Source organism: Alosa pseudoharengus, unplaced genomic scaffold (assembly GCF_046254945.1).
Source record: "Alosa pseudoharengus isolate Yale_2024_CS ecotype anadromous, Long Island Sound unplaced genomic scaffold, YU_APseudo_1.1 YU_APseudo_1.1_scf_11, whole genome shotgun sequence".
Classification (NCBI taxonomy): domain Eukaryota; kingdom Metazoa; phylum Chordata; class Actinopteri; order Clupeiformes; family Clupeidae; genus Alosa; species Alosa pseudoharengus.
In genome coordinates this window covers 8973077-9045165 of record NW_027468576.1, presented here as the reverse complement: position 1 = coordinate 9045165, position 72089 = coordinate 8973077, and the positions used below count along the sequence as shown (strand labels likewise).

At 42.8% G+C, this 72089-nt stretch overlaps 3 long non-coding RNA genes across 5 annotated transcripts; 2 read left to right on the top strand and 1 right to left on the bottom strand.

Annotated features, from left to right (window-relative positions):
• Positions 1 to 32598: 32598 nt before the first annotated feature.
• Positions 32599 to 34401, bottom strand: LOC143116658 (uncharacterized). 2 transcript variants are annotated; one of them, XR_012985890.1, is made up of 4 exons: positions 33824 to 34401; positions 33561 to 33668; positions 33358 to 33459; positions 32599 to 33197 (listed from the first exon to the last, which is right to left on the bottom strand). It is a non-coding gene; the product is annotated as an uncharacterized LOC143116658 (long non-coding RNA). The 2 variants fall into 2 exon arrangements; XR_012985889.1 differs by having other exon boundaries at positions 33561 to 34382.
• A 12344-nt stretch (positions 34402 to 46745) lies between these two features.
• Positions 46746 to 47297, top strand: LOC143114540 (uncharacterized). 2 transcript variants are annotated; one of them, XR_012984946.1, is made up of 3 exons: positions 46746 to 46862; positions 47029 to 47096; positions 47232 to 47297. It is a non-coding gene; the product is annotated as an uncharacterized LOC143114540 (long non-coding RNA). The 2 variants fall into 2 exon arrangements; XR_012984947.1 differs by having other exon boundaries at positions 46752 to 46921.
• A 42-nt stretch (positions 47298 to 47339) lies between these two features.
• LOC143114534 (uncharacterized) lies at positions 47340 to 47824 on the top strand. Its single transcript, XR_012984940.1, has 3 exons — positions 47340 to 47428; positions 47536 to 47603; positions 47757 to 47824. It is a non-coding gene; the product is annotated as an uncharacterized LOC143114534 (long non-coding RNA).
• Positions 47825 to 72089: the final 24265 nt, after the last annotated feature.

Below are 72089 nucleotides of genomic sequence, written 5' to 3'. Positions count from 1 at the left end.
GGATGAGGTCCCAAGTCCATATACTAAGTTTGGTTTCAATATGTGAAAGCATTGCTGAAATATGAGCCCACTTCTTGTGATTATAGCGCCACCTATAGGTCAAAAGTCATCAAATTTATTGAGCCTCCTCCTAATTGGGTCCTGAGACCCTGTACTGAGTTTGGTGTTGATACGCAAAAGCCTTGCTGAGATCACTTCACTTCCTGTTTGGCGGCTTCGCCGCCAAACTTGATTGGTCAAGACGGGCGATGGGTTTTGAATATGGGTCCAAAAAGCAATGCGTTTGTGAGTCATGGTCTGAAGATCATCTGAACCAAGTTTCATGAAAATCGGATGAACTTTGTGACCTTTGATGCCTTTTAAGTGATTTTGATTAAATCCAATATGGCGGCCAGATCAATTATGTTGACATCACAAAATCACATCTGTCAGCCTTAGGACCTCCCAGAGACATCACTAGTATATTAACATTAACATTAACAGACACCAATAGTAAGTTTTAATTCCAAACACATCACCCGTTACAGGCCAAAATGTAATTTTGCTTATTATAGCGCCACCTATAGGTCAAAAGTCATCAAATTTATTGAGCCTTCTCCTTATTGGGTCCTGACCCCATGTACTGAGTTTGGTTTTGATACGTTAAAGCTTTACTGAGATATTACTTCGCTTCCTGTTTGGCGGCTTCGCCGCCAAACTTGATTGGTCGTCTCAGGCAACCGGTTTTGAATATGTCTCCAAAAAGCAATGCGTTTATGAGTCATGGTCTGACGATCATCTGCGTCAAGTTTCGTGAAAATCGGAGAAACTTTCTGACCTTTGATGCCTTTTAAGTGTTTTTGATGACATCCAATATGGCGGTCGAATAAATTATGTTGACGTCACATGTTGGCATGTTTCGGCCTAAGGACCTCTCAAGGTATTAACAGATATCACTAATATGCTTTAATTCTAAACACATGACCCGTTACAGGCTAAAACATAATTTTGCTAATTATAGCGCCACCTATAGGTCAAAAGTCATCAAATTTATTGAGCCTCCTCCTAATTGGGTACTGAGACCCTGTACTGAGTTTGGTGTTGATACGCGAAAGCCTTGCTGAGATATCACTTCACTTCCTGTTTGGCGGCTTCGCCGCCAAACTTGATTGGTCGTCACAGGCAACCGGTTTTGAATATGTCTCCAAAAAGCAATGCGTTTATGAGTCATGGTCTGACGATCATCTGCGTCAAGTTTCGTGAAAATCGGACAAACTTTGCGAACTTTGATGCCTTTTAAGTGTTTTTGATGAAATACAATATGGCGGAAGATCCAACATGGCGGAAATTGACGTCATGGGGTGCGTTGAGTTCGGCCTCATCCAAGACTTCCAAAGATATTGCGATATTCAAAATCGGGCATACGGTTCAAAAGTTAATTGCATGGATGCAATGTCAACTTTGACCCATTGGTGGCGCTAGACTCTCTGTGGTTCAGGCATAAAACTTGCTCAAATTAATTTTTATACTGTCCCGAATCAATGTGCCAAATTTCACAACTTTTTACTGTACGGTTCTATGGGCTGCCATAGACTTCAATGACAGCGGAAAGATGTGTAATAATAATAATAAATATAGCTGCAAGCAGCAATGAGGGGGCCAAGCAGTTGAGCAGGAGTTGTCATGGCAACCCAATGTTGCTACATTATACACACACCCAATTAACCCCCCCTGTCCCACACACACACATATACACAGATAAACTTCTTCCCCCACACACCCCAATAACCCCCCACACATATGCATACCTCAAACATCACCAAATTTATTGTGCGTAGTCAGGTTGTAGTCACAAGTCCACATACCAAGTTTGGTGTCGATACAAGAAAGTGTTGATAATTGTAGCACCCCTAGTGGTCAAAGCTCACTAAATATATTGTGCGTCTTCAGGATGTGTTCCCGAGTCCATGTACCAAGTTTGGTGTCGATACGATAAAGTTTTTCTAATTATAGCGCCCCTAGTGGTCAAAGGTCACTAAATGTATTGTCCTTATTCAGGATGTGGTCCCGAGTCCAGGTACCAAGTTTGGTGTCGATACGAGAAAGTGTTGCAAATTATAGCACCCCTAGTGGTCAAACGTTGCTAAAATTATTGTCTGTCCTCAGGATGAGGTCCCAAGTCCATATACTAAGTTTGGTTTCAATATGTGAAAGCATTGCTGAAATATGAGCCCACTTCTTGTGATTATAGCGCCACCTATAGGTCAAAAGTCATCAAATTTATTGAGCCTCCTCCTAATTGGGTCCTGAGACCCTGTACTGAGTTTGGTGTTGATACGCAAAAGCCTTGCTGAGATCACTTCACTTCCTGTTTGGCGGCTTCGCCGCCAAACTTGATTGGTCAAGACGGGCGATGGGTTTTGAATATGGGTCCAAAAAGCAATGCGTTTGTGAGTCATGGTCTGAAGATCATCTGAACCAAGTTTCATGAAAATCGGATGAACTTTGTGACCTTTGATGCCTTTTAAGTGATTTTGATTAAATCCAATATGGCGGCCAGATCAATTATGTTGACATCACAAAATCACATCTGTCAGCCTTAGGACCTCCCAGAGACATCACTAGTATATTAACATTAACATTAACAGACACCAATAGTAAGTTTTAATTCCAAACACATCACCCGTTACAGGCCAAAATGTAATTTTGCTTATTATAGCGCCACCTATAGGTCAAAAGTCATCAAATTTATTGAGCCTTCTCCTTATTGGGTCCTGACCCCATGTACTGAGTTTGGTTTTGATACGTTAAAGCTTTACTGAGATATTACTTCGCTTCCTGTTTGGCGGCTTCGCCGCCAAACTTGATTGGTCGTCTCAGGCAACCGGTTTTGAATATGTCTCCAAAAAGCAATGCGTTTATGAGTCATGGTCTGACGATCATCTGCGTCAAGTTTCGTGAAAATCGGAGAAACTTTCTGACCTTTGATGCCTTTTAAGTGTTTTTGATGACATCCAATATGGCGGTCGAATAAATTATGTTGACGTCACATGTTGGCATGTTTCGGCCTAAGGACCTCTCAAGGTATTAACAGATATCACTAATATGCTTTAATTCTAAACACATGACCCGTTACAGGCTAAAACATAATTTTGCTAATTATAGCGCCACCTATAGGTCAAAAGTCATCAAATTTATTGAGCCTCCTCCTAATTGGGTACTGAGACCCTGTACTGAGTTTGGTGTTGATACGCGAAAGCCTTGCTGAGATATCACTTCACTTCCTGTTTGGCGGCTTCGCCGCCAAACTTGATTGGTCGTCACAGGCAACCGGTTTTGAATATGTCTCCAAAAAGCAATGCGTTTATGAGTCATGGTCTGACGATCATCTGCGTCAAGTTTCGTGAAAATCGGACAAACTTTGCGAACTTTGATGCCTTTTAAGTGTTTTTGATGAAATACAATATGGCGGAAGATCCAACATGGCGGAAATTGACGTCATGGGGTGCGTTGAGTTCGGCCTCATCCAAGACTTCCAAAGATATTGCGATATTCAAAATCGGGCATACGGTTCAAAAGTTAATTGCATGGATGCAATGTCAACTTTGACCCATTGGTGGCGCTAGACTCTCTGTGGTTCAGGCATAAAACTTGCTCAAATTAATTTTTATACTGTCCCGAATCAATGTGCCAAATTTCACAACTTTTTACTGTACGGTTCTATGGGCTGCCATAGACTTCAATGACAGCGGAAAGATGTGTAATAATAATAAGAAAAGGTAGAATCACTAAGGGTTGCCGCGCAGCTTCGCTGCTTGGCCCCCAAATATAGCTGCAAGCAGCAATGAGGGGGCCAAGCAGTATAGGCCGGAGTAGCCACGGTGACAAGATAGAACTCAGCAGACACCCGGGATCAACAGGGCTGAGTATTGCCACCGCCTCCGCCAGCAAGCCCCCCCCCCACCTAATCACCCCAGCCCGTCCCACCCCGTCCTGCCCTGCCCTGCCCTTGCACGCACGCATTAGAATTAACTGGATGGAACATGTTGTCATCAGTTTCACATCAAAAAATAAAAGATTGATATAACAAATCAGCAACTACACATCAAAATGCAATATTGCTAATTGCAGCACCCCCTACAGGTCAAAGGTCACCAAATGTTTTGAGCGTCCTCCTAATGGGGTCATGAATATATGTAGTAAGTTTGGTTATAATACATGGCAGGGTTGCTGAGATATGAGCTCACTTCCTGTTTGGCGGCTTCGCCACCAATTTCGATTGGCTGTTACGGGCGAATGCTTTTGTCAATTGTTCCAGAGAGCAATATATTGATAGGTTATGGTTTAAAAATGGTCTGTGCCAATTTTGGTGAAGATCAGAAGAAATTTGCGACCCGCGAAAACTTTTTGATGTTTTTGATTAAATCCAACATGACGGCCGAATCAATTACGATGACATCACAAGTTGTGCTGGGTCAGCCTAAGGACCTCCAACAGTATTACCTGAAACCACTAGTGCATTTTAATTCTAAGGACAACAGCAGCTACAGGCCAAAAGGCATGTTTCTTAATTATAGCGCCCCCTAGAGGTCAAAGGTCACCAGATTCCTTGAGCGTCCCCCTGATTGGGTCCTGAGTCCATGCACCAAGTTTGGCTTTGATACATGCAAGGGTTGCTGAGATATAAGCTCACTTCCTGTTTGGCGGCTTCGCCGCAAGTTTCGATTGGCTGTTACAGCCGCATGCTACTGTCAATTGTTCCAAAAAGCAATGCACTGATAAGGCATGGTCTGAAGATGGTCTCTGCCAATTTTGGTGAGGATCCGCTGAAATTTGTGACCTGCGAAAACTTGTACGTGTTCTTGATTAAATCCAATATGGCGGCCGAATCAATTACGATGACATCACAAGTCGACATCGGTCGGCCTAAGGACCTCCAACAGTATTACTAGACACCACTAGTGCGTTTTAATTCTAAGCACAACTGCAGCTACAGGCCAAAAGGCATGTTTCTTAATTACAGCGCCCCCTAGAGGTCAAAGGTCACCAGATTTCTTGAGCGTCCCCCTGATTGGGTCCTGAGTCCATGTACTAAGTTTGGTTATGATAGGTGAATGGGTTGCTGAGATATGAGCTCACTTCCTGTTTGGCGGCTTCGCCGCAAACTTCGATTGGCTGTTACGCGCGAACGGTTTTAGTTCCTAAGACAAAAAGCAATGCATTAATGAGGCATGATCTGTAAATGATATCTGTGAAGTTTGGTGTCGATCGGACAAAATATGTGACCTGAGAGGACTTTTTAGTGTTTTTGATGAAATCCAATATGGCGGAAAATCCATCATGGCGGAAATTGACGTCATAGGGTGCGTTGAACTCGGCTTGGTCCAAGGATTCCAACGATACCTCATTTTTGACAATCGGCAATACGGGTCAAAAGTTACGTGCGTGAACGCACGTCCAACTTTGGCCTGTTGGTGGCGCTAGAGTGCTCTAGGTGCCATCATGAAACTTGGTGACATTAATCATGGGACTGTCCCTAATCAGTGTGCCAAATTTCACAACTTTTCACCAGACGGTTCTATGGGCTGCCATTGACTTCAATGGCGGAATAATAATAATAATAAATATAGCTGCAAGCAGCAATGAGGGGGCCAAGCAGAATAGGCCGGAGTAGCCATGGTGATAAGACAGAAATCAGCAGACAACCGGGATCAACAGGGCTGAAACAGGGCTGAGTATTGCCACCGCCTCCGCCAGCCCCCCCCCCCCCCCCACCTAATCACCCCAGCCCATCCCACCCCGTCCTGCCCTGCCCTGCCTTTGCACGCACACATTAGAAGTAACTGGATGGAACATGTCATCAGTTTCAAATCAAAAAATAAAAGACTGATAAAACACATCAGCAACTACACATCAAAATGCAATATTGCTAATTGCAGCACCCCTTACAGGTCAAAGGTCACCATATTTTTCGAGCGTCCTCCTAATGGGGTAATGAATATATGTAGTAAGTTTGGTTATGATACATGGCAGGGTTGCTGAGATATGAGCTCACTTCCTGTTTGGCGGCTTCGCCGCAAATTTCGATTGGCTGTTACAGCCCAATGCTTCTGTCAATTGTTCCAGAAAGCAATATATTGATAGGTTATGGTCTGAAGATGGTCTGTGCCAATGTTGTTGAAGATCAGATGAAATTTGCGACCTGTGAAAACTTTTTGATGTTTTTGATTAAATCTAAGATGACGGCCGAATCAATTACGATGACATCACAAGTTGGATTGGGTCGGCCTAAGGACCTCCAACAGTATTACCAGACACCACTAGTACATTTTAATTCTAAGCACAACTGCAGCTAAAGGCCAAAGGGCATGTTTCTTAATTACAGCGCCCCCTAGAGGTCAAAGGTCACCAGATTTCTTGAGCGTCCCCCTGATTGGGTCCTGAGTCCATATACTAAGTTTGATTATGATAGATTAATGGGTTGCTGAGATATGAGCTCACTTCCTGTTTGGCGGCTTCGCAGCACAATTCGATTGGCTGTTACGCGCGAATGGTTATAGTTCCGAAGACAAAAAGCAATGCATTAATGAGGCATGGTCTGTAGATGATATCTGTGAAGTTTGGTATCAATTGGACAAAATTTGTGACCTGTGAAGACATTTAAGGTTTTTTGATGAAATCCAATATGGCGGAAAATCTATCATAGCGGAAATTGACGTCATAGGGTTCATTGAACTCGGCTTGGTCCAAGGATTCCAACGATACATCATTTTTGACAATCGGCCATACGGGTCAAAAGTTACGTGCGTGAACGCACATCCAACTTTGGCCTGTTGGTGGCGCTAGAGCGCTTGAGGTGCCGGCATGAAACTTGGTGAAATGAATTATTGGACTGTCCCCAATTAGTGTGCAAAATTGTATAACTTTTTACCAGACGGTTCTATGGGCTGCCATTGACTTCCATTGCAAAATAATGCGCATCAGCAACTACTGGCCAAAATGCATTTTTGTCAATTACGGTGCCCCCTGGAGGTCAAAGGTCACCGAATTTCTTGAGCGTCCTCCCGGTGGGGTCTGAGGTACATGTACTAAATTTGGTTTTGATACATGAAAGCGTTGCTGAGATATGAAATCACTTCCTGTTTGGCGGCTTCGCCGCAAATTTCGATTGGCTGGTACAGGTCAATACTTCTGTCAATTGTTCCAGAAAGCAATGCACTCATCAGGCATGGTCTGAAGATGGTCTCTGCCAATTTTGGTCTGGATCCGCTGAAATTTGTGACCTGCGAAAACTTGTACGTGTTTTTGATTAAATCCAATATGGCGGCCGAATCAATTACGATGACATCACAAGTTGGCTTGCGTCGGCCTAAGGAACTCCAACAGTATTACCAGACATCACTAGTGCGTTTTAATTCTAAGCACAACAGCAGCTACAGGCTAAAAGGCATCTTCCTAAATTACAGCGCCCCCTAGAGGTCAAAGGTCACCAGATTTTTTTAATTTCCCCTTGATTGGGTCCTGAGTCTATGTACTTAGTTTGGTTATGATAGATGAATGGGTTGCTGAGATATGAGCTCACTTCCTGTTTGGCGGCTTCGCCGCAAATTTCGATTGGATATTACGGGTGAACGGTTATAGTTCCGAAGACAAAACACCACAACTTTTGTGAGGCTTGGGCTGAAGATCATGTGAGTCAAGTTTGGTGACGATCGGACAAAATTTGTGACCTGTGAAGTTTTAGTTTCACTTTCACTAAAATCCAATATGGCGGAAAATCCATCATGGCGGAAAATGACGTCATAGGGTGCGTTGAACTCGGCTTGGTCCAAGGATTCCAACGATACCTCATTTGTGACAATCGGACATACGGGTCAAAAGTTACGTGCGTGAACGCACGTCTAACTTTGGCCTGTTGGTGGCGCTAGAGCGGTCAAGGTGCCAACATGAAACTTGGTGAAATTAATCATGGCACTGTCCCCAATCAGTGTGCCAAATTTCACAACTTTTTACCAGACGGTTCTATAGGCTGCCATAGACTCCAATGGCAGAGGAAAGATGTTAAATAATAATAAGAAATCATAGAAACACAATGGGTGCCTTCGCAGCTTCGCTGCTTGGCCCCCAAATATAGCTGCAAGCAGCAATGAGGGGGCCAAGCAGGCAGTTCAGCAGGCCAGATTTGCCATGTAAGTCAATGCCGTTGCATCAGACATGTAGGCTTAAGCAGTCACAGCAAGTTCCATGCCATACAACCCAAGATTGGCTGAGTTACAAGGTCAAGTTTCACATCAAAACATAGCTGATTTTGTGGGGCTGAACCAGGGCTGAGTGTCGGCGCCCCCTCCCCCAGCCAGTCCACCGCCGCAACCGCCCCTGCCCATCCCACCCCGTCCCACCCTTGCACGCACACATTAGAATGAACTGGATGGAACTTGCTGTCATCAGTTTCACATCAAAAATAAAAGATTGACTGACATATGATCACACTTGCTGTGATTTAAACAGAAAGGTCAAAAATTGACGTCATAGGGTGTGTTGAACTCGGCTTGGCCCAAGGATTCCAATGATACCTCATTTTGCCATTCGGGTCAACAGGTCAAAAGTTACGTCCGTGAACACAAATCCAACTTTGGCCTGTTGGTGGCGCTAGAGCGCTTGAGGTGCCGTCATGAAACTTGGTGAAATGAATTATTGGACTGTCCCCAATTAGTGTGCAAAATTGTATAACTTTTTACCAGACGGTTCTATGGGCGGCCATTGACTTCCATTGCAAAATAATGCGCATCAGCAACTACTGGCCAAAATGCATTTTTGTCAATTACGGAGCCCCCTAGAGGTCAAATGTCACCAAATTTCTTGAGCGTCCTCCCGATGGGGTCGGAGGTACATGTACTAAGTTTGGTTTTGATACATGAAAGCGTTGCTGAGATATGAAATCACTTCCTGTTTGGCGGCTTCGCCGCAAATTTCAATTGGCTGGTACAGGCCAATACTTCTTTCAATTGTTCCAGAAATCAATGCACTCATCAGGCATGGTCTGAAGATGGTCTCTGCCAATTTTGGTCAGGATCCGCTGAAATTTGTGACCTGCGAAAACTTGTACGTGTTTTTGATTAAATCCAATATGGCGGCCGAATCAATTACGATGACATCACAAGTTGGCTTGGGTCGAACTAAGGAACTCCAACAGTATTACCAGACATCATTAGTGCAATTTAATTCTAAACACAACAGCAACTACAGGCCAAAAGGCATGTTTCTTAATTACAGCGCCCCCTAGAGGTCAAAGGTCACCACATTTTTTGAGCTTCCCTCTGATTGGGTCCTGAGTCTATCCACCAAGTTTGGCATTGATACATGCAAGGGTTGCTGAGATATGAGCTCACTTCCTGTTTGGCGGCTTCGCCGCAAATTTCAATTGTATATTATGGATGAACGGTTATAGTTCCGGAGACAAAATACCACAACTTTTGTGAGGCTTGGTCTGAAGATCATGTATGTCAAGTTTGGTGTCGATCGGACAAAATTTGTGACCTGTGAAAAATTAGTTTCACTTTCACTAAAATCCAATATGGCGGAAAATCCATCATGGCGGAAAACGACGCCATAGGGTGCGTTGAACTCGGCCTGGTCCAAGGATTCCAATGGTACCTCAATTTTTAAAATCGGGCCAACGGGTCAGAAGATACATGCGTGAACGCATGTCCAACTTTGGCCTGTTGGTGGCGCTAGAGCGCTCGTGGTGCGGACTTGAAACTTGGTGAAATTAATCATGGGACTCTGCCTAATTACAGTGCCAAATTTCACAACTTTTCACCAGACGGTTCTATGGGCTGCCATAGACTTCAATGGCAGAGGAAAGATGTGTAATAATAATAATAATAGTAGGAAAAGATAGAAACACAATGGGTGCCTTCGCAGCTTCGCTGCTTGGCCCCCAATAATAAGAACAAATAGAAACACAATGGGTGCCTTCGCAGCTTCGCTGCTTGGCCCCCAAATATAGCTGCAAGCAGCAATGAGGGGGCCAAGCAGTATAGGCCGGAGTAGCCACGGTGACAAGATAGAATTCAGCAGACACCCGGGATAAACAGGGCTGAAACAGGGCTGAGTATTGCCACTGCCTCCGCCAGCCAGCCCCCCCCCCCCCCCACCTAATCACCCCAGCCCGTCCCACCCCGTCCTGCCCTGCCTTTGCACGCACGCATTAGAATTAACTGGATGGAATATGTTGTCATCAGTTTCAAATCAAAAAATAAAAGATTTATAAAACACATCAGCAACTACACATCAAAATGCAATATTGCTAATTGCAGCACCCCCTACAGGTCAAAAGTCACCAATTTTTTTGAGCGTCCTCCTAATGGGGTCATGAATATATGTAGTAAGTTTGGTTATAATATATGGCAGGGTTGCTGAGATATGAGCTCACTTCCTGTTTGGCGGCTTCGCCACCAATTTCGATTGGCTGTTACGGGCGAATGCTTTTGTCAATTGTTCCAGAGAGCAATATATTGATAGGTTATGGTCTAAAAATGGTCTGTGCCAATTTTGGTGAAGATCAGATGAAATTTGTGACCCGCGAAAACTTTTTGATGTTTTTGATTAAATCCAACATGACGGCCGAATCAATTACGATGACATCACAAGTTGTGCTGGGTCAGCCTAAGGACCTCCAACAGTATTACCTGAAACCACTAGTGCATTTTAATTCTAAGGACAACAGCAGCTACAGGCCAAAAGGCATGTTTCTTAATTATAGCGCCCCCTAGAGGTCAAAGGTCACCGGATTTCTTGAGCGTCCCCCTGATTGGGTCCTGAGTCCATGGACTAAGTTTGGTTATGATAGATCAATGGGTTGCTGAGATATGAGCTCACTTCCTGTTAAGCGGCTTCGCCACAAATTTCTATTGGATGTAACGTGCGAACGGTTTTAGTTCCGAAGACAAAAAGCAATGCATTAATGAGGCATGGTCTGTAGATGATATATGTAAAGATTGATGTCGATCGGACAAAATTTGTGACCTCTGATACGTTTTAAGGGATTTTGATGAAATCCAAAATGGCGGAAAATCCATCATGGCGGAAAATGACGACATAGGGTACGTTGAACTCGGCTTGGTCGAAGGATTCCAATGATACCTCATTTTTGACAATCGGGTCAACAGGTCAGAAGTTACGTGCGTGAATGCAAGTCCAACTTTAGCCTGTTGGTGGCGCTAGAGCGCTGGAGGTGACGACATGAAACTTGGTGACATGAATCAATGGACTGTCTTAAATCAGTGTGCCAAATGTCAGAACCTTTTGCCAGACGGTTCTATGGGCTGCCATTGACCTCCATTGCAAAATAATGCGCATCAGCAGCTACAGGCCAAAAGGCATGTTTCTCAATTACAGCGCCCCCTAGAGGTCAAAGGTCACCAGATTTATTGAGTGTCCCCCTGATTGGGTCCTGAGTCCATGCACCCAGTTTGGCTTTGATACATGCAAGGGTTGCTGAGATATGAGCTCACTTCCTGTTTGGCGGCTTCGCCACAAATTTCGATTGGCTGTTACAGCCGAATGCTTCTGTCAATTGTTCCAGAAAGCAATGCACTGATAAGGCATGGTCTGAAGATGGTCTCTGCCAATTTTGGTGAGGATCCGCTGAAATTTGTGACCTGCGAAAATTTGTATGTTTTTTTGATTGAACCCAATATGGCGGCCGAATCAATTACGATGACATCACAAGTTGGCTTGGGTTAGCCTTTGGACCTCCAACAGTATTACCAGACACCACTAGTGCATTTTAATTCTAAGCACAACTGCAGCTACAGGCCAAAAGGCATGTTTCTTAATTACAGCGCCCCCTAGAGGTCAAAGGTCACCAGATTTCTTGAGCGTCCCCCTGATTGGGTCCTGAGTCCATGTACTTAGTTTGGTTATGATAGATCAATGGGTTGCTGAGATATGAGCTCACTTCCTGTTTGGCGGCTTCGCCACAAATTTCGATTGGCTGTTACGCGCGAACGGTTTTAGTTCCGGAGACAAAAAGCAATGCATTAATGAGGCATGGTGTGTAGATGATATCTTTGAAGTTTGGTGTCGATCGGACAAAATTTGTGACCTCTGATACATTTTAAGTGATTTTGATGAAATCCAAAATGGCGGAAAATCCATCATGGCGGAAAATGACGTCATAGGGTGCGTTGAACTCGGCATCGTCCAAGGATTCCAGCAATACCTCATTTTTGAAAATCGGACTGACGGGTCAAATGTTACGTGCGTGAACGCATGTCCAACTTTGGCCTGTTGGTGGCGCTAGAGTGCTTGAGGTGCCATCATGAAACTTGGTGATATTAATCATGGGACAGTCCCTAATCAGTGTGCCAAATTTCAAAACTTTTTACCAGACGGTTCTATGGGCTGCCATAGACTTCAATGGCAGAGGAAAGATGTTGAATAATAATAAGAAAATATAGCTGCAAGCAGCAATGAGGGGGCCAAGCAGAATAGGCCGGAGTAGCCACGGCGACAAGATAGAACTCAGCAGACACCCGCGATCAACACTTTCAACAAGTGTCACATCAAAACATAGCTGATTTTGTAGGGCTGAAAAAGGGCTGAGTATTACCACCGCCTCCGCAAGCCAGCCCCACGGACCTAATCACCCCTGCCCGTCCCACCCCGTCCTGCCCCGCCCCGCCCTTGCACGAACGCATTAGAATGAACTGGATGGAACATGTTGTCATCAGTTTCACATCAAAAAATAAAGGATCGATGAAACACATCAGCAACTACAGATCAAAATGCAATATTGCAAATTGCAGCAACCTCTACAGGTCAAAGGTCACCAAATGTTTTGTGCGTCCTCCTAATGGGGTCATGAATCTATGTAGTAAGTTTGATTATGATACATGGCAGGGTTGCTGAGATATGAGCTCACTTCCTGTTTGGCGGCTTCGCCATCATTTTTGATTGGCTGTTACGGAAGAATGCTTTTGTCAATTGTTCAAGAAAGCAATATATTGATAGGTTATGGTCTGAAGATGGTCTGTGCCAATTTTGGTGAAGATCATATGAAATTTGTGACCTGGGAAACTTTTTGATGTTTTTGATTAAATCTAATATGGCGGCCGAATCAATTATGATGACATCACAAGTTGGCCTGGGTTGGCCTAAGGACGTCCAACAGTATTACCTGAAACCACTAGTGCATTTTAATTCTAAGCACAACAGCAGCTACAGGCCAAAAAGCATGTTTCTTAATTACAGCGCCCCCTAGAGGTCAAAAGTCACCAGATTCCTTGAGCATCCCCCTGATTGGGTCCTGAGTCCATGCACCCAGTTTGGCTTTGACACATGCAAGGGTTGCTGAGATATGAGCTCACTTCCTGTTTGGCGGCTTCGCCGCAAATTTCGATTGGGTGTTACAGCCGAATGCTTCTGTCAATTGTTCCAGAAAGCAACGCACTGATAAGGCATGGTCTGAAGATGGTCTCTGCCAATTTTGGTGAGGATCCGCTGAAATTTGTGACCTCCGAAAACTTGTACGTGTTTTTGATTAAATCCAATATGGCGGCCGAATCAATTATGATGACATCACAAGTTGGCTTGGGTCGGCCTAAGGACCTTCAACAGTAGTACGAGACACCACTAGTGCGTTTTAATTCTAAGCACAACTGCTGCTACAGGCCAAAAGGCATGTTTCTTAATTACAGCGCCCCCTAGAGGTCAAAGGTCACCAGATTTCTTGAGCGTCCCTCTGATTGGGTCCTGAGTCCATGGACTAAGTTTGGTTTAGATAGATCAATGGGTTGTTGAGATATGAGCTCACTTCCTGTTTGGCGGCTTCGCCGCAAATTTCGATTGGCTGTTACGCGCGAACGGTTATAGTTCCGAAGACAAAAAGCAATGCAATAATGAGGCATGGTCTGTAGATGATATCTGTGAAGTTTGGTGTCGATCGGACAAAATTTGTGACCTCTGATACGTTTTAAGTGATTTTGATGAAATCCAAAATGGCGGAAAATCCATCATGGCGGAAAATGACGTCATAGGGTGCGTTGAACTCGGCTTGGTCCAAGGATTCCAACGATACCTCATTTTTCAAAATCGAGCTAACGGGTCAGAAGTTACGTGCGTGAACGCATGTCCAACTTTGGCCTGTTGGTGGCGCTAGAGCGCTCGGGGTGCGGACTTGTAACTTGGTGAAATGAATCATGGGGCACTGCCTAATTAGTGTGCCAAATTTCACAACTTTTCACCAGACGGTTCTATGGGCTGTCATAGACTTCAATGGCAGAGGAAAGATGTGTAATAATAATAGGAAAAGCTAGAAACACAATGGGTGCCTTCGCAGCTTCGCTGCTTGGCCCCCAATCATAGAAACACAATGGGTGCCTTCGCAGCTTCGCTGCTTGGCCCCCAAATATAGCTGCAAGCAGCAATGTGGGGGCCAAGCAGAGAGTTCAGCAGTCCAGATTTGCCATGTAACTCAATGCCGTGGCATCAGGCATATAGCATTAAGCAGTCACAGCAAGTTCCATGTCAAACAACCCAAGATTGGCTGAGTTACAAGGTCAAGTTTCACATCAAAACATAACTGATTTTGTGGGGCTGAACCAGGGCTGAGTGTCGCCGCCCACTCACCCAGCCAACCCACCGCCGCAATCGCCCGTGCCCATCCCACCCTGCCCCATCCTTGCACGCACGCTTTAGAATTAACTTGATGGAACTCGCTGTCATCAGTTTCACATCAAAAATAAAAGATCGATTGAGATATTATCATGCTTGCTGTGATTTCAATGCCCCATAGAGGTCAAAGATAACCAAATTATTTGTGCATCATCAGGATGAACCAGACTGTTCTATGGGCTGCCATTGACCTCCATTGCAGAATAATGCAGCAACTACACGCCAAAATACATTTTTGCGAATTAGAGAGCCCCCTAGAGGTCAAAGGTCACCAAATTTCTTGAGCATCCTCCTGGTGGGTCCTGAGGACCATGTACTAAGTTTGGTTTTGATACATGAAAGCGTTGCTGAGATATGAGCTCACTTCCTGTTTGGCGGCTTCGCCGCAAATTTTGATTGGCTGTTACAGGCGAACGCTTCAGTCAATTGTTCCAGAAAAAAATACACTGATAAGGCATGGTCTGTAGATGGTCTCTGCCAATTTTGGTGAGGATCAGCTGAAATTTGTGACTTGCGAATACTTATTCATGTTTTTGATTAAATCCAATATGGCGGCCAAATCAATTATGTTGATGTCACAAGTTGTCTTCTGTTGACCTAAGGACCTTCCACAGTATTGACAGACACCACTAGTGCATTTTAATTTTAAGCACAACAGCAGCTACAGGCCAAAAGGCATGTACCTTAATTGTAGCGCCCCCTAGAGGTCAAAGGTTACCAAAATTTTTGAGCATCCTCCTGATGGGGTCAGTAGTCTATATACTACGTTTGGTTATGATACAAGAAAGGGTTGCTGAGATATGAGTTCACTTCCTGTTTGGCGGCTTCGCCACAAATTTTGATTGGCTGTTACGGGCGAACGGTTGTATTTCCGAAGACAAAAAGTAATTCCTGAAAGTAGCGTGTTCTGTAGATGATGTGTGCGAAGTTTGGTGTCGATTGGACAAAATTTGTGACCAAAGAAGACATTTTAGTGTTTTTGATAAAATCCAAAATGGCGGAAAATCCATCATGGCGGAAAATGACGTCATAGGGTGCGTTGAACTCGGCTTGGCCCAAGGAATCCAACGATACCTCATTTTTGACAATCGGCCATACGGGTCAGAAGTTACGTGCGTGAACGCAAGTCCAACTTTGGCCTGTTGGTGGCGCTAGAGCGCTGGAGGTGCCGACATGAAACTTGATGAAATGAATCATTGGACTGTCTCCAATCAGTGTGCCAAATTTCAGAACTTTTTGCCAGACGGTTCTATAGGCTGCCATTGACTTCAATGGCGGAATAATAATAATAATAATAACTAGAAAAGCATTTCCTGAAGGAAATACAGTGCATGAAAATGCAAAAAATATGATGTAAAATATCATACAGAGTAAAAACAAACTATATTGGTTGCTAGGTAGATGAGGTTTAATATAGTTGGAGTGACTGAACAGTTAAATAGGTGGATAGTTTATATGGTTAAATGATTTGCTTGGTAGATAAGGTTTAATATAGTTGGAATGATTGAACGGTTAAATAGGTGGATAATACTTAACTTAGTTAACTTAGCTAATGTTTTCATTTTTAGTAGTTATGCTAACTAGCATGTTAGCAATGCTAACATGCTAACTATGTTAACCATGTTACTTAGCTAATCATTTTTACTTAACTTAGTTAACTTACTTAACTTAGCTAATCATTTTTAATAGTTTTGCTAAAAATGCTAACTAGCATGCTAACGTGTTAGCATGCTAACTATGCTAACCATGTGACTTAGCTAACTTAGCTAATCATTTTTAGCAGTTTTGCTAAAATGCTAACTAACATGCTAACATGCTAGCATGCTAACTATGCTAACCATGTGACTTAGTGAACTTAGCTGATCATTTTTAACAGTTTTGCTAAAAATGCTAACTAGCATGCTAACATGTTAGCATGCTAACTATGCTAACCATGTGACTTAGCTAACTTAGCTAATCATTTTTAGCAGTTTTGCTAAAAATGCTAATTACCATGCTAACTAGCATGCTAACATGCTAGCATGCTAACTATGCTAACCATGTGACTTAGCTAACTTAGCTAATCATTTTTAGCAATTTTTCTAAAAATGCTAACTAGCATGTTAACATGCTAGCATGCTAACTATGCTAACCAAGTTACTTAGCTAACTTAGCTAACTAGCTACAGTGGGTAGGAGTCATAGTTGATGACAAGTAACAGTCACAATGGCTGAACAGTTAAAAAGTTCAGTAGTTTAAAGGGTTAAATTGTTTAACAGTGAAATATTGTAGTGAGGACTTTTATTTTGAAACAGTTTTCGGCAGAGGAAGCAGTTGAACAGGATGTGTAGTCTTAATAGGGCCAGTTTGTATGCTTAAAGCCTGAGACTGGCAGTTGATGCTGGTGGCCTGGCCACCTGGCCTAGGATTCTAATTGCTTAACGGCAGTCTTAATAGAGCCATATTTATTGTATGCTTAAAGCCTCAGACAGAGTATATAGTTTAAAAGTTAAATGTAGATAGTGTAATGGATGTTGATAGACAGAAAGTTGAATGGATGTTGATAGGCAGATTGTTTAATGGATGTTGATGGATAGTTTAATGGGTGGATGAGTGAATGGTTTGAAGAGGATGAATGGATAGAAAGTTGGATGAAATGTGTCTTATATCCTTGTAGAATAGAGAGACAGAGAGAGTTGGTCTAGTTCAGTAGAAAGCAGTTGATACAGGTGCAATCAGTTGAACTGATTCTTTGATGGGGCCTAGATGAGCAGCTGGAAGATGATACCAGGTGCAAATCAAGTTAATTAGTCCATTGTGATGTCATCAGCCCATGTTAAGTCTATGGGGAAATTTTGAGTAGTTTTTAATTAATAGTTTAAAAAGTATAAAAGTTACAAAGATGAAAAATACAAAGCCCACATGTCATAAGTAAGACCTACGCAACGCAGTTTGAATGAAGTTTCTACGTTAAACGGTTGAAGCTGCATTAACTGCGTTAGAAGAAGAAGAATAATAAGAAGAAGAAGAAGAAGCCTAGGAAGAACAGTAGAGTGCATTTTCATGCACTCTAATAATAAGAAAACTAACAATCACAATGGTTGCCTCGCAGCTTCGCTGCTTGGCCCCCAAATATAGCTGCAAGCAGCAATGTGGGGGCCAAGCAGGCAGTTCAGCAGTCCAGATTTGGCATGAAACTCAATGCTTTGCCATCAGGCATATAGCATTAAGCAGTCACAGCAAGTTCCATGCCAAACAACCCAAGATTGGCTGAGTTACAAGGTCAAGTTTCACCTCAAAACATAACTGATTTTGTGTGGCTAAACCAGGGCTGAGTGTTGCCACCCCCAAACCCAGCCAACCCACCGCCGCAATCGCCCCTGCCCGTCCCACCCCGCCCCACCCTTGCACGCACGCATTAGAATTAACTGGATGGAACTCGCTGTCATCAGTTTCACATTTATGCCAATTACAGAGCCCCCTAGAGGTCAAAGGTCACCAAATTTCTTGAGTGTCCTCCTGGTTGGTCCTGAGAGCCATGTACTAAGTTTGGTTTTGATACATGAAAGCGTTGCTGAGATATGATCTAACTTCCTGTTTGGCGACTTCGCCGCAAATTTCGATTGGCTGTTACAGGAGAACGCTTCTGTCAATTGTTCCAGAAAAAAATACACTGATAAGGCATGGTCTGAAGATGGTCTCTGCCAATTTTGGTGAGGATCCGCTGAAATTTGTGACCTGCGAAAACTTGTACGTGTTTTTGATTAAATCCAATATGGTGGCCGAATCAATTACGATGACATCAAAAGTTGGCTTGGGTCGGCCTAAGGACCTTCCACAGTATTGTCAGACACCACTAGTGCGTTTTAATTCTAAGCACAACAGCAGCTACAGGCCAAAAGGCATGTTCCTTAATTGCAGCGCCCCCTAGAGGTCAAAGGTCACCATATTTTTTGAGCGTCCCCCTGATGGGGTCGTGAGTCCATGTACTAAGTTTGGTTATAATAGATGAATGGGTTGCTGAGATATGAGCTCACTTCCTGTTTGGCGGCTTCGCCGCATATTTCGATTGGCTGTTACGGGCGAACGGTTTGAGTTCCGAAGACAAAAAGGAGTATCTTTTGTGAGGCTTGGTCTGAAGATCATTTGTGTCAAGTTTGGTGACGATCGGACAAAATTTGTGACCTGTGAAGAATTAGTTTCACTTTCACTAAAATCCAAAATGGCGGAAAATCCATCATGACGGAAAATGACGTCATAGGGTGCGTTGAACTCGGCTTGGTCCAAGGATTCCAACGATACCTCATTTTTGACAATCGGCCATACGGGTCAAAAGTTACGTGTGTGAACGCAAGTCCAACTTTGGCCTGTTGGTGGCGCTAGAGTGCTTGAGGTGCCATCATGAAACTTGCTGACATTAATCATTGGACTGTCCCTAATCAGTGTGCCAAATTTCACAACTTTTCACCAGACGGTTCTATGGGCTGCCATTGACTTCAATGGCGGAATAATAATAATAATAAATATAGCTGCAAGCAGCAATGAGGGGGCCAAGCAGTATAGGCCAGAGTAGCCATGGTGACAAGATTAAACTCAGCAGATACCCGCCATCAACACTTTCAACAAGTGTCACATCAAAATATAACTGACTTTGTAGGGCTGAAACAGAGTATTGCCGCTGCCGCCTCCGCCAGCCAGCCCCCCCACCTAATCACCCCTGCCCGTCCCACCCCGTCCCGCCCCACCCCGCTGTTGCACGGACACATTAGAATGAACTGGATGGAACATGTTGTCATCAGTTTCACATCAAAAAATAAAAGATTGATAAAACACATCAGCAACTACTGATCAAAAGGCAATTGCTAATTGCAGCACCCCCTACAGGTCAAAGGTCACCAGATTTCTTGGGCGTCCCCCTGATTGGGTCCTGAGTCTATGCACCAAGTTTGGCTTTGATACATTCAAGGGTTGCTGAGATATGAGCTCACTTCCTGTTTGGCGGCTTCGCCACCAATTTCGATTGGCTGTTACGGGCGAATGCTTTTGTCAATTTTTCCAAAAAGCAATGCACTGATAAGGCATGGTCTGAAGATGGTCTCTGCCAATTTTGGTGAGGATCCGCTAAAATTTGTGACCTGTGAGAACTTGTACGTGTTTTTGATTAAATCCAATATGGCGGCCGAATCAATTATGATGACATCACAAGTTGGCTTGGGTCGGCCTAAGGACCTCCAACAGTATTACCAGACACCACTAGTGCGTTTTAATTCTAAGCACAACAGCAGCTACAGGCCAAAAGGCATGTTTCTAAATTACAGCGCCCCCTAGAGGTCAAAGGTCACCAGATTTCTTGAGCGTCTCCCTGATTGGATCCTGAGTCCATGTACAAAGTTTGGTTATGATAGATTAATGGGTTGCCGAGATATGAGCTCACTTCCTGTTTGGCGGCTTCGCCGCAAATTTTGATTGGCTGTTACGGGCAAACGGTTTTAGTTCCGAAGATGAAAAGGAGTATCTTTTGTGAGGCCTGGTCTGAAGATCATGTGTGTCAGGTTTGGTGTCGATTGGACAGAATTTGTGACCTGTGAAAACCTTTTAGTGTTTTTGATTAAATCCAAAATGGCGGAAAATCCATCATGGCGGAAAATGACGTCATAGGGTGCGTTGAACTCGGCTTGGTCCAAGGATTCCAACGATACCTCATTTTTGACAATCGGCCATACGGGTCAAAAGTTACGTGTGTGAACGCAAGTCCAACTTTGGCCTGTTGGTGGCGCTAGAGTGCTTGAGGTGCCATCATGAAACTTGCTGACATTAATCATTGGACTGTCCCTAATCAGTGTGCCAAATTTCACAACTTTTCACCAGACGGTTCTATGGGCTGCCATTGACTTCAATGGCGGAATAATAATAATAAATATAGCTGCAAGCAGCAATGTGGGGGCCAAGCAGGCAGTTCAGCAGTCCAAATTTGCCATGTAACTCAATGCAGTTGCATCAGGTATATAGCATTAAGCAGTCACAGCAATTTCCATAACAAACAACCCATGATTGGCTGAGTTACAAGGTCAAGTTTCACATCAAAACATAACTGATTTTGTTTGGCTGAACCAGGGCTGAGTGTCGCCGCCCCCTCACCCAGCCAACCCACCGCCGCAACCGCCCCTGCCCGTCCCACCCTGCCCCACCCTTGCACGCACGCTTTAGAATTAACTGGATGGAACTCGCTGTCATCAGTTTCACATCAAAAATAAAACATCGATTGAGATATTATCATGCTTGCTGTGATTTCAATGCCCCCATAGAGGTCAAAGGTCACCAACTTATTTGTGCATCATCAGGATGAACCAGACGGTTCTATGGGCTGCCATTGACCTCCATTGCAAAATAATGCAGCAACTACAGGCCAAAATACATTTTTGCCAATTACAGAGCCCCCTAGAGGTCAAAGGTCACCAAATTTCTTGAGCGTCCTCCTGGTTGGTCCTGAGGGCCATGTACTAAGTTTGGTTTTGATACATGAAAGCGTTGCTGAGATATGAGCTCACTTCCTGTTTGGCGGCTTCGCCGCAAATTTCGATTGGCTGTTACAGGCGAACGCTTCTATCAATTGTTCCAGAAAAAAATACACTGATAAGGCATGGTCTGACGATGGTCTCTGCCAATTTTGGTGTGGATCAGCTGAAATTTGTGACTTGCGAATAATTATTCATGTTTTTGATTAAATCCAATATGGCGACCAAATCAATTACGATGACATCACAAGTTGGCTTGGGTCGGCCTAAGGACCTTCCACAGTATTGTCAGACACCACTAGTGCGTTTTAATTCTAAGCACAACAGCAGCTACAGGCTAATAGGCATATTTCTTAATTACAGCGCCCCCTAGAGGTCAAAGGTCACCAGATTTTTTGAGTGCCCTACTGATGGGGTTATAAGTCCATGTACTAAGATTGGTTATGACAGATGAAAGGGTTGCTGAGATATGAGCTCACTTCCTGTTTGGCGGCTTCGCCACATATTTCGTTTGGCTGTTACGGGAAAACGGTTTTAGTTCCGAAGATGAAAATCGATAACTTTTGTGCGGCTTGGTCTGAAGATGTTATGTGCTAAGTTTCGTGAAAATCGGACAAACTATGTGAGGCGTGAAACTTTTTAAAGGTTTTTGACAAAATCCAAAATGGCGGAAAATCCATCATGGCGGAAATTGACGGCATAGAGTGCGTTGAACTCGGCTTGGTCCAAGGATTCCAACGATACCACATTTTTGACAATCGGGCAAACGGGTCAAAAGTTACGTGCGTGAACGCACGTCCAACTTTAGCCTGTTGGTGGCGCTAGAGCGCTGGAGGTGCCGGCATGAAACTTGGTGAGATTAATTATTGGACTGTCCCCAATCAGTGTGCCAAAATTCACAACTTTTGACCAGTCGGTTCTATGGGCTGCCATAGACTTCCATGGCGGAATAATAATAATAATAAGAAAACTAACAAACACAATGGTTGCCTCGCAGCTTCGCTGCTTGGCCCCCAATAATAATAATAAGAACAAATAGAAACACAATGGGTGCCTTCGCAGCTTCGCTGCTTGGCCCCCAATAATAAGAACAAATAGAAACACAATGGGTGCCTTCGCAGCTTCGCTGCTTGGCCCCCAATAAGAAAAGGTAGAATCACTAAGGGTTGCCGCGCAGCTTCGCTGCTTGGCCCCCAAATATAGCTGCAAGCAGCAATGAGGGGGCCAAGCAGGAAGTTCAGCAGGCCAGATTTGCCATGTAAGTCAATGCCGTTGCATCAGACATATAGCCTAAAGCAGTCACAGCAAGTTCCATGCCATACAATCCAAGATTGGCTGAGTTACAAGGTCAAGTTTCACATCAAAACATAACTGATTTTGTGTGGCTGAACCAGGGCTGAGTGTCGCCTCCCCCTCCCCCAGCCAGCCCACCGCCGCAACCGCCCCTGCCCATCCCACCCCGTCCCACCCTTGCACGCATGCATTAGAATGAACTGGATGTAACTTGCTGTCATCAGTTTCACATCAAAAATAAAAGATTGACTGAGATATGATCACACTTGCTGTGATTTAAACACAAAGGTCAAAAATTGACGTCATAGGGTGTGTTGAACTCGGCTTGGCCCAAGGATTCCAATGATACCTCATTTTGACATTTGGGTCAACGAGTCAAAAGTTACGTCTGTGAACACACGTCCAACTTTGGCCTGTTGGTGGCGCTAGAGCGTTTGAGGAGCCGGCATGAAACTTGGTGAAATTAATTATTGGGCTGTCCCCAATCAGTGTGCCAAATTGTAAAACTTTTTACCAGACGGTTCTATGGGCTGCCATTGACTTCCATTGCAGAATAATGCTCATCAGCAACTACTGGCCAAAATGCATTTTTGTCAATTACAGAGCCCTCTAGAGGTCAAAGGTCACCAAATTTCTTGAGCGTCCTACCGATGGGCTCAGAGGTGCATGTACCAAGTTTGGTTTTGATACATTTAAGCGTTGCTGAGATATGAGCTCACTTCCTGTTTGGCGGCTTCGCCGTAAAGTTCGAAAGGCTGTTACGGGCCAATGCTTCTGGCAATTGTTCCAGAAATCAAAGCAGTCATCAGGCATGGTCTGAAGATGGTCTCTGCCAATTTTGTCGAGGATCCGCTGAAATTTGTGACCTGCGAAAACTTTTTGATGTTTTTGATTGAATCCAATATGGCGGCCGAATCAATTACGATGACATCACAAATTGGCTTGGGTCGGCCTAAGGACCTCCAACAGTACTACCAGACACCACTAGAGTGTTTTAATTCTAAGCACAACTGCAGTTACAGGCCAAAAGGCATGTTTCTTAATTACAGCGCCCCCTAGAGGTCAAAGGTCACCAGATTTCTTGAGCGTCCCCGTGATTGGGTCCTGAGTCCATGGACTAAGTTTGGTTATGATAGATGAATGGGTTGCTGAGATATGAGCTCACTTCCTGTTTGGCGGCTTCACCGCAAATTTCGATTGGCTGTTACGCGCGAACGGTTTTAGTTCCGAAGACAAAACACCACAACTTTTGTGAGGCTTGGTCTGAAGATCATGTATGTCAAGTTTGGTGACGATCGGACAAAATTTGTGACCTGTGAAAAATTAGTTTCACTTTCACTAAAATCCAATATGGCGGAAAATCCATCATGGCGGAAAATGACGTCATAGGGTGCGTTGAACTCGGCCTGGTCCAAGGATTCCAACGGTACCTCATTTTTCAAAATCGGGTCAACAGGTCAAAAGTTACGTGCGTGAACGCACGTCCAACTTTGGCCTGTTGGTGGCGCTAGAGTCCTGGAGGTGCCGACATGAAACTTGGTGAAATTAATCATGGGACTGTCCCTAATCGGTGTGCCAAATTTCACAACTTTTTACCAGACGGTTCTATGGGCTGCCATAGACTCCCATGGCGGAAGAAAGATGTTAAATAATAATAAGAAATCATAGAAACACAATGGGTGCCTTCGCAGCTTCGCTGCTTGGCCCCCAAATATAGCTGCAAGCAGCAATGAGGGGGCCAAGCAGATTAGGCCGGAGTAGCCACGGCGACAAGATAGAACTCAGCAGAAACCCGGGATCAACAGGGCTGAGTATTGCCACCGCCTCCGCCAGCCAGCCCCCCCCCCCCCACCTAATCACCCCAGCCCGTCCCACCCCGTCCTGCCCTGCCCTGCCCTTGCACGCACGCATTAGAATTAACTGGATGGAACATGTTGTCATCAGTTTCACATCAAAAAATAAAAGATTGATAAAACACATCAGCAACTACACATCAAAATGCAATATTGCTAATGGCAGCACCCCCTACAGGTCAAATGTCACCAAATGTTTTGAGCGTCCTCCTAATGGGGTCATGAATATATGTAGTAACTTTGGTTATGATACATGGCAGGGTTGCTGAGATATGAGCTCACTTCCTGTTTGGCGGCTTCGCCACCAATTTCGATTGGCTGTTATGGGCGAATGCTTTTGTCAATTGTTATAGAGAGCAATATATTGATAGGTTATGGTCTGAAGATGGTTTGTGCCAATTTTGGTGAGGATCCGCTGAAATTTGTGACCTGCGAAAACTTGTACATGTTTTTGATTAAATCCAATATGGCGGCCGAATCAATTACGATGACATCACAAGTTAACTTGGGTCGGCCTAAGGACCTCCAACAGTATTACCAGACACCACTAGTGTGTTTTAATTCTAAGCACAACTGCAGCTAAAGGGCAAAAGGCATGTTTCTTAATTACAGCGCCCCCTAGAGGTCAAAAGTCACCAGATTCCCTGAGCGTCCCCCTGATTGGGTCCTGAGTCCATGCACCAAGTTTGGCTTTGATACATGCAAGGGTTGCTGAAATATGAGCTCACTTCCTGTTTGGCGGCTTCGCCGCAAGTTTCGGTTGGCTGTTACAGCCACATGCTACTGTCAATTGTTCCAGAAAGCAAGGCACTTATAAGGCATGGTCTGAAGATGGTCTCTGCCAATTTTGGTGAGGATCCGCTGAAATTTGTGACCTGCGAAAACTTGTACGTGCTTTTGATTGAATCCAATATGGCGGCCGAATCAATTACGATGACATCACAAGTCGACATGGGTCGGCCTAAGGACCTCCAACAGTATTACCAGAGACCACTAGTGCGTTTCAATTCTAAGCACAACTGCAGCTACAGGCCAAAAGGCATGTTTCTTAATTACAGCGCCCCCTAGAGGTCAAAGGTCACCAGATTTCTTGAGCGTCCCCCTGATTGGGTCCTGAGTCCATGTACTAAGTTTGGTTATGATAGGTGAATGGGTTGCTGAGATATGTGCTCACTTCCTGTTTGGCGGCTTCGCCGCAAACTTCGATTGGCTGTTACGGGCGAACGGTTTGAGTTCCGAAGACGAAAAGGAATAACTTTTGTGAGGCTTGGTCTGAAGATCAAGTGTGTCAGGTTTGGTGTCGATCGGACAAAATTTGTGACCTGTGAAGACTTTTTAGTGTTTCTGATGAAATCCAAAATGGCGGAAAATCCATCATGGCGGAAATTGACGTCATAGGGTGCGTTGAACTCAGCTTGGTCAAAGGATTCCAGCGATACCTCATTTTTGACAATCGGCCATACGGGTCAAAGGTTACGCGCGTGAACGCACGTCCAACTTTGGCCTGTTGGTGGCGCTAGAGTGCTTGAGGTGCCATCATGAAACTTGGTGACATTAATCATGGGACTGTCCCTAATCAGTGTGCCAAATTTCACAACTTTTCACCAGACGGTTCTATGGGCTGCCATTGACTTCAATGGCGGAATAATAATAATAATAATAACTAGAATTGCGGTTCCGAGGAACTGCAAGAGTGGGTTTGATCTGGGGCACGGAACTCGGCCTCATCCAAGGATTCCAACGGTACCTCATTTATGAAAATCGGGCACACGGATCAAAAGTTATCTGCATCAACGCAACATCCAATAAGCTAAAACACATAAATAACGTGGTTGCTATGCTGGTTGCTAGGGCAATCATGCTGGTTGCTCAGGTGGTCGATAGGTTAGAAGGCCAGTGCCTCCTGAGAGGCCTGAAGGGTCAGTTCTGAGGTTGTTGACTGCTGAAACCGAAAAATGGACTGCATTTTCTTAAAAGACAGTGTGACTGAAGTGCGGGCAAAGTTTGCACAGAAATGTACGATTTTTCCCACCCTCATCGACCTTGTCATAAAACTTGTTTAAATGATCACACGACGCCTCCTTGCTGCTTTGTCGTCTACATCAGCCTTTCTCAAACTTCTTTGACCTGAGGCCCAGTCAAGGCATACTTTGGGGTCATAGGGCCCACCTACATGAACCCACCCCCTCCTCCCACCCCCCATCAAATTGTAATATCATCACAATTATTATTTTTTTTATACTATATTGCTATACATGCACTTCAAAACAGTCAATGTTTAAAGTGCTAAGATTGTTCACAAAAGTTTGTGAAAGCATGCACATCAGAGTACTGCTTTACTAATGTAAAATATAATTAGGCCTACACTAGTTTCATTGTTTTTGCATTGTTGCATGATTGATATGCTATTTAATTACATTTCATTTGAATGCCTGAATGTAAGAATTCAGGAAACACAATACCAGCTTTTAACATTTATGTTGTTTACAAGTTTATGTAAATCACATAACACATGAACTGTTTACATACTACTGATAGCCCATTACTGTACACAATAATACTGTGCCCATTCATTAACATTAAACATCAGGCGTCTTGTTTACACATTTAAACCATATTTGCACTTCGAAATTCGCTTCCAAATTGTAGTAACTACATCTACGAAGTCTAAGGAAGATATCTATGAACATACTACATGGTTAAGATACATTTTGACAGAACTACAGACTTCGTGAAAGTAGCCTAGTAGCCCTACATAAAAGGCTCAATTAACTTCATTGCAAAATCGCGGTTGGTCTGTTTACACACTAAAACCATATTTACACTTCGAAATTCGCTTCCAAATTGTAGTAACTACATCTACGAAGTCTAAGGAAGATAATCATGTAGTCTGTTCATAGATAAGATACATTTTGACAGAACTACAGACTTCGTGAAAGTAGCCTAGTAGCCCTACATAAAAGGCTCCATTAACTTCATTGCAAAATCGCGGTTGGTCTGTTTACACACTAAAACCATATTTACACTTCGAAATTCGCTTCCAAATTGTAGTAACTACATCTACGAAGTCTAAGGAAGATATCTATAAACATACTACATGGTTAAGATACATTTTGACAGAACTACAGACTTCGTGAAAGTAGCCTAGTAGCCCTACATAAAAGGCTCAATTAACTTCATTGCAAAATCGCGGTTGGTCTGTTTACACACTAAAACCATATTTACACTTCGAAATTCGCTTCCAAATTGTAGTAACTACATCTACGAAGTCTAAGGAAGATAATCATGTAGTCTGTTCATAGATAAGATACATTTTGACAGAACTACAGACTTCGTGAAAGTAGCCTAGTAGCCCTACATAAAAGGCTCCATTAACTTCATTGCAAAATCGCGGTTGGTCTGTTTACACACTAAAACCATATTTACACTTCGAAATTCGCTTCCAAATTGTAGTAACTACATCTACGAAGTCTAAGGAAGATAAAACTGTAGTCTGTTCAACGATAAGATACATTTTGACAGAACTACAGACCTCGTAAAAGTAGTACCTAAAATCAGTGTGATAAATGGCCATCACGTAGCCTAAAGCATATAGCACTAGCATATGACAACAGCAAATAGCTAACGTTTACGTTAGCCTAACTTACTTATCGTTGACGTTGACCCGACACGTTTATAAGTTAGACCATAGACTGATAAGGACGTCCATCAAAATTCCGTGTGTATCCTGTGTATCTTTCATGCTGCTATCCTGTTGCCTTTTCCCTGTTGTTCCGGCAACAAGGTTTTTACGCGATATTTGCCACATCCCAGAGAGTTGTTGTTTGGTGGGTCAGGTGACGAGCCGTCGAATCACAGCACAGCACCCAGAATGCATTGCAACACACCGTCTAGAAGGGACTCAGCGTTAGGTCGGCTTTAAATAGCATACAGAACCAATAGTAATATAACGTTGTCTGTAAGCTCCACAGATCGTGGCAAGACAATTGAATTGATTGAGGACTTCTTGCTGGGCAACGATGAGTAACTTGATTAGTAATGCTGCGTGGATATGTATGAAATCTGTATGAAAGTGTGTTTCTCACTGTAATAATCTATAGAACTGTACACATGACTAAGTTCAAATGGAGCTAGCTGGGTATAGGACTGGTCTGAATGGATTGGTGAAATACTTTATTTATTTATTTTTTTAATGACCTATATGAACATGGTTTGGCTTTAAAAAAAAGAGGAGACAGCGCTTCGCGCTGTCTCCTCTTTTTTTACATGACCTTTACACTTAGTGCTGGCAAGGCATTGAACTGGGCTGAATGGATTTGGAAAATATATATATATATTTTTTTTAATGACCTGTATCAACATGGTTTGGCTTTAAAAAAAAGATGAGACAGCGCTTCGCGCTGTCTCATCTTTTTTTACATTACCTTTACACTTAGTGCTGGCAAGGCATTGAACTGGGCTTCATTCAAGGATTCCAACGGTACCTCATTCATGAAAATCGGACATACTGGTCAAAAGTTACATGCACACACCTTCATATACACAGACAGCCCAGCCCAGCCCATCAGAGCTCTGCCAGGTGGCTTAGAACTCTTCCAGGTGCAAGCTTAAGCAATTAGAGCTGTGATGTCACAATCGAAATTTGAATTCTGAACATTCCGCCATGCATTTCAATGGGCCCAAAAAACGCAGAAAAACGGGAATACCGCGAAAACGACAAGGGCCAGTGACACGAAATCAACAAGCAAGTTACACCGGTTCGGGCCTGAATTTTTGGAGTTCGAACCGCGTCGATAGCTCAAACGGTCTAGGAGCAGTAGTTCGGCCAAAAAGTGGGTGAACAGGAATAATAAATAATAATAAGAAAACTTAAGAAGAACAATAGTGGGCTTGCTCCGCAAGCCCACAGCATGGCAAAGCTGTGCTTGCCATGCTGTGGGCTTGCTGGATCAAACCCACTAACTAGAATTGCGGTTCCGAGGAACTGCAAGAGTGGGTTTGATCTGGGGCACGGAACTCGGCCTCATCCAAGGATTCCAACGGTACCTCATTTATGAAAATCGGGCACATGGATCAAAAGTTATCTGCATCAACGCAACATCCAATAAGCTAAAACGCATAAATAACGTGGTTGCTATGCTGGTTGCTAGGGCAATCATGCTGGTTGCTCAGGTGGTCGCTAGGTTAGAAGGCCAGTGCCTCCTGAGAGGCCTGAAGGGTCAGTTCTGAGGTTGTTGACTGCTGAAACCGAAAAAATGGACTGCATTTTCTTAAAAGACAATGTGACTGAAGTGCGGGCAAAGTTTGCACAGAAATGTACGATTTTTCCCACCCTCATCGACCTTGTCATAAAACTTGTTTAAATGATCACACGACGCCTCCTTGCTGCTTTGTCGTCTACATCAGCCTTTCTCAAACTTCTTTGACCTGAGGCCCAGTCAAGGCATACTTTGGGGTCATAGGGCCCACCTACATGAACCCACCCCTCCTCCCACCCCCCCATCAAATTGTAACGATATCACAATTATTATTATTTTTATACTATATTGCCTACATGCACTTCAAAACAGTCAATGTTTAAAGTGCTAAGATTGTTCACAAAAGTTTGTGAAAGCATGCACATCAGAGTACTGCTTTACTAATGTAAAATATAATTAGGCCTACACTAGTTTCATTGTTTTTGCATTGTTGCATGATTGATATGCTATTTAATTACATTTCATTTGAATGCCTGAATGTAAGAATTCAGGAAACACAATACCAGCTTTTAACATTCATGTTGTTTACTAGTTTATGTAAATCACATAACACATGAACTGTTTACATACTACTGATAGCCCATTACTGTACACAATAATACTGTGCCCATTCATTAACATATATTAAACATCAGGCGTCTTGTTTACACATTTAAACCATATTTGCACTTCGAATTTCGCTTCCAAACTGTAATAACTACATCTACAAAGTCTAAAGAAGATAACCATGTAGTCTGTTCATAGATAAGATCAATTTTGACAGAACTACAGACTTCGTGAAAGTAGCCTAGTAGTCCTACATAAAAGGCTCCATATTCACTTCATTGCAAAATCGCGGTTGGTCTGTTTACACACTAAAACCATATTTACACTTCGAAATTCGCTTCCAAATTGTAGTAACTACATCTACGAAGTCTAAGGAAGATAATCATGTAGTCTGTTCATAGATAAGATACATTTTGACAGAACTACAGACTTCGTGAAAGTAGCCTAGAAGCCCCACATAAAAGGCTCCATTAACTTCATTGCAAAATCGCGGTTGGTCTGTTTACACACTAAAACCATATTTACACTTCGAAATTCGCTTCCAATTTGTAGTAACTACATCTACGAAGTCTAAGGAAGATAACCTTGTAGTCTGTTCAACGATAAGATACATTTTGACAGAACTACAGACCTCGTAAAAGTAGTACCTAAAATTAGTGTGATAAATGGCCATCACGTAGCCTAAAGCATATAGCACTAGCATATGACAACAGCAAATAGCTAACGTTTACGTTAGCCTAACTTACTTATCGTTGACGTTGACCCGACACGTTTATAAGTTAGACCATAGACTGATAAGGACGTCCATCAAAATTCCGTGTGTATCCTGTGTATCTTTCGTGCTGCTATCCTGTTGCCTTTTCCCTGTTGTTCCGGCAACAAGGTTTTTACGCGATATTTGCCACATCCCAGAGAGTTGTTGTTTGGTGGGTCAGGTGACGAGCCGTCGAATCACAGCACAGCACCCAGAATGCATTGCAACACACCGTCTAGAAGGGACTCAGCGTTAGGTCGGCTTTAAATAGCATACAGAACCTATAGTAATATAACGTTGTCTGTAAGCTCCACAGATCGTGGCAAGACAATTGAATTGATTGTGGACTTCTTGCTGGGCAACGATGAGTAACTTGATTAGTAATGCTGCGTGGATATGCATGATATCTGTATGAAAGTGTGTTTCTCAATGTAATAATCTATACAACTGTACACATGACTAAGTTCAAATGGAGCTATCTGGGTATAGGACTGGGCTGAATGGATTGGTGAAATACTTTATTTATTTTTTTAATGACCTATATGAACATGGTTTGGCTTTAAAAAAAAGATGAGACAGCGCTTCGCGCTGTCTCATCTTTTTTTACATTACCTTTACACTTAGTGCTGGCAAGGCATTGAACTGGGCTTCATTCAAGGATTCCAACGGTACCTCATTCATGAAAATCGGACATACTGGTCAAAAGTTACATGCACACACCTTCATATACACAGACAGCCCAGCCCAGCCCAGCCCATTAGACATTGCCAGATGGCTTAGAACTCTGCCAGGTGCAAGTAATCAACTCTAGCAGCAGAGCTCTACCAGGTGCAAGTAATGAGGTGCTGTGATGTCATAAAGCCCCAGCATTCCGCCATTGATTTCAATGGGGCCCAAAAACGCCGAAAAACGGGAATACCGCGAAAACGACAAGGGCCAGCGACACGAAAGCAACAAGCAAGTTACACCGGTTCGGGCCTGAATTTTTGGAGTTCGAACCGCGTCGATAGCTCAAACGGTCTAGGAGCAGTAGTTCGGCCAAAAAGTGGGCTTATAGGAAGATATAATAATAACTAGAATTGCTGTTCCGAGGAACTGCAAGAGTGGGTTTGATCGGGTGCCGTTTGGGCACACGGACCAAGTTTATGTGAGTTTATGTAAAGCACTTGAGTCAATGTGTGCAGTAAATGTTTGTGATCTATGAGGCATCCATAGACTGTATAAAAAAGGTGAAAACAGCACTACTGACAGAGATGAGACACTGCTTCACATTTCAGTTTTGTGATGTGTTACGTTAAAGGCAGCCTTTTAGCCTTAACTCTGATCAACCACAGCTGTAAGTGAGAAAAAGAAACCGTAGGCCTACTTCCTACAATACATGACACTGTCCATCAACCAGTTGCCTTCACATACCTGCTTCCAGGATGAACATGCAATGCATCCGAACCAAAGGCTGTGTATTGAACCAAACAGTTTTTAAATAGTATTCAGTAGTGATGACTCAACATTAAAATGTTCACCTGACTCTACAAGGTACATACTATGATGTATAGTAACACATCTTCCCACCATGATAAGATCGCTAAACACTGTTAATGGCATGGTCTGCTATAAACCATGTCAGTCAGTTTCACAATTTCTCTGGTACACCATACGGACTAAGAAAATAAAACATGGATCACATCACAAGTTTTATTGAACAAATGCAACAATCAGCATTATTCAGAATACATGTCAACTCATAAATCATATCTTTCACGTGAAATTGAAATCAATCAAACACTATATCTATTATTTTAAATTAAAGACTAGGTAAATATTGTAATGTTCCTCTCCTAGCACCCTTAACTGCAGGCAACACAAGTGTCAAATGTCCTCAACAAACTGGATGTTTCTGATGTCAGTGGATATAAAGGTTAATGCTATATGGTCACTGTGGGGTTTCGCAACAGCAACAAATGTATGCAAGTCAGATACTACAATAATCAGCCTTATCAGATTACATGTGAACTCATAAATCACCTTATGTCTTTGGGGTGAAATTGGATCTATCAAACATAATTTATTCTAAATCAAAGACTGATGTTAGTGTTTTTTTACTAGCAACATTCACTGTAGGCAACACAGGTGTCAACGGTCCACAAAAATGTGGATGTTAAGGTAACATTAAGGCTATATGGTAACTGCCGTTTCACAACAGCAACAGACGTATGCAAGTAAGCTATCGCTGCAGATGCATATAGTTACAGGGGAGAGGACTTGCAGATCCATCGGCAAAACTGCATTTGATGTCAGAAAACACAAGTGGAGGGAAGTGCAGCTCCATCCTCCAAACATCATTCTATGTCAGGAAAAAAAGTGTAAGGAAGCACATGACTTTTTAATGATAATAATAATAATAATAATAATAATAATAATAAACATGCAACGTGAATAACTACACAGACATTTAGCACTGTAGGTTGCAACATCTGAAATATAAAGGTTTGTAGTATACTTGCCATAGTGGGGAAGTGGCCTTTGTACAGTCAATGAGGCCCCTAAACAGGAAATGAATGGCCTGTCACTGCAGGTGCATGTGGTTGGTGGAGGCTCCAGAACTACTGCAAAAAATACATACATAAAATGGAAAACACATTAATACAGAGATATTTAGCACTGTAGGTGGTAACATCTGAAATATGCAGGGTTGTAGTTTACCTACCATAGTGAAGGGAAGTGAAAAGCCTTTGTACAGTCGATGAGACCCCTCAACAGGAAATGACTGGCCTGTCACTGCAGGTGCATGTGGTTGGTGTACGCTCCAGAACTACTGCAAAAAATACAAACATAAAATGGAAAACCCATAATTACAGAGATATTTTGAACAGTGGGTGATGACATCTTTGCTGTTTAGTAATGAAACAGGACTGAAAATAAGTTGATAGGCTTCATTTAATGTTTACGTTAAGCTAATACAAAACTCACCCCGAACCAGACAACAATGTTTACCATCAGTCCATGTTTGAAGTCCCTTGCCTAAAGGTGTAATTTCACACATACAGATAGAAAATGTGTAATACCACAGAATTATAAACACGTTAATTTGTAGAGAAAGCAATAGAGCTAAACAGGTTAATTTGTAGAAAAAGCAAGGCCTGTTTCGTTGAAAGCCCACTCACCACGACAAGGTACAGGCCACGAGTGGGGTGTTAGTAAGACAGGACAAGACGGGACGTCTCTAAGTGTTAGTGTGGGAAAATGAACATTCCCTTGTTTGTTAGGCAATACAGATAGAAAATGTGTTAATACCACAAAATTATCAGAGAGCTAAACAGTAAGACAGGACAAGATGGAAAATAGTGTTAATAATGGGGAAATGAACATTCCCTTGTATGTTAGACAATTATTGATGACAACATACACATCTCAAGGACAAACATTTGCATGCAGTTTAGTGTTAGTTTGAACTAAATATATGAAAAGACTGAAACAAACAACAGAACATGAAAGTAAAAGAACTTTTTTTTGTTTTTTTTTGTTTTTTTGCAAAAACAGTTTGTCAAGAACATAAAAAGCATTGAAGCATTTGCACTTAGATTGAGGCGGTTTGTTGTTAAGGGTGGAATGAGAACAATCCTTTGCAAGTTTGTCTTCGTTGCTGTGGCCGTTTATGATCCAATCAGCAACATTTTTGGTATCCTTTGTCATTCGATGTGTGGCTGTTTGAACCATTTGCACTCGAGGCGGTTTGTTGTTGAGGGTGGAATTAGAACAATACTTCGCGTGTTTGTCTTCGTTGCTGTGGCCGTTTATGATCCAATCAGCAACATTTTTGGTATCCTTTGTCATTCGATGTGTGGCTGTTTGAACCATTTGCACTCGAGGCGGTTTGTTGTTGAGGGTGGAATTAGAACAATACTTCGCGTGTTTGTCTTCGTTGCTGTGGCCGTTTATGATCCAATCAGCAACATTTTTGGTATCCTTTGTCATTCGATGTGTGGCTGTTTGAACCATTTGCACTCTGAGGCGGTTTGTTGTTGAGGGTGGAATTAGAACAATACTTTGCGTGTTTGTCTTCGTTGCTGTGGCCGTTTATGATCCAATCAGCAACATTTTTGGTATCCTCAAAAGTACTCCAGATGACTACTGATTTCAGTGAGGCGATTCATAGCAGTTTTTCAGAGTTAGAAACATGTTTTGACATTCCTCTTCGTTGCTGTGGCCGTTTATGATCCAATCAGCAACATTTTTGGTATCCTTTGTCATTCGATGTGTGGCTGTTTGAACCATTTGCACTCTGAGGCAGTTTGTTGTTGAGGGTGGAATTAGAACAATCCTTTGCGTGTTTGTCTTCGTTGCTGTGGCCGTTTATGATCCAATCAGCAACATTTTTGGTATCCTTTGTCATTCGATGTGTGGCTGTTCCAAGAGACTACTTTGAGTTTTTTTCTCCATTGAGACAGTTTGTTGTTGAGGAATGCGTTTGATCCATGCTTTTGAGACTCCTCTTCGTTGCTGTGGCCGTTTATGATCCAATCAGCAACATAGACACAGTGAAATCACTCCTTAAATATAGAATACACAGGTCTGTGGTAACTGTAATATGAATGTAGCACTCCTGATGATGTGCATTTTTGTGGCCGAGAGGTAAAGATGAGATCCAGTTGTGTGTTTTTCTCGGTCGTTGCTCCCTGTACGAGTTGTGTGTATCTTCGCTGCGTGAATAAATCATTTATAGGCTTTGCGTTTGATGACATGAGATCTTCATTGAAATCCCCACAGATAATAACATGGTCCTGGTCCATCATTTCAACACCATCCAATAGATTCTTTAGGTTTGCTAAGAAGTCCGTCGTCTTGTAGTTTGGTGGTCTGTAGACAGCAGCTACTACAGCTCGCACTGGATGTCTGACTTTCAGGGCAAGAAACTCCAAGTCAGTGACTCCCACTATATATTGCACTGCTTGGGCGCTTATGTGGTTCTTTGCATATATTGCAACACCACCACCTTTTTGTTTTGCCCATTCTGGGAAGTTGCTATATGATACTTCCCTGTTCCTCTTGTACATGTTGTAGCCTTCCAGTTGTCCCTCTTCTGGTACAGCGGATCCAAACATGTGGGTTTCAGTGAAGCACAAAATGTCTCCCAGACAGATTTCATGGTGTTTTTTTATGTCATCAACATGACAAAGTAAGCCTTCGACATTGTGGTGGATTACAGTGAGACATCCGTTGGCAGCAGTCTTCGCATGCAAAAGTGGCATGACTGTGTCAATGTCTGCTTTTGGCATGCTCTCCAGTGTGTTCAAAACTTCTTCATTGCAGTAAATCATCTTTTCATTAAAGTCGATGATGTGCAGACCCTGCAAAGAGGTGGTTCGGCTGAGAGCGACATAAGCCATGCCGGCTTCAAAAATACGCTTCAGAGAAACCACAGCTGATGAAGACGTCATTCCTTGTACCTTATGCGCCGTACAAGAATACGCCAGCTTCAAAGGGAATTGAAAGCGTACCAGGCCCTTTCTCTTGCAACGCTCTTCCACTCTCTCAATGTAAACAGCGTTGTCACCACTTCCAGGGTTTTGATTGCGTCTCTTGAGTCCAGCAGTGGGATCGTCCAAATCCAGTCCGATACACCTCACATGTGGCTTGCCATTTTTGTCAATGTTGCTGATGATCTTTGAGATTCTCCCAAAGGTCCCATTCACCAAGCCATCCGATGTATCCAAATTCCTTGTAATTACAATGCGCGCAGCTTCTGACAACAACAACGTATCGGGCAGATCTCCTTTGCTTCCTTGAAAAGGAGCGGCCTGCTTAATCATCCGTCCTGTACGGTCATCCTTTACATGGTCTTCTGCATCGACACGGATAATGTTGGGACTGAGAACAAACACAACCTCGCTGTTGTGTTTATCCACCTCCTTGTTAGTCGCGAAAATATGTAGCACGTCGATGGGGCAGTCCTCCTTTCTGGCAAAGACGCGACTAGCCAGAAGTGCTCGGTCACAGTCCAGTAGTGGCTCTTTTTTCTTTTTAACACGAAGCCTGTTGAGCATTTCGGCAAATGCAGCATCCTCTTTCTGTCTCATTATTTCTGTGAGTGTGATTATCTGGAAATTATCTTTCCAAATATCAACGGTGTGGTCCTCAAAGACACACAGTGCCTTTGCCTTTCCAACTGGCGACAGCTGGAAGAAGTCTCCCACTGCTAAAACAGAAATGCCACCGAAGGGTTTCTTGCTGCCTTTAATCTGTTGAAGTCTTTGGTCCACATATGCAAACAGCTGTTTTGACACCATGGACACTTCATCAATAACGATCATTTGCAGACGTGACAAAATTATCCTTATCTCGTCCAATGAATTCCCAAGTCCTTGATACGGTGGTCTAAGATCCTTTGGAAGTTTCAACACCGAATGCAATGTGTTTCCTGAGATGTTAAATGCAGCAGTTCCCGTGAAAGAGGTTAGTAGAACCGTCGGTCTTGATATGTCATCCTCTTCATGCATTGCGGGCAATCTTCTCAAGATCTTTGTTGCTTCATTGTAGATGCACTTAATCAAATGAGATTTACCAGTGCCAGCTCCACCAGTAACAAAATAAAAGAACTGGTCAGGTCTTTGTCCATTTATAAGTCTCAAAGTCCAGTCTCTTATTTTGTAAAACACAGAAGCTTGTGTTTGATTCAGGCTCTGGTACATCTGCCGCAGCTCCCTAGAGCTCAGTACTGGGCACTCCATGAGTGGTACTGCCGTTCTACCCTCAGATTTTTTTCTTCTGAATTCTGGAACGTCATCTTGCTCATTTTCCTCTGTTGTGTCCATTGGTTGGCGTTCTGCAACAGCTTCGACTCGAATGAGTTCTGTGTTGGGAGCAAAACAGGCCCATGCATCCTCAATGGGTCCCTTCTCCGCAAAGTCCTCGATGGCACGCTCAACGGCATCGCTTTCTTTTTCATACCGTACCCTGTTTTCTTCCACGATTTTGTAAACAGGTGTGACTATCTCCGTACCCAGGAGTTTGACACCTGCGCTCTTGTAGAAGCATTCGTAAGTATGAAATGGCGGCATTTTGAGCTGATATTCAGTCCTGTACGGCATGAATACCTTCAGTAGGGTTCCGTAGTACTTTTCAGGATCTTTCTTTTCTGAAAAGCGTGCGTACCTGATGACAGCACATTTGCCTTTTGTCCTCTTCTGAATAAATCCCACGTTGTCTTGAAGTGGTATGACATTTTTACCATCTTTCTGTCTTCCATAGACAAGCCTGTATGTAGACGCAAAGTCGGCCATGCACATATTTTCAAATTCATCAGTCGGGGGCCTGGCTTTGTACTTGTCTTGCAATCCAGTCATCCATACATTGTCTGAATCAGGATCTCTTGATTCGAGACATCTCATGGGTAGGCTCATCTTCAATGCATTATCGTCAGTTGGAATGAAAATAACACTACGCGAACAAGACTTCAGTTTCAAGCTGCAAACGCGAGTGACTGCTTCTTGCACACTAACCTCTCGGTTTTTTGAATACGCTTGCATGATCTGTTTCATTTGCTCCATGTCAGAGGCGTTTTGATGGCTTGATTCCTTCACAATGGTTTTGAGGTATTCACTCATCTCATGCTCAGCTTTGGTAATATATGACAACATGTACATGATGCAGCTGTAGGGATTCAGAATGTACTGAATGTCCATGTTGGCATTCCATGCTCTGAGCAAATGTGGATTATAGGCATTAATCCAGGAGTCCTTGGGATCACGTCTCATTATCACAGCACTATTCTCGGACATTGACTCAACGTAATACGAAAATTCTTCATAGGTCATGTTGCACTGTGAAAGGATGTCTTCTGTGCTTCTGAATGAAGCTGTTGGATCATGTAGCAAATCCCAAACAGACTTCAGCTTGGTTCTAGCTTGTCCTTTTGGTCCTAGTTCACCTGGCTTACATGGAAGTGGTCTAGTTATGAAGGTAGACTTTGCGGGTGGTTTGGGAAATCCAAAGCGACAATGCTTATTTCCTTTCTTGCACGACTTTGTGTGGTTTCTGCTGTGAGACTGAACTTCCTTCACGATATTGTGCAGATCAGGATCCATATTTTCATTGGGCAGTTGGCACGATATGTACTTATCAATAAATGCACTAACCTGTTCATCAGGAGCATCGTCAAACTTTGGTGCGTCTTTAATCCAAAACAGACAATGGATGTGGCCTGATCCTCGTGCTTGAAATTCCACTCTGTAAAACATGTCTACCACTTCACCGATGGGTTGAGCAGGTGACAAAATCAGATCCCTCATCAGAGCCTCCACCCTCTTTTCGAACATTCTTATTACAGTCACAGGATTACTTCGCAGGATGTCGCATTTAGTTGTCCAGTCCAATTCAGAAGCGGTTACGGTTTCTCCTTGTTGCTTCTTGATGGCTTCAATTATCTCTGGCCACCTCATCTCAGCAGCACTGAAAGTGCAAAAAAATGTTGGCAGTCCCAATTGTCTCAAACATGCAAAGAGGTCCTTCATTGTCTTTTCCCAAAAGGCAGGAGTTCCTCTTAAAGGCTGCATGAATCTTGTGGCCTCCCCATGTCTAACGAGTCTCTGCACTTCATCCTGGTCTTTCAACAACGGCGTAGTTATCTTGCGTCCATCCTTGGTCAGTACTTTGCCTTTGCGTAACTGAATTGACATGCTTGACATGGCAAGATGCATTTCTGTCACAAACTGGGCAAAGAAAATGTAATTGGTGTCCATTGAAAAACGGTTGTCAGCACTGAACAACCTTGCATTGAAATATCTGCTTGGGGAAATCTTCGTTGGTCGGTCAGCTTTATCCAAGGTGTTTCTGCCTGTGCAGAATTGCACCGGAAATGCCATGGACTCCAACTTGGGTGTTTTGAAAAAGCTGACTGGTTGATTGCCTTCTGCAGGTGCGATTGAGTAAATATTGTCTCCGAATGACAACAATTCTTGTCCGACATCAGCTGGCTGAAGACACGAGTCGAAAGCAATCGCGTGCTGTTGCGCAACACCGTCATCCTGTTCAACTGGTTGTTTTTCAGCCTCAGAGTCACCCTCTGGACATTCCTCTTCATCGGCAGCATTTTCATCTGCAACATTTTCCTCATTGTTCTCTGCAGGTGCAAATTCTGTCGTCCCAAGGTAGTCATCCTCTGCATCCTCGCGCAAAGAGATTCCTCTATATTCTGAATGAATATCCTTTAGTTTCAGTAAGGCAGTTCGTACTTTCCTCATGTCCAGATTCTGAAATTGAAAATGACCTTTGTATCGTAGACGCCTCTTCAACTTCACCCTCAGAAGTTGTGATTCAGATGGTGGTCTGGGTAAAGACTGAACAGTGGACTCAATCTCAGAAGGTACGCATACTACTGATCCATGCACTGCTCGTTGTTGTCCCTTTGGAAGAGAGATGATTTTTGCAAAAGGTATAAACTTGGCAATGACGTGTCTTTCCAGTACATTCAGCCCTTGTAACTCGTCTGGTATGGGGTCAAGTTCAAGATTATTTGCCACGGCAATAGGTGGCAGACGACCAGACTTTATGTTTTCGTGGCAGCTGTGACAAATCCACTCCTCTTTCCTTTCTGGCAATATACACTCACCTTGATCTGTGCAACGGTCTTCGCACACATGAACATAAGCACCTGTTATGCACATGGACGCGAGTTCAGGGTCTTTGGAATACTTTGAGGGCTGACATTGCCTCACCTGGTTTGCAAACAAACATCTGTGACAGACTGTGCAGATATATGTTGGTCCTTGTTGTACGTTCAGCTCAAACAATGATTGTGCCGCTCTCATCAGTGGATCCATCCTGACCTGTCCAACACTGAATCCCACAAGGTTTCTGTACTTGTTCTTGATACGGTCGCTACACCTTATGTTGTGTAAGGCTTTGAGGTCCCTGGTTCGTCTCAATTTAAAGTGTCGGCCATGTACCATGTTGTGTACAGAGCGGAACGTACCATCTTGGCCAGAACAAATTTGAAAGTTTGTCCTCCCACGCTCGATTTCGCTCATACGGAAAGCTGGATCATTTCTGTAACAATCGCTCGTGTGCTGTCTCATGCGCTCTTTTTGCCTCTGTTGGAAAGCTGGAACATTCCTATATCGATCTCTGGTTTGTTGTCTCATGCGCTCTTTTTGGCTCTGTTGGAAAGCTGGATTATTCCTATATCGATCTCTGGTTTGCTGTCTCATGCGCTGTTTCTGACTCTGTTTGAAAGAGAGGTCATGCCTGTAGCAATCTCTGATGTGTTGCTTATGTTTCTGCTGGAAAGAAGGGTCGGTTCTATAACGATGTCTGATTTGTTGTTGTTTTCTGAACCGAAAGGCGGCGTTGGTCCTGTATCTTTCTCGGAGTTTCTGACTTTGTTTCAGACGGATGTCAGCATTCATCCTATATTGTGTCCTGAGGTCATCTCTCTTCAGCCCGTATCTTTTCTTGTCTGCATCAATTTTGCGCAATTTTCTCTCCATCTTCTTTCTCTTCTTCTCTTCATCTTGTGTCTTCTGGCACTTCTGTGCGTTCTGTAGTCTCTTCAGTTTTTTGGCAGCTCTTATCCTCTGAAGTTTGCCAAGTTTCTGGAAAACCTTAGGCGCTATATTGACATCCTTTGCCACACCAACCTGTTCACTCTCTGCTGCACTCACATCCATTACATGATCTTCAGATGTCACCATTTGAAAACAGACTGGTAAAAGATCATACTGTTCTACATCATGAAGCTCAATGCTGGATTGGTAGAACAGCTGTAAGAGTCGGTTTGAAAGATCAGCCACAGTGTGGAAAGAAACCATCACAGCTTTCCCGTCTTCCTCAAAATTCGTTCCATTTGCATTGCGTCTATGTGGATCGAAAAATCCATAACGACCATGACTGTCTCGGAAAACACTGATGCAAAGAGCGCCGACTAGCAGCAAGGCATGTGAATACACATTTCCAAGCCTTTCAAGTCTTTGTGTCAGATTCAAATAGTCTTCCAAGCCTTCAGGTGCATCTTGAAGCATACATCCACTCTCTTGGGTGGACTTCATTACAATGTAATGTCCTTGATCAGTCGTCACTATATTTGGTACGTCATCCAAACTGAGAAGCATACCAACAAACCTGTTGTTGGCCATCAAGTTGCGTCTAATTTGGCAGTACAATTCATCTCCTTTTATCAAAATGTAATCCAACTTCTCTCTATCCATTTCCTGTGTCTCATGCAGGTAAGCTAGAAACATCAGTGAATTTGCAACACATTGGCAGTTTCTGCTGAAACTTGAAAACCTGCTATCTGCTTGGGAGTATGAGGCTCTCACTGAAATTTCTCGTGCATCTCCAAATGATGTATTGGCAGTCACTACTGGGTTGTTGAGCAATGTCCTGTTGCGCAATTGTTCCTTTTTAGCGCGAGATTTTTTTGACCGTCGAGGCATGTTGGTGGTGGGCAATTACTCCTGTCTACTAAACCGCAAAATTTAAACCACAAAAGATGCAAACTGCAATCTGTAAAAATAACCTACCTCCCTACTAAACAGCAGTCAATCAGCAGTCAATATAAATAGAACTTACCAGTACTCCTACCTTTTCACCAGAAATCCTGTTGTTGCACCCAGCGATGTGTAAAATGCCAACAAATTAGTTTGAACTCACCAATGTGGCCTCCGCAATAGCAGTTCTCAATCTGTGAAGGACATAACAAATAAATGACAAGTCATAGATTTGTGGGCTTATGTGATGAGCACTTTATCACATTGTTATTTGCTGATGAGTACAATTATGTCAGTATACAATAGCACTTGGATGTTGCTTGAGGCTTCAAATCTCAATACACAGAGTCCTCTATCAATTTTATGTTGTTCGAGTGATCACATATCTTAACTAAGACATTGGCTACTTTTCACCAGAAGATGGCACCATCACATCAGTTTGTTTGGGAGTGGTCAATTATTATTTTATGTAGTGTAGGCTCTCTCTTTTAAATGTAGAAGATAAATGTATCCTAGTAACAATAACATTGACTTGACAAAGGTTAAATTATTGTAATGAAGTGAGCAGTTTGTCGAAAACAAGTTATACTATAAAATGTGGACGTTGCATGAGACTTTTTTCACATATGTACAACTTAATACACAAAGAGTACCATTCGTATGTTGTTTGAGTGGTCATATCTTAACTAAGACATGGTCTACTTTTTCAACAGAAGGTAGCACCACACATCAGGCCTATGCACGTATCTTAATGCACTGCACATCATTTTACGTCCAGTTTCTTTAGGAGAGGTTCAATATTATCTCATACAATGTAGGCCCTATTCTAAATATATAAAAGGATAAATGTACTCAGCAATATGCAACAATAACATATGAAGGCGGGCCTAACAAAGATTCCATTCTTGTTGTGAAGTGAGCAGTAAGTGAGCCGAAATAAAAATGGACACCCCATGCTGCTGACACGTTCACGCCCACGTGTACAGTAGCCCTCACAGTCAAGCAGTCGGCTATTTCTAGCCTAAGACGCAGTAGGTAAATGCAGGGATGAAATAACGAAAATCTTTTAACGGATACATGGAAAAACAAATACTGAATTGGTTTTAAAATATCACATTTATTAATATTTTCTGTAAAGTTTCTAGGCGTTGCCTCATTTACGGTAAGCTAAGCTTAACGTTAGCCGCCCCTGCAAGCGTTACACAAGTAACGCTACCTAGGTACACTTCAGTGGAACATTAAATGTTAAAGGACTTATGAGTTTTTCCAACACTGATTATTCAAGTAGCTGCTATATATAAAGCCACCAATAATAAGGCTAATAGGCATAGCCTAAGCAGACACTGAAGTAAATTAATGAAGTAAATTATTTTTTCCATATCATCAAATAACGAGATAATAAAGATAACACATAACTTACCTTGTCTTCCAACTGATGAGAATGTTCTGTGTAATGGAAGTTGTTGGAGTCTGGAGAAAATGCTCTTTCAATCAGTCGCTTGCCAGAGAAAATCTCTCAGAAGTCGCTCGCAAAATGGTGTCAAGCAAATGACATCGATAAAGGGAATATTAGTGACTATATGCTCTCTCGAGAATTCCAGCCAATCATTAACCAAACACCTTGAGGTTACTAGGTGAATTTGCAAAAATCAACCAATCATGAGCGAATAATATATTCTACCCCCCTCCCTCACCCCCTCCCTCACCCTTCTCTTCTAACGTGTTCATAATTTCTGAGGTAAAGTTACTTTGGCGCGCTGGACCACACAACGAATTTTGGTGTAAGTAAGCTAAATGGTCATTTCAATGAAGTTAAGTTATTGTGAATGTTATGTGAAGTTATTGTGAATTAATGTTCGTCGTGACATGTTAGGATTACTGTAAATCAGTCAGTCAGCATAGAAGCTAGATAAAACGTTGGCATAAATGTAATTTGACCGTTACTTTTACTGCTACATTGCTCCGAAATATAAAATGGTTTATCACTCAATTCCTAACATGATAGCGTGCATGACCACATCGAAGATTTATCGCATGTTAAGGCCCATTTGCTACAAACATTAACTGGCAATGTAGCTCATAAACTAGCAAGACTGGCTAGGTTAACGTTAACGTTAGCTGAAGTAACGCGATGCTAAGTTAACATTAATTTAGCTCATTGGTGGAATATGCTATGCTAGATAAGGCTTATAGGTTCTATAAGTAAAACGTTGTCATTAGAGCTTCATTATTTCTTCAACAGTTAAAACAACCTTCTCATGTAAAATTGTTCATCTACTTGCAGATAATGGTTTGTGGAACAGTTATCTGTAATGGTAAGTGATTTAACGTTAACTGACCTGCCACTCTCCATAGAGAGGGCTTATTTTGGTAACGTAACGTTAAGTTAAGGTCAAGTAAACTGGATTAATGTTAACATCTCTCCCGATTGTCGACTGCCAACTTGTAATAGCCTTAACGGGGAACTGTGCAGAGACCGCTTATTTTTTAGCAGGCAGATGATAATGTTAGATTAGCCAACAATACATTTTTTGTCTTCTGCGATGGTCTTTTATTGACCGTGTCATAGTATGAAATCTGAACCATAAATTATTGCCTCGTCTTGGTCGGGAGGGTGACCAGATTGCAATATCATATTTTACGTTTTATCAAAGGCTGGCAGCTGTTCAGTGAGTGACGTTTTTGCCTAGGCTATGTTGAAATGGCTAATTTATTGTATTAGTTACAAGGCAGTCTTGACACATTTTATTGTTCTGGGTTTACAGGTAGGGTGGGACTAATGTAGGGCAGGTTAAGTAACAGAACAACAAGCAGAATTACACACATTCTTCAACGATGGGTATCAGCAAAACATTTTTACAATACTGGTTCAATGTAATCATTGTTAATAGAAAATGTTGTGTGTAGTGTCGTCTTCTATGTTGTTGAGGAAGTTTTTTTTTTTCTTCTGCCAGGTAGACCAACAGCTCTTATTTGGAGGAGTAGCTACATTATTATCATTGCCAATATAGGATGTTGTGTGTGTGGTGTCTGCTATGTCATTGAGTGTTTTTTTTTTTAATGTTCTGCCAGGTAGAAGACCAACAGCTCTCATTTTGGGGAGCAGCTACATTCGCCGTGGGGAGGAGAGAGCGAGGAGGACCTTGGGGCGCAACCTGGGTGCCCGTGCCCAGGTTGAGTGGCTTGGCTTGGGTGGAATGCGGTGGCACTCTGTTGTCCCCCGCTTCTATAATTGGCTAAGAGGAAGATTCGCCCCGGACGTCCTGCTGATTCACTGCGGCGGGAACGACTTGGGGAAGCTCAAGTCTCTGCATCTCGTCGCAGCGATGAAGCGGGACCTACAGAATCTCCATCGGCGTTTCCCCAAAATGCTAATTGTCTATTCGGCCATCACCCAGAGACGCCGCTGGGGATCTGTACGTCCGAGGAGAATCGAGCATTCTCGTAAGTGGGTGAACAGTGAAATGGCTACCTTTGTCTTGGGTCTGAACGGGGTCATTGTGCATCACCCTGACATACGCTTTTACAAGCCTGAGCTGTTTCTTAGGGACAATGTTCATTTGACCGCTTTGGGCAACGACATTTTTTTAAATGCTTTTTCGGAGTGTCTGAGGGCAATATTCCTGTAGGGTGAGACAGGATGGCAGCTCAGACTTGTTAAACTGTATGTGACGCTTGATGTGCCTTTGGGTTTATGTTAGATTAAAAATAATCACATCGGTAGCCATGGCACTGTTCATTTCTAACCCCTCCCCCAAACAGTAAATGTATATTTTGATTGGACTCCCCACTACAAAACAAATATGACAATAGTAAAATTTGGACTTCCCTCAAACACACACAAAATATGATGACAATAATTAATTCTGATTGGACTCGCTCTTTATTGCCATCCTTTCCACCTGAGCCAAAACACTCACCTGCCCCTGGTTGTCCTACCTGTCTCTCCCCACGGCGAATGTAGCTTGGGGGGACAAACGGCAACCCTCCTTTGAGATCCCCACCAGCTGACATAAAATAGCCAGCCACTCTACAGAGCCTGGTCTCTGTCCTAAGGTAGGCATGGTTGAAGCCTCTCCACTCTTTAATTTGACATTAGCATCTCCCATGTAGTATTTTGAATGTTTTTTTCTTGTCTGTTCCTGTTGTGAATATAGCTTGGAAGATTTATACTGTGAGCCTCTCCACCAACCACATGCACCTGCAGTGACGGGGTTTATTTGCTCTTGAGGGGCCTTGCTAACCAATGCACAACAGCTACAAACTACTGTATAAGGTAGCTATACTACAAATCTCTTTACTCAAACCTACTTTCTGTGAAGACGAGTGGAATGCTTTAGATGTCACCAACCACTGTTCAGAACATCTGTGTAATTATGTGTTTTCCATTTCATCTATGTATTTTTTGCAGTAGTGCTGGAGCCTCTCCACCAACCACATGCACCTGCAGTGACAGGGTTCATTTGTTCTTGAGGGGCCTTGCTAACCAATGCACAACAGCTACAAACTACTGTATGATGTATGAGGTAGCTACATTACAAACCTCTTCACTCGATCTTCTTTCTATGGTCTCTGTCCTACTAAGGTAGGCATGGTTGAAGCCTCTCCACTCTTTAATTTGACATTACCATCTCCCCTGTAGTATTTCAAATGTTTTTTTCTTTCTTATCTTTTCCTGTTGTGAATATATAGCTTGGGAGGATGGATACTGCGAGCCTCTCCACCAACCAATGCACAACAGCTGCAAACTACTGTATAAGGTAGCTATACTACAAATCTCTTCACTCAAACCTACTTTCTGTGAAGACGAGTGGAATGCTTTAGATGTCACCAACCACTGTTCAGAATATCTGTGTAGTTATGTGTTTTCCATTTTATCTATGTATTTTTTGCAGTAGTGCTGGAGCGGGCCATTTATTTCCTGTTGAGGGGCCTCACTGAGCCAAAACACTATCCTCCCCCTGGTCGTCCAACCTGTCTCCTTACAGCAAATGTAGCTTGGGGGGACAAACGGCAACCCGTCTTTAAGATCGCCACCAGCTGACGTAAAATAACTAGCCACTCTACAGAGCCCTGTCTCTGTCCTACTAAGGTAGGCATGGTTGAAGCCTCTCCACTCTTTAATTTGACATTACCATCTCCCCTGTAGTATTTCAAATGTTTTGTTCTTTCTTATCTTTTCCTGTTGTGAATATATAGCTTGGGAGGATGGATACTGCGAGCCTCTCCACCAACCAATGCACAACAGCTGCAAACTACTGTATAAGGTAGCTGTACTACAAATCTCTTCACTCAAACCTACTTTCTGTGAAGTCGTGTGGAATGCTTTAGATGGCATCAACCACTGTTCAGATTATCCGTGTAATTATGTGTTTTCATTTTATCTATGTATTTTTTGCACCAACCACATGCACCTGCAGTGACGGACCATTCCTTTCCTGTTTAGAGGCCTTGTCGACTGTACAAGGGCCATATCCCCACTATGGCAAGTAAACTACAAACCATATTTCAGATGTTGCCACCTACAGTGCTAAATATCTGTGTAATTATGCATGTTTTTCATTATTGTTATTATTATTATTAAAAAGTAGTGTGCTTCCTTCCACTTGTGTTTACAGACATAGAATGCAGTTTGGAGGATGGATCTCCACTTCCCTCCACTTGTGTTTTCTGACATCGAATGCAGTTTTGCTGATGGATCTGCAAGCCATCTCAGCTGTAACCATATGCATCTGTAGTGATGGAGTAGCTTATGTGCATACATCAATTACCATAGCCTTAATAATACCTTAACATCTACTGACATTCAAACATCCACATTTTTGTGAACCGTTGACACCTGTGTTGACTGCAGTAAATGTGGCCAGAAGAAGAACACTAACATCAGTCTTTAATTTAAAATAATGTTTGATAAATCCCATTTCACCTCAAAGATATAAGGGGATGTATGTGTTCACATGTATTCTGATAAGGCTGATTATTGCATCTGCAGTGATGTATCTGACTTGACTACATCTGTTGCTGTTGTGAAATGCCAGTTACCATAAAGCCTTAACCTTTACATCCACTGACATCTAAACATCCAGTTTGTTTTTAATTTAAAATAAATTATGTTTGATAGATCCCATTTCACCTCAAAGATATAAAGGGATGTATGTGTTCACATGTATTCTGATAAGGCTGATTATTGCATCTTCAGTGATAATAAAGCCTTAACCTTTACATCCACTGACATCTAAACATCCAGTTTGTTGAGGACATTTGACACATGTGTTGCCTGCAGTTAAGGGTGCTAGGAGAAGAACATTACAATGTTTACCTAGAGTCCATCTCTTCAATAAACCTTATGATGTGATGTTATACCATGTTTATTTTCTTCCTGTGTTGTACTACATACATTGTGAAACTAACATGTCTACAGCTAAACATGCCATTAACAGTGCAGGGATTTTATCACAGTGGTAAGATGTTACTATACACAATATGTACCTTGTGGAGTTGTGAATATTTTAACGTTGAGTGTTTGTGGAAAAGAGGACACTCAGCGGTGAAGGTGGGCTAGTGTATCATATGTGGCATCATTGTGTCCACAGATCTGTGATGTAGTATCTGACTTGATTACATCTACGTCTTTGGGCATGTTATAAATCGCCAGAATCATGTCTAATGCATGCACATTTTAATGCATGTTTTTCTGAATTTCGGAGGTCTTGTTATGAAAGCTGTTTCCCAATCATTCATATGGGAAAAGGTTCTTACACTTTCAACATAAAGTTTGTATATTTACACTTTTTCGTTACAGCATTTTTATCACTGCTACTGGCCTTGTAAGTTTTTAGAGGGGGTGGTATTTTTAAGTGTAGCTGGACTAAGTTAGCTTTACTGAACTCAACTCGTGTTTTTTTCTGGAGCTGCGTCCATACTTGCTGTAAGTTTTACACTTACGGTAACATAATGAGAGTACATGTAAACCGAAGCGTCCGTACATGCTGTAAGTTTTACACTTACGGTAGCATAATGAGAGTCTACATGTAAACCGAAGCGTCCGTACTTGCTGTAAGTTTTACACTTACGGTAGCATAATGAGGGTCTCTACATGTAAACCGAAGCACTGAGAACGTTGTAAGTGTACAGGCAAGTTATTAAAAAGAAACAAATTCGTTCGAATAACCCGCCATCTCTTCCGTGTATCCTGTTGCGTTCAGTTCTCATTCTCAGTTTCACGCGAGATTTGCCCAGAGAGTTCTGTTTTCGCCCGTCTGTATATGTGAACGAGACGTGAACGGTACTGTTTTTCTTTTTAATAAACTGCCTGTAGACTTACACAGTTCTCAATGCTTCGGTTTACATGTAGATACCCTCATTATGCTACGGTGTAAGTGTGTTGCTATTTGGAGCCTTGGTAGCGATTTATTTTTACTACGTTCAGTTCAAGCATCGTTGTTGTTTGGTGGGTCAGGTGACGAGCCGTCGAATCACAGCACAGCAACCAGAATGCATTGCAACACACCGTCATGAAGGGACTCATCGTTAGGTCGGCTTTAAATAGCATACAGAACCTATAGTAATTTAACGTTGTCTGTAAGCTCCACAGATCGTGGCAAGACAATTGAATTGATTGTGGACTTCTTGCCGGGCAATGATGAGTAACTTAACATGAATAGTAGTGATGCGTGGATGTGCTCAATATCTGTATGAATGTGTGTTTCTCAATGTTAAAATCTATACAACTGTACACATGACTAGGTTTGAGTGGAGCTAGCAGGGCATAATACTGGGTTGAATGGATTTGGAAAATACTTTATTTTTTTAATGACCTATATGAACATGGTTTGGCTTTAAAAAAAAGATGAGACAGCGCGACCTTTACAACTGGTGCTGGCAAGGCATTGAACTGGGCTGAATGGATTTGGAAAATATATATATATTTTTATATATATATATATTTTTTTAATGACCTGTATCAACATGGATTGGCTTTAAAAAAAAGATGGCAGAGCGCTTCGCGCTCTGCCATCTTTTTTTACATTACCTTTAGAACTGGTGCTGGCAAGGCATTGAACTGGGCTTCATCCAAGGATTCCGAGGGTACCTCATTTATGAAAATCGGACATACGGGTCAAAAGTTACATGCACACACCTTCATATACACAGACAGCCCAGCCCAGCCCATTAGAGCTCTGCCAGGTGGCTTAGAACTCTTCCAGGTGCAAGCTTAAGCAATTAGAGCTGTGATGTCACAATCGAAATTTGAATTCTGAACATTCCGCCATTCATTTCAATGGGCCCAAAAAACGCAGAAAAACGGGAATAACGCAAAAACGACAAGGGCCAGCGACACGAAATCAACAAGCAAGTTACACCGGTTCGGGCCTGAATTTTTGGAGTTCGAACCGCGTCGATAGCTCAAACGGTCTAGGAGCAGTAGTTCGGCCAAAAAGTGGGTGAACAGGAATAATAAATAAATAAAGTAAACTTAAGAAGAACAATAGTGGGCTTGCTCCGCAAGCCCACAGCATGGCAAAGCTGTGCTTGCCATGCTGTGGGCTTGCTGGATCAAACCCACTAATAATAAGAAAACTTAAGAAGAACAATAGTGGGCTTGCTCCGCGAGCCCACAGCATGGCAAAGCTGTGCTTGCCATGCTGTGGGCTTGCTGGATCAAACCCACTAATAAGAAAACTTAAGAAGAACAATAGTGGGCTTGCTCCGCAAGCCCACAGCATGGCTTTCAGCCATGCTGTGGGCTTGCAGGATCAAACCCACTAATAATAATAATAATAAGAACAAATAGAAACACAATGGGTGCCTTCGCAGCTTCGCTGCTTGGCCCCCAATAAGAATACGTAGAATCACTATGGGTTGCCGCGCAGCTTCGCTGCTTGGCCCCCAATAAGAAAAGATAGAAACACAATGGGTGCCTTCGCAGCTTCGCTGCTTGGCCCCCAAATATAGCTGCAAGCAGCAATGAGGGGGCCAAGCAGAATAGGCCGGGGTAGCCATGGCGACAAGATAGAACTCAGCAGACATCCGCGATCAACACTTTCAACTAGTGTCACATCAAAACATAACTGATTTTGTAGGGCTGAAACAGGGCTGAGAATTGCCACCGCCTCCGCCAGCCAGCCCCCCACCTAATCACCCCTGCCCGTCCCACCCCGTCCTGCCCCGCCCCGCCCTTGCACGCACGCATTAGAATGAACTGGATGGAACATGTTTTCATCAGTTTCACATTAAAAAATAAAGGATCGATGAAACACATCAGCAACTACAGATCAAAATCCAATATTGCAAATTGCAGCAACCTCTACAGGTCAAAGGTCACCAAATGTTTTGTGCGTCCTCCTAATGGGGTCATGAATCTATGTAGTAAGTTTGGTTATGATACATGGCAGGGTTGCTGAGATATGAGCTCACTTCCTGTTTGGTGGCTTCGCCATCATTTTTGATTGGCTGTTACGGAAAAATGCTTTTGTCAATTGTTCCAGAAAGCAATATATTGATAGGATATGGTCTGAAGATGGTCTGTGCCAATTTTGGTGAAGATCAGATGAAATTTGTGACCTGTGAAAACTTTTTGATGTTTTTGATTAAATCCAATATGGCGGCCGAATCAATTATGATGACATCACAAGTTGGCCTGGGTTGGCCTAAGGACGTCCAACAGTATTACCTGAAACCACTAGTGCATTTTAATTCTAAGCACAACAGCAGCTACAGGCCAAAAGGCATGTTTCTTAATTACAGCGCCCCCTAGAGGTCAAAGGTCACCAGATTTCTTGAGTGTCCCCCTGATTGGGTCCTGAGTCCATGCACCCAGTTTGGCTTTGATACATGCAAGGGTTGCTGAGATATGAGCTCACTTCCTGTTTGGTTACTTTTGACCACTAGGGGTGCTATAATTATCAAGACTTTCTCGTATCAACACCAAACTTGGTACGTGGACTCATGAACACATCCTGAATAGCTACAATACATTTGGTGTCTTTTGACCACTAGGGAAAACTATGACATGAATTAGGCTCATATCTTACTAATGCTTTCATGGATTGAAACCAGACTTTGTACATGGACTCAAGACCCAATCCCAATCCAATTCAATCCAATACAATCAATCACATGAAGTAGGCTCATATCTCAGCAATCCAAATCCAATCCAATCCAGTCCATTCCAATCCAATCCTGTCCAATTCAGTCCAGTCCAATCCCAATCCAATCCAATCCAGTCCAATTCAATCCAATCCAATCAACAATCACTTGAAGTAGGCTCATATCTCAGCAATACCAATCCAATCCAATCCAGTCCATTCCAATCCAATCCAGTCCTGTCCAATTCAGTCCAGTCCAGTCCAATCCCAATCCAATCCAATCCAATCCAATCCAGTCCAATTCAATCCAATCCAATCCAATCAACAATCACATGAAGTAGGCTCATATCTCAGCAATCCCAATCCAGTCCAATCAAATCCAATCCAATCCAGTCCAGTCCAATCCAGTCCAGTCCAGTCCAATCCAATCCAGTCCAGTACAATCCAGTCCAGTCCAATTCAATCCAATCCAATCAACAATCACATGAAGTAGTCTCATATCTCAGCAATCCCAATCCCAATCCAGTCCAATCAAATCCAATCCAATCCAGTCCAATCCAATCCAGTCCAATTAAATCCAATCCAATCAACAATCACATGAAGTAGGCTCATATCTCTGCAATCCCAATCCAATCCAGTCCAATCAAATCCAATCCAGTCCAGTACAATCCAATCCAATCCAATCCAATCCAGTCCAGTCCAGTCCAGTCCAGTCCAGTCCAGTCCAGTCGAGTCCAATTCAATCCAATCCAATCAACAATCACATGAAGTAGTCTCATATCTCAGCAATCCCAATCCAGTCCAATCAAATCCTATCCAGTCCAATCCAATCCAGTCCAATTAAATCCAATCCAATCAACAATCACATGAAGTAGGCTCATATCTCTGCAATCCCAATCCCAATCCAATCCAGTCCAATCAAATCCAATCCAGTCCAGTACAATCCAATCCAATCCAATCCAATCCAGTCCAGTCCAGTCCAGTCCAGTCCAGTCCAGTCCAGTCGAGTCCAATTCAATCCAATCCAATCAACAATCACATGAAGTAGTCTCATATCTCAGCAATCCCAATCCAGTCCAATCAAATCCTATCCAGTCCAATCCAATCCAGTCCAATTAAATCCAATCCAATCAACAATCACATGAAGTAGGCTCATATCTCTGCAATCCCAATCCCAATACAGTCCAGTCCAATCCAATCCAATCCAATCCAATCCAATCTAATCCAGTCCAATTCAATCCAATGCAATCCAGTCCAGTCCAGTCCAGCCTTGTCTAGTCTATCTTAGTCTAGTCCAGTCCAATCCCAACTTCTGCTTATTTGCTTGGCCCCCACATTGCTGCTTGCAGCTATATTTATTATTATTATTATAACGAAACGCTAATTTGCCATTAAACCATACAGTAACGTATGGTTTAATGGCAAATTAGACTATATTAGCTATATTTGGGGGCCAAGCAGCGAAGCTGCGAAGGCACCCATTGTGTTTCTATGATTTCTTATTGGGGGCCAAGCAGCGAAGCTGCGCGGCAACCCTTAGTGATTCTACCTTTTCTTATTATTATTACACATCTTTCCGCTGTCATTGAAGTCTATGGCAGCCCATAGAACCGTACAGTAAAAAGTTGTGAAATTTGGCACATTGATTCGGGACAGTATAAAAATTAATTTGAGCAAGTTTTATGCCTGAACCACAGAGAGTCTAGCGCCACCAATGGGTCAAAGTTGACATTGCATCCATGCAATTAACTTTTGAACCGTATGCCCGATTTTGAATATCGCAATATCTTTGGAAGTCTTGGATGAGGCCGAACTCAACGCACCCCATGACGTCAATTTCCGCCATGTTGGATCTTCCGCCATATTGTATTTCATCAAAAACACTTAAAAGGCATCAAAGTTCGCAAAGTTTGTCCGATTTTCACGAAACTTGACGCAGATGATCGTCAGACCATGACTCATAAACGCATTGCTTTTTGGAGACATATTCAAAACCGGTTGCCTGTGACGACCAATCAAGTTTGGCGGCGAAGCCGCCAAACAGGAAGTGAAGTGATATCTCAGCAAGGCTTTCGCGTATCAACACCAAACTCAGTACAGGGTCTCAGTACCCAATTAGGAGGAGGCTCAATAAATTTGATGACTTTTGACCTATAGGTGGCGCTATAATTAGCAAAATTATGTTTTAGCCTGTAACGGGTCATGTGTTTAGAATTAAAGCATATTAGTGATATCTGTTAATACCTTGAGAGGTCCTTAGGCCGAAACATGCCAACATGTGACGTCAACATAATTTATTCGACCGCCATATTGGATGTCATCAAAAACACTTAAAAGGCATCAAAGGTCAGAAAGTTTCTCCGATTTTCACGAAACTTGACGCAGATGATCGTCAGACCATGACTCATAAACGCATTGCTTTTTGGAGACATATTCAAAACCGGTTGCCTGAGACGACCAATCAAGTTTGGCGGCGAAGCAGGACAGGAAGCGAAGTAATATCTCAGTAAAGCTTTAACGTATCAAAACCAAACTCAGTACATGGGGTCAGGACCCAATAAGGAGAAGGCTCAATAAATTTGATGACTTTTGACCTATAGGTGGCGCTATAATAAGCAAAATTACATTTTGGCCTGTAACGGGTGATGTGTTTGGAATTAAAACTTACTATTGGTGTCTGTTAATGTTAATGTTAATATACTAGTGATGTCTCTGGGAGGTCCTAAGGCTGACAGATGTGATTTTGTGATGTCAACATAATTGATCTGGCCGCCATATTGGATTTAATCAAAATCACTTAAAAGGCATCAAAGGTCACAAAGTTCATCCGATTTTCATGAAACTTGGTTCAGATGATCTTCAGACCATGACTCACAAACGCATTGCTTTTTGGACCCATATTCAAAACCCATCGCCCGTCTTGACCAATCAAGTTTGGCGGCGAAGCCGCCAAACAGGAAGTGAAGTGATCTCAGCAAGGCTTTTGCGTATCAACACCAAACTCAGTACAGGGTCTCAGGACCCAATTAGGAGGAGGCTCAATAAATTTGATGACTTTTGACCTATAGGTGGCGCTATAATCACAAGAAGTGGGCTCATATTTCAGCAATGCTTTCACATATTGAAACCAAACTTAGTATATGGACTTGGGACCTCATCCTGAGGACAGACAATAATTTTAGCAACGTTTGACCACTAGGGGTGCTATAATTTGCAACACTTTCTCGTATCGACACCAAACTTGGTACCTGGACTCGGGACCACATCCTGAATAAGGACAATACATTTAGTGACCTTTGACCACTAGGGGCGCTATAATTAGAAAAACTTTATCGTATCGACACCAAACTTGGTACATGGACTCGGGAACACATCCTGAAGACGCACAATATATTTAGTGAGCTTTGACCACTAGGGGTGCTACAATTATCAACACTTTCTTGTATCGACACCAAACTTGGTATGTGGACTTGTGACTACAACCTGACTACGCACAATAAATTTGGTGATGTTTGAGGTATGCATATGTGTGGGGGGTTATTGGGGTGTGTGGGGGAAGAAGTTTATCTGTGTATATGTGTGTGTGTGGGACAGGGGGGGTTAATTGGGTGTGTGTATAATGTAGCAACATTGGGTTGCCATGACAACTCCTGCTCAACTGCTTGGCCCCCTCATTGCTGCTTGCAGCTATATTTATTATTTAACATCTTTCCTCCGCCATTGGAGTCTATGGCAGCCCATAGAACCGTCTGGTGAAAAGTTGTGAAATTTGGCACACTAATTAGGCTGAATCTCATGATTAATTTCACCAAGTTTCAATTCCGCACCCCGAGAGCTCTAGCGCCACCAACAGGCCAAAGTTGGGCATGCATTCACGCATGTAACTTCTGACCCGTTGGCCTGATTTTGTAAAATGAGGTACCATTGGAATCCTTGGACCAGGCCGAGTTCAACGCACCCTATGACGTAATTTTCCGCCATGATGGATTTTCCGCCATATTGGATTTTAGTGAAAGTGAAACTAAAACTTCACAGGTCACAAATTTTGTCCGATCATCACCAAACTTGACACACATGATCTTCAGAGCATGCCTCACAAAAGTTATTCCTTTTCGTCTTCGGAACTAAAACCGTTCGCGCGTAACAGCCAATCGAAGTTTGCGGCGAAGCCGCCAAACAGGAAGTGAGCTCATATCTCAGCAACCCATTCATCTATCATAACCAAACTAAGTACATGGACTCGGAACTCAATCAGAGGGACGCTCAAGAAATTTGGTGACCTTTGACCTCTAGGGGGCGCTGTAATTAAGAAACATGCTTTTTGGCCTGTAGCTGCAGTTGTGGTTAGAATTAAAACGCACTAGTGGTGTCTGGTAATACTGTTGGAGGTCCTTAGGCCGACCGAAGCCAACTTGTGATGTCATCATAATTGATTCTGCCGCCATATTGGATTTAATCAAAAACACGTACAAATTTTCGCAGGTCACAAAATTCATCTGTTCTTCACCAAAATTGGCAGAGACCATCTTCAGACCATGCCTGATGAGTGCAATGCTTTCTGGAACAATTGACAGAAGCATTGACCTGTACCAGCCAATCGAAATTTGCGGCGAAGCCGCCATACAGGAAGTGATTTTATATCTCAGCAACGCTTTCATGTATCAAAACCAAATTTAGTACATGTACCTCAGACCCCATCGGGAGGACGCTCAAGAAATTTGGTGACATTTGACCTCTAGGGGGCACCGTAATTGACAAAAATGCATTTTGGCCAGTAGTTGATGATGCGCATTATTTTGCAATGGAAGTCAATGGCAGCCCATAGAACCGTCTGGTAAAAAGTTATACAATTGTGCACACTAATTGGGGACAGTCCAATAATTCATTTCACCAAGTTTCATGCCGGCACCTCAAGCGCTCTAGCGCCACCAACAGGCCAAAGTTGGATGTGCGTTCACGCACGTAACTTTTGACCCGTATGGCCGATTGTCAAAAATTATGTATCGTTGGAATCCTTGGACCAAGCCGAGTTCAACGCACCCTATGACGGCAATTTCCGCTATGATGGATTTTCCGCCATATTGGATTTCATCAAAAAAACTTAAATGTCTTCACAGGTCACAAATTTTGTCCAATTGATACCAAACTTCACAGATATCATCTACAGACCATGCCTCATTAATGCATTGCTTTTTGTCTTCGGAACTATAACCATTCGCGCATAACAGCCAATCGAATTTTGCGGCAAAGCCACCAAACAGGAAGTGAGCTCATATCTCAGCAACCCATTAATCTATCATAACCAAACTTAGTATATGGACTCAGGACCCAATCAGGGGTACGCTCAAGAAATCTGGTGACCTTTGACCTCTAGGGGGCGCTGTAATTAAGAAACATGCCTTTTGGCCTGTAGCTGCAGTTGTGCTTAGAATTAAAACACACTAGTGGTGTCTGGTAATACTGTTGGAGGTCCTTAGGCCGACCCAAGTTAACTTGTGATGTCATCGTAATTGATTCGGCCGCCATATTGGATTTAATCAAAAACACGTACAAGTTTTCGCAGGTCACAAATTTCAGCGGATCCTCACCAAAATTGGCACAAACCATCTTCAGACCATAACCTATCAATATATTGCTCTCTATAACAATTGACAAAAGCATTCGCCCATAACAGCCAATCGAAATTGGTGGCGAAGCCGCCAAACAGGAAGTGAGCTCATATCTCAGCAACCCTGCCATGTATCATAACCAAAGTTACTACATATATTCATGACCCCATTAGGAGGACGCTTAAAACATTTGGTGACATTTGACCTGTAGGGGGTGCTGCCATTAGCAATATTGCATTTTGATGTGTAGTTGCTGATGTGTTTTATCAATCTTTTATTTTTTTTGATGTGAAACTGATGACAACATGTTCCATCCAGTTCATTCTAATGCGTGCGTGCAAGGGCAGGGCAGGGCAGGACGGGGTGGGACGGGCTGGGGTGATTAGGTGGGGGGGGGGGGGGGCTGGCTGGCGGAGGCGGTGGCAATACTCAGCCCTGTTGATCCCGGGTTTCTGCTGAGTTCTATCTTGTCGCCGTGGCTACTCCGGCCTATTCTGCTTGGCCCCCTCATTGCTGCTTGCAGCTATATTTGGGGGCCAAGCAGCGAAGCTGCGAAGCCCCATTGTGTTTCTACGTTTTCTTATTATTATTATTACGCTTCCGCCATTGAAGTCAATGGCAGCCCATAGAACCGTCTGGTGAAAAGTTGTGAAATTTGGCACACCGATTTGGGACAGTCCCCTGATTCATTTCACCAAGTTTCATGTTGGCACCTCAAGCGCTCTAGCGCCACCAACAGGCCAAAGTTGGACGTGCGTTCACGCACGTAACTTTTGACCTGTTGACCCGATTTTGAAAAATGAGGCACCATTGGAATCCCTGGAACAAGCCGAGTTCAACGCACCCTATGATGTCATTTTCCGCCATGATGGATTTTCCGCCATTTTTGATTTCATCAAAATCACTTAAAACGTATCAGAGGTCACAAATTTTGTCCGATCGACACCAAACTTCAAAGATATCATCTACAGACCATGCCTCATTAATGCATTGCTTTTTGTCTCCGGAACTAAAACCGTTCGCGTGTAAAAGCCAATCGAAATTTGTGGCGAAGCCGCCAAACAGGAAGTGAGCTCATATCTCAGCAACCCATTGATCTGTCATAACCAAACTAAGTACATGAACTCAGGACCCAATCAGGGGGATGCATAAGAAATCTGGTGACCTTTGACCTCTAGGGGGCGCTGTAATTAAGAAACATGCCTTTTGGCCTGTAGCTGCAGTTGTGCTTAGAATTAAAATGCACTAGTGGTGTCTGGTAATACTGTTGGAGGTCCTTAGGCCGACCCAAGCCAACTTGTGATGTCATCGTAATTGATTCGGCCGCCATATTGCATTTAGTCAAAAACACGTACAAGCTTTCGCAGGTCATAAATTTCATCTGTTCTTCACCAAAATTGGCAGAGACCATCTTCAGACCATGCCTGATGAGTGCATTGCTTTCTGGAACAATTGACAGAAGCATTGACCTGTACCAGCCAATCGAAATTTGCGGCGAAGCCGCCAAACAGGAAGTGATTTCATATCTCAGCAACGCTTTCATGTATCAAAACCAAATTTAGTACATGTACCTCAGACCCCATCGGGAGGACGCTCAAGAAATTTGGTGACATTTGACCTCTAGGGGGCACCGTAATTGACAAAAATGCATTTTGGCCAGTAGTTGCTGATGCGCATTATTTTGCAATGGAAGTCAATGGCAGCCCATAGAACCGTCTGGTAAAAAGTTATACAATTTTGCACACTAATTGGGGACAGTCCAATAATTCATTTCACCAAGTTTCATGGCGGCACCTCAAGCGCTCTAGCGCCACCAACAGGCCAAAGTTGGATGTGCGTTCACGCACGTAACTTTTGACCCGTATGGCCGATTGTCAAAAATGATGTATCGTTGGAATCCTTGGACCAAGCCGAGTTCAACGCACCCTATGACGTCAATTTCCGCTATGATGGATTTTCCGCCATATTGGATTTCATCAAAAAACCTGAAATGTCTTCACAGGTCACAAATTTTGTCCAATTCATACCAAGCTTCACAAATATCATCTACAGACCATGCCTCATTAATGCATTGCTTTTTGTCTTCGGAACTATAACCATTCGCGCGTAACAGCCAATCGAATTGTGCGGCGAAGCCGCCAAACAGGAAGTGAGCTCATATCTCAGCAACCCATTAATCAGTCTTTTATTTTTTGATTTGAAACTGATGACATGTTCGATCCAGTTACTTCTAATGCGTGCGTGCAAAGGCAGGGCAGGGCAGGACGGGGTGGGATGGGCTGGGGTGATTAGGTGGGGGGGGGGGGGCTGGCTGGCGGAGGCGGTGGCAATACTCAGCCCTGTTTCAGCCCTGTTGATCCCGGGTGTCTGCTGATTTCTGTCTTGTCACCGTGGCTACTCCGGCCTATTCTGCTTGGCCCCCTCATTGCTGCTTGCAGCTATATTTGGGGGCCAAGCAGCGAAGCTGCGCGGCAACCCATAGTGATTCTATGTATTCTTATTGGGGGCCAAGCAGCGAAGCTGCGCGGCAACCCTTAGTGATTCTACCTTTTCTTATTATTATTGGGGGCCAAGCAGCGAAGCTGCGCGGCAACCCATAGTGATTCTACGTATTCTTATTGGGGGCCAAGCAGCGAAGCTGCGCGGCAACCCTTAGTGATTCTACCTTTTCTTATTATTATTATTATTATTACACATCTTTCCGCTGTCATTGAAGTCTATGGCAGCCCATAGAACCGTACAGTAAAAAGTTGTGAAATTTGGCACATTGATTCGGGACAGTATAAAAATTAATTTGAGCAAGTTTTATGCCTGAACCACAGAGAGTCTAGCGCCACCAATGGGTCAAAGTTGACATTGCATCCATGCAATTAACTTTTGAACCGTATGCCCGATTTTGAATATCGCAATATCTTTGGAAGTCTTGGATGAGGCCGAACTCAACGCACCCCATGACGTCAATTTCCGCCATGTTGGATCTTCCGCCATATTGTATTTCATCAAAAACACTTAAAAGGCATCAAAGTTCGCAAAGTTTGTCCGATTTTCACGAAACTTGACGCAGATGATCGTCAGACCATGACTCATAAACGCTTTGCTTTTTGGAGACATATTCAAAACCGGTTGCCTGTGACGACCAATCAAGTTTGGCGGCGAAGCCGCCAAACAGGAAGTGAAGTGATATCTCAGCAAGGCTTTCGCGTATCAACACCAAACTCAGTACAGGGTCTCAGTACCCAATTAGGAGGAGGCTCAATAAATTTGATGACTTTTGACCTATAGGTGGCGCTATAATTAGCAAAATTATGTTTTAGCCTGTAACGGGTCATGTGTTTAGAATTAAAGCATATTAGTGATATCTGTTAATACCTTGAGAGGTCCTTAGGCCGAAACATGCCAACATGTGACGTCAACATAATTTATTCGACCGCCATATTGGATGTCATCAAAAACACTTAAAAGGCATCAAAGGTCAGAAAGTTTCTCCGATTTTCACGAAACTTGACGCAGATGATCGTCAGACCATGACTCATAAACGCATTGCTTTTTGGAGACATATTCAAAACCGGTTGCCTGAGACGACCAATCAAGTTTGGCGGCGAAGCCGCCAAACAGGAAGCGAAGTAATATCTCAGTAAAGCTTTAACGTATCAAAACCAAACTCAGTACATGGGGTCAGGACCCAATAAGGAGAAGGCTCAATAAATTTGATGACTTTTGACCTATAGGTGGCGCTATAATAAGCAAAATTACATTTTGGCCTGTAACGGGTGATGTGTTTGGAATTAAAACTTACTATTGGTGTCTGTTAATGTTAATGTTAATATACTAGTGATGTCTCTGGGAGGTCCTAAGGCTGACAGATGTGATTTTGTGATGTCAACATAATTGATCTGGCCGCCATATTGGATTTAATCAAAATCACTTAAAAGGCATCAAAGGTCACAAAGTTCATCCGATTTTCATGAAACTTGGTTCAGATGATCTTCAGACCATGACTCACAAACGCATTGCTTTTTGGACCCATATTCAAAACCCATCGCCCGTCTTGACCAATCAAGTTTGGCGGCGAAGCCGCCAAACAGGAAGTGAAGTGATCTCAGCAAGGCTTTTGCGTATCAACACCAAACTCAGTACAGGGTCTCAGGACCCAATTAGGAGGAGGCTCAATAAATTTGATGACTTTTGACCTATAGGTGGCGCTATAATCACAAGAAGTGGGCTCATATTTCAGCAATGCTTTCACATATTGAAACCAAACTTAGTATATGGACTTGGGACCTCATCCTGAGGACAGACAATAATTTTAGCAACGTTTGACCACTAGGGGTGCTATAATTTGCAACACTTTCTCGTATCGACACCAAACTTGGTACCTGGACTCGGGACCACATCCTGAATAAGGACAATACATTTAGTGACCTTTGACCACTAGGGGCGCTATAATTAGAAAAACTTTATCGTATCGACACCAAACTTGGTACATGGACTCGGGAACACATCCTGAAGACGCACAATATATTTAGTGAGCTTTGACCACTAGGGGTGCTACAATTATCAACACTTTCTTGTATCGACACCAAACTTGGTATGTGGACTTGTGACTACAACCTGACTACGCACAATAAATTTGGTGATGTTTGAGGTATGCATATGTGTGGGGGGTTATTGGGGTGTGTGGGGGAAGAAGTTTATCTGTGTATATGTGTGTGTGTGGGACAGGGGGGGTTAATTGGGTGTGTGTATAATGTAGCAACATTGGGTTGCCATGACAACTCCTGCTCAACTGCTTGGCCCCCTCATTGCTGCTTGCAGCTATATTTATTATTATTATTATTATAACGAAACGCTAATTTGCCATTAAACCATACAGTAAAAAGTTGGGATATTCGGCACATTGATTCGGTTCAGTCATATCTTTAATTTATCAAAGTTTCAAGTCTGCATTTTGAGTGCTCTAGCGCCACCAACATTTCAAATTTTTTATTACATCTATGCACATAACGTTTGAACGGTACACCACATTTTGAACATTAAGGTATATTTGGAATCCTTGGATGAGACCGAACTCAACGCAGATGTCAATTTATGAGGTAAACGTAATTGATCAGGCTGCCATATTGGATTTAATCAAAAACACCTAAAAGGCATCAAAGTTGGCAAAGTTTGTCCGATTTTCACGAAACTTGACGCAGATGATCTTCAGACCATGACTCATAAATGCATTGCTTTTTGGAGCCATATTCAAAACCCGTCGCCCGTGGTGACCAATCAAGTTTGGCGGCGAAGCCGCCAAACAGGAAGTGAAGTAATCTCAGCAAGGCTTTCGCGTATCAACACCAAACTCAGTACAGGGTCTCAGTACCCAATTAGGAGGAGGCTCAATAAATTTGATGACTTTTGACCTATAGGTGGCGCTATAATTAGCAAAATTACGTTTTAGCCTGTAACGGGTCATGTGTTTGGAATTAAAGCATATTAGTGATATCTGTTAATACCTTGAGAGGTCCTTAGGCCGACACATGCCAACATCTGACGTCAACTTAATTGATCCGACCGCCATATTGGATTTCATCAAAAACACTTAAAAGGCATCAAAGGTCATAAAGTTTGTCCGATTTTCACGAAACTTGACGCAGATGATCGTCAGACCATGACTCATAAACGCATTGCTTTTTGGAGACATATTCCAAACCGGTTGCCTGTGACGACCAATCAAGTTTGGCGGCGAAGCCGCCAAACAGGAAGTGAAGTGATATCTTAGCAATGCTTTCACGTATCAAAACCAAACTAGGTATATGGGCTCAGGACCCAATCAGGAGGACACTCAAGAAATGTGGTAAATTTTGACCACTATGTGGCGCTATAATCACAGGAATTGGGCTCATATTTCAGCAATGCTTTCACGTATTGAAACCAAACTTGGCTCATTGACTCGGGACCACATCCTGAGGACATACAATAATTTTAGCAACGTTTGACCACTAGGGGTGCTATAATTTGCAACACTTTCTCGTATCGACACCAAACTTGGTACCTGTACTAGGGACCACATCCTGAATAAGGACAATACATTTAGTGACCTTTGACCACTAGGGGCGCTATAATTAGAAAAACTTCATCGTATCGACACCAAACTTGGTACATGGACTCGGGAACACATCCTGAAGAGGCACAATATATTTAGTGAGCTTTGACCACTAGGGGTGCTACAATTATCAACACTTTCTTGTATCGACACCAAACTTGGTATGTGGACTTGTGACTACAACCTGACTACGCACAATAAATTTGGTGATGTTTGAGGTATGCATATGTGTGGGGGGTTATTGGGGTGTGTGGGGGAAGAAGTTTATCTGTGTATATGTGTGTGTGTGGGACAGGGGGGGGGGTTAATTGGGTGTGTGTATAATGTAGCAACATTGGGTTGCCAGTGCAACTCCTGCTCAACTGCTTGGCCCCCACATTGCTGCTTGCAGCTATATTTACACATCTTTCCGCTGTCATTGAAGTCTATGGCAGCCCATAGAACCGTACAGTAAAAAGTTGTGAAATTTGGCACATTGATTCGGGACAGTATAAAAATTAATTTGAGCAAGTTTTATGCCTGAACCACAGAGAGTCTAGCGCCACCAATGGGTCAAAGTTGACATTGCATCCATGCAATTAACTTTTGAACCGTATGCCCGATTTTGAATATCGCAATATCTTTGGAAGTCTTGGATGAGGCCGAACTCAACGCACCCCATGACGTCAATTTCCGCCATGTTGGATCTTCCGCCATATTGTATTTCATCAAAAACACTTAAAAGGCATCAAAGTTCGCAAAGTTTGTCCGATTTTCACGAAACTTGACGCAGATGATCGTCAGACCATGACTCATAAACGCATTGCTTTTTGGAGACATATTCAAAACCGGTTGCCTGTGACGACCAATCAAGTTTGGCGGCGAAGCCGCCAAACAGGAAGTGAAGTGATATCTCAGCAAGGCTTTCGCGTATCAACACCAAACTCAGTACAGGGTCTCAGTACCCAATTAGGAGGAGGCTCAATAAATTTGATGACTTTTGACCTATAGGTGGCGCTATAATTAGCAAAATTACGTTTTAGCCTGTAACGGGTCATGTGTTTAGAATTAAAGCATATTAGTGATATCTGTTAATACCTTGAGAGGTCCTTAGGCCGAAACATGCCAACATGTGACGTCAACATAATTTATTCGACCGCCATATTGGATGTCATCAAAAACACTTAAAAGGCATCAAAGGTCAGAAAGTTTCTCCGATTTTCACGAAACTTGACGCAGATGATCGTCAGACCATGACTCATAAACGCATTGCTTTTTGGAGACATATTCAAAACCGGTTGCCTGAGACGACCAATCAAGTTTGGCGGCGAAGCCGCCAAACAGGAAGCGAAGTAATATCTCAGTAAAGCTTTAACGTATCAAAACCAAACTCAGTACATGGGGTCAGGACCCAATAAGGAGAAGGCTCAATAAATTTGATGACTTTTGACCTATAGGTGGCGCTATAATAAGCAAAATTACATTTTGGCCTGTAACGGGTGATGTGTTTGGAATTAAAACTTACTATTGGTGTCTGTTAATGTTAATGTTAATATACTAGTGATGTCTCTGGGAGGTCCTAAGGCTGACAGATGTGATTTTGTGATGTCAACATAATTGATCTGGCCGCCATATTGGATTTAATCAAAATCACTTAAAAGGCATCAAAGGTCACAAAGTTCATCCGATTTTCATGAAACTTGGTTCAGATGATCTTCAGACCATGACTCACAAACGCATTGCTTTTTGGACCCATATTCAAAACCCATCGCCCGTCTTGACCAATCAAGTTTGGCGGCGAAGCCGCCAAACAGGAAGTGAAGTGATCTCAGCAAGGCTTTTGCGTATCAACACCAAACTCAGTACAGGGTCTCAGGACCCAATTAGGAGGAGGCTCAATAAATTTGATGACTTTTGACCTATAGGTGGCGCTATAATCACAAGAAGTGGGCTCATATTTCAGCAATGCTTTCACATATTGAAACCAAACTTAGTATATGGACTTGGGACCTCATCCTGAGGACAGACAATAATTTTAGCAACGTTTGACCACTAGGGGTGCTATAATTTGCAACACTTTCTCGTATCGACACCAAACTTGGTACCTGGACTCGGGACCACATCCTGAATAAGGACAATACATTTAGTGACCTTTGACCACTAGGGGCGCTATAATTAGAAAAACTTTATCGTATCGACACCAAACTTGGTACATGGACTCGGGAACACATCCTGAAGACGCACAATATATTTAGTGAGCTTTGACCACTAGGGGTGCTACAATTATCAACACTTTCTTGTATCGACACCAAACTTGGTATGTGGACTTGTGACTACAACCTGACTACGCACAATAAATTTGGTGATGTTTGAGGTATGCATATGTGTGGGGGGTTATTGGGGTGTGTGGGGGAAGAAGTTTATCTGTGTATATGTGTGTGTGTGGGACAGGGGGGGTTAATTGGGTGTGTGTATAATGTAGCAACATTGGGTTGCCATGACAACTCCTGCTCAACTGCTTGGCCCCCTCATTGCTGCTTGCAGCTATATTTATTATTATTATTACACATCTTTCCGCTGTCATTGAAGTCTATGGCAGCCCATAGAACCGTACAGTAAAAAGTTGTGAAATTTGGCACATTGATTCGGGACAGTATAAAAATGAGTTTGAGCTAGTTTTATGCCTGAACCACAGACAGTCTAGCGCCACCAATGTGTCAAAGTTGACATTGCATCCATGCAATTAACTTTTGAACCGTATGCCCGATTTTGAATATCGCAATATCTTTGGAAGTCTTGGATGAGGCCGAACTCAACGCACCCCATGACGTCAATTTCCGCCATGTTGGATCTTCCGCCATATTGTATTTCATCAAAAACACTTAAAAGGCATCAAAGTTCGCAAAGTTTGTCCGATTTTCACGAAACTTGACGCAGATGATCGTCAGACCATGACTCATAAACGCATTGCTTTTTGGAGACATATTCCTGCCTGTGACGACCAATCAAGTTTGGCGGCGAAGCCGCCAAACAGGAAGTGAAGTGATATCTCAGCAAGGCTTTCGCGTATCAACACCAAACTCAGTACAGGGTCTCAGTACCCAATTAGGAGGAGGCTCAATAAATTTGATGACTTTTGACCTATAGGTGGCGCTATAATTAGCAAAATTATGTTTTAGCCTGTAACGGGTCATGTGTTTAGAATTAAAGCATATTAGTGATATCTGTTAATACCTTGAGAGGTCCTTAGGCCGAAACATGCCAACATGTGACGTCAACATAATTTATTCGACCGCCATATTGGATGTCATCAAAAACACTTAAAAGGCATCAAAGGTCAGAAAGTTTCTCCGATTTTCACGAAACTTGACGCAGATGATCGTCAGACCATGACTCATAAACGCATTGCTTTTTGGAGACATATTCAAAACCGGTTGCCTGAGACGACCAATCAAGGAAGCGAAGTAATATCTCAGTAAAGCTTTAACGTATCAAAACCAAACTCAGTACATGGGGTCAGGACCCAATAAGGAGAAGGCTCAATAAATTTGATGACTTTTGACCTATAGGTGGCGCTATAATAAGCAAAATTACATTTTGGCCTGTAACGGGTGATATGTTTGGAATTAAAACTTACTATTGGTGTCTGTTAATGTTAATGTTAATATACTAGTGATGTCTCTGGGAGGTCCTAAGGCTGACAGATGTGATTTTGTGATGTCAACATAATTGATCTGGCCGCCATATTGGATTTAATCAAAATCACTTAAAAGGCATCAAAGGTCACAAAGTTCATCCGATTTTCATGAAACTTGGTTCAGATGATCTTCAGACCATGACTCACAAACGCATTGCTTTTTGGACCCATATTCAAAACCCATCGCCCGTCTTGACCAATCAAGTTTGGCGGCGAAGCCGCCAAACAGGAAGTGAAGTGATCTCAGCAAGGCTTTTGCGTATCAACACCAAACTCAGTACAGGGTCTCAGGACCCAATTAGGAGGAGGCTCAATAAATTTGGTGACTTTTGACCTATAGGTGGCGCTATAATTACCAAAATTACGTTTTAGCCTGTAACGGGTCATGTGTTTGGAATTAAAGCATATTAGTGATATCTGTTAATACCTTGAGAGGTCCTTAGGCCGAAACATGCCAACATGTGACGTCAACATAATTTATTCGACCGCCATATTGGATGTCATCAAAAACACTTAAAAGGCATCAAAGGTCAGAAAGTTTCTCCGATTTTCACGAAACTTGACGCAGATGATCGTCAGACCATGACTCATAAACGCATTGCTTTTTGGAGACATATTCAAAACCGGTTGCCTGAGACGACCAATCAAGTTTGGCGGCGAAGCCGCCAAACAGGAAGCGAAGTAATATCTCAGTAAAGCTTTAACGTATCAACACCAAACTCAGTAGAGGGCCTCAGGACCCAATTAGGAGGAGGCTCAATACATTTGATGACTTTTGACCTATAGGTGGCGCTATAATTACCAAAATTACGTTTTGGCCTGTAACGAGTCATGTGTTTGGAATTAAAGCATATTAGTGATATCTGTTAATACCTTGAGAGGTCCTTAGGCCGAAACATGCCAACATGTGACGTCAACATAATTCATTCGACCGCCATATTGGATGTCATCAAAAACACTTAAAAGGCATCAAAGGTCACAAAGTTCCTCCGATTTTCACGAAACTTGACGCAGATGATCGTCAGACCATGACTCATAAACGCATTGCTTTTTGGAGACATATTCAAAACCGGTTGCCTGTGACGACCAATCACGTTTGGCGGCAAAGCCGCCAAACAGGAAGTGAAGTGATCTCAGCAAGGCTTTTGCGTATCAACACCAAACTCAGTAGAGGGCCTCAGGACCCAATTAGGAGGAGGCTCAATACATTTGATGACTTTTGACCTATAGGTGGCGCTATAATCACATGAAGTGGGCTCATATTTCAGCAATGCTTTCACATATTGAAACCAAACTTAGTATATGGACTTGGGACCTCATCCTGAGGACAGACAATAATTTTAGCAACCTTTGACCACTAGGGGTGCTATAATTTGCAACACTTTCTCGTATTAACACCAAACTTGGTATATGGACTCGTGACTACAACCTGAGGACGCACAATAAATGTGGTGACTTTTGACCACTAGGGGTGCTATAATTATCAACACTTTCTCGTATCGACACCAAACTTGGTATGTGGACTCGTGACTACAACCTGACTATGCACAATACATTTGGTGATGTTTGAGGTATGCATATGTATGGGGGGTTATTGGGGTGTGTGGGAGAGGAAGTTTATCTTTGTATATGTGTGTGTGTGGGACGGGTGGTTAATTGGGTGTGTGTATAATGTAGCAACATTGGGTTGCCATGACAACTCCTGCTCAACTGCTTGGCCCCCACATTGCTGCTTGCAGCTATATTTATTATTACACATCTTTCCGCTGTCATTGAAGTCTATGGCAGCCCATAGAACCGTACAGTAAAAAGTTGTGAAATTTGGCACATTGATTCGGGACAGTATAAAAATTAATTTGAGCAAGTTTTATGCCTGAACCACAGAGAGTCTAGCGCCACCAATGGGTCAAAGTTGACATTGCATCCATGCAATTAACTTTTGAACCGTATGCCCGATTTTGAATATCGCAATATCTTTGGAAGTCTTGGATGAGGCCGAACTCAACGCACCCCATGACGTCAATTTCCGCCATGTTGGATCTTCCGCCATATTGTATTTCATCAAAAACACTTAAAAGGCATCAAAGTTCGCAAAGTTTGTCCGATTTTCACGAAACTTGACGCAGATGATCGTCAGACCATGACTCATAAACGCATTGCTTTTTGGAGACATATTCAAAACCGGTTGCCTGTGACGACCAATCAAGTTTGGCGGCGAAGCCGCCAAACAGGAAGTGAAGTGATATCTCAGCAAGGCTTTCGCGTATCAACACCAAACTCAGTACAGGGTCTCAGTACCCAATTAGAAGGAGGCTCAATAAATTTGATGACTTTTGACCTATAGGTGGCGCTATAATTAGCAAAATTATGTTTTAGCCTGTAACGGGTCATGTGTTTAGAATTAAAGCATATTAGTGATATCTGTTAATACCTTGAGAGGTCCTTAGGCCGAAACATGCCAACATGTGACGTCAACATAATTTATTCGACCGCCATATTGGATGTCATCAAAAACACTTAAAAGGCATCAAAGGTCAGAAAGTTTCTCCGATTTTCACGAAACTTGACGCAGATGATCGTCAGACCATGACTCATAAACGCATTGCTTTTTGGAGACATATTCAAAACCGGTTGCCTGAGACGACCAATCAAGTTTGGCGGCGAAGCCGCCAAACAGGAAGCGAAGTAATATCTCAGTAAAGCTTTAACGTATCAAAACCAAACTCAGTACATGGGGTCAGGACCCAATAAGGAGAAGGCTCAATAAATTTGATGACTTTTGACCTATAGGTGGCGCTATAATAAGCAAAATTACATTTTGGCCTGTAACGGGTGATGTGTTTGGAATTAAAACTTACTATTGGTGTCTGTTAATGTTAATGTTAATATACTAGTGATGTCTCTGGGAGGTCCTAAGGCTGACAGATGTGATTTTGTGATGTCAACATAATTGATCTGGCCGCCATATTGGATTTAATCAAAATCACTTAAAAGGCATCAAAGGTCACAAAGTTCATCCGATTTTCATGAAACTTGGTTCAGATGATCTTCAGACCATGACTCACAAACGCATTGCTTTTTGGACCCATATTCAAAACCCATCGCCCGTCTTGACCAATCAAGTTTGGCGGCGAAGCCGCCAAACAGGAAGTGAAGTGATCTCAGCAAGGCTTTTGCGTATCAACACCAAACTCAGTACAGGGTCTCAGGACCCAATTAGGAGGAGGCTCAATAAATTTGATGACTTTTGACCTATAGGTGGCGCTATAATCACAAGAAGTGGGCTCATATTTCAGCAATGCTTTCACATATTGAAACCAAACTTAGTATATGGACTTGGGACCTCATCCTGAGGACAGACAATAATTCTAGCAACGTTTGACCACTAGGGGTGCTATAATTTGCAACACTTTCTCGTATCGACACCAAACTTGGTACCTGGACTCGGGACCACATCCTGAATAAGGACAATACATTTAGTGACCTTTGACCACTAGGGGCGCTATAATTAGAAAAACTTTATCGTATCGACACCAAACTTGGTACATGGACTCGGGAACACATCCTGAAGACGCACAATATATTTAGTGAGCTTTGACCACTAGGGGTGCTACAATTATCAACACTTTCTTGTATCGACACCAAACTTGGTATGTGGACTTGTGACTACAACCTGACTACGCACAATAAATTTGGTGATGTTTGAGGTATGCATATGTGTGGGGGGTTATTGGGGTGTGTGGGGGAAGAAGTTTATCTGTGTATATGTGTGTGTGTGGGACAGGGGGGGTTAATTGGGTGTGTGTATAATGTAGCAACATTGGGTTGCCATGACAACTCCTGCTCAACTGCTTGGCCCCCTCATTGCTGCTTGCAGCTATATTTGGGGGCCAAGCAGCGAAGCTGCGCGGCAACCCTTAGTGATTCTACCTTTTCTTATTATTGGGGGCCAAGCAGCGAAGCTGCGAAGGCACCCATTGTGTTTCTATGATTTCTTATTATTATTTAACATCTTTCCTCCGCCATTGGAGTCTAGGGCAGCCCATAGAACCGTCTGGTGAAAAGTTGTGAAATTTGGCACACTAATTAGACTGAATCTCATGATTAATTTCACCAAGTTTCAATTCCGCACCCCGAGCGCTCTAGCGCCACCAACAGGCCAAAGTTGGGCATGCGTTCACGCATGTAACTTCTGACCCGTTGGCCTGATTTTGTAAAATGAGATACCATTGGAATCCTTGGACCAGTCCGAGTTCAACGCACCCTATGACGTAATTTTCCGCCATGATGGA